At 44.2% G+C, this 72089-nt stretch overlaps 1 pseudogene; it reads right to left on the bottom strand.

Annotated features, from left to right (window-relative positions):
* Positions 1-36789: 36789 nt before the first annotated feature.
* Positions 36790-37231, bottom strand: LOC147727618 (calmodulin pseudogene; annotated as a pseudogene).
* Positions 37232-72089: the final 34858 nt, after the last annotated feature.

The following is a 72089-nucleotide window of genomic DNA, read 5'->3' as shown; positions in this document are numbered from 1 at the left end:
ACGGGATGGTACCACCCGAAGTCCTTACTTTTGAACGGGCGGTCCTGAGGAGCATACGGGATATACCCCCAACCAAAACTTTTCACAATCTGTCAACTGCAGAACGACAAGCATCTAACCAACTTGGTCAAGACTCGTCAATTGTCATAAAACAAGCAGACAAGGGGGGTGCCACGGTCATACAGGATTACGAGAACTATGATCGTGAGTGCAGGAGGCAACTGGCAAATACCAACCATTACAGACCTCTCTTGGAGGATCCAACCAAACGTCTAACGACTACCATCATGGGCCTGGTCATTGAGGGAGAGACGAATGAGTGGATTAGTAGGAAGGAAGCAGAATTCTTGGTCACACTAGATCCTGTAACCCCTTACTTCTATACCCTCCCGAAAATACACAAGGGCGTCTCCCCCGTTCCAGGGAGACCGATTGTCTCTGGAATTGGATCTTTACTAGAACCACTTTCGCAGTTTTGCGATGCTTTCTTTCAACCTTTCGTCAAGCAGATACCATCTTACCTGCAAGACACCAGGGATGTACTCCGTCTGATTGCAGACATAGACGGCAGAGAAGACACTGACCTGCTCCTTACCCTCGACGTGGAGGCATTATACACGAATATTCCGCAGCAAGCGACTCTGGAAGCGGTCGAATCATTGATGAGAGAAGATGAATGGCTGTCCCCAACACCGATAGCATTCATTATGGAACTTGCCCATATCGCCCTGACCGAGAACTTTTTTAGATACGAGTCCCAGTTATACCACCAAGTCCGGGGGACGTCTATGGGTTCTACCTTCGCGCCAAGCCTGGCGTGCATTTACATGGCTTCATTCGAAAAAAAGTACATCTACCCTCCGGAGCACAACCCCTACCGAGAAAATCTCACTCTTTGGCGTCGCTTTATTGACGACATCCTTATCTTCTGGAAAGGGGACCGCCAGAGTTGTGCAGCCTTTTGTGAATGGATCAACCTACAGGACCCCTTCCTGAAATTCACGGGAACCATCTCGGAGACATCAATACCGTTCCTTGATCTAACGATCAAACTAGAATCTGAAGCCATAACCACCTCGCTGTACAAGAAAAACACTGACAGAAACAGTCTTCTCCTCTACCAAAGCCACCACACCAAAGCTCTGAGAGACAATTTGCCCTTCGGGCAATTCCTGAGGATCAGGAGAAACTGTAGCTCTGTCGAGGACTTCAAACAAGAGGCCCAGAACCTACAGCATAAGCTCCAGGATAAAGGGTACCCTACCCGGCTGCTGAAGAAATCATTCAAAAGAGCATTGAACAACCATAGAGATGCTCTTTTAGAGGTACACCCCAAAGAACCAGATGACACCATCACCTGTGTTACCTCCTACACCAGACGTTCTTCCTTCATCAAGAAAGCTGTAATGACACACTGGGGGATTCTTAACTCCACAGGGATGACACTGGCACGACCTCGTTTTGCTTTCAAAAGGACAGCGAACCTCAAGGACACTTTGATCCACACTCGCCCAAAGAAATTACAAACCCGACCAGTCAGGACTCTTTGGGATCTGCCCCCTGTTACGGGACATTACAAATGTGGCTCCTGTGTGGTGTGCCCCCAAACTATTCAAGGCAAAACAATCACACTTCCAGGAGACTTCGTCTGGACTTTTAACAAACATACCAACTGCAACAGCTCGAGATGTATATATATATTGATGTGCCCCTGTGGACTGATGTATGTCGGGATGACGATGCGCCCGGTTAAACACCGTATAATGGAGCACAACAGTAACATTCGATGCTCCAAGACACACACCGGGCTCTACGAACACTGTAAAGAACACCAACATACCACCGATGATATACAGTGGACAGTTCTAGAGTGCCAACCAGGGATGAACCAACAATCCCTGTTCAGACTGGAGCAAAGATGGGTACATCGTCTACACACCGACGAACACGGCCTCAATGATGCGGTGCCTTGGACAATGCTCACCAGATAGCTGAGCGTTGGACCTTTTTGTCCTTTATATGCCAGGAATCACTGGAAGTCACAAAATAGAATGATCCTAATAACCAGTGGTACGTAGAATATATCGGTAACTGTGTTCATACAAGCACCCGAGCAGGATAAATACTGTGCTGTCGAATATCCACCACCCCCCTTAAAGATGGCGCTCATCGTGTCACCCTTCCAAGTCTTTCGAGTAAGGGCTTCCATTACTGATTCGAACATCCACCCCCTTCAAAGATGGCGCCCATCTTCACAACCTTTTAGGTCCTCCAGTAAGGGCTTCTTTAATGTTTACTAACCGGCACCCTCCCGCCTGGCCAACATTCATTGGCCACTTACTTTCCCTTCCCTCTACGTCTCCGAGCAAGGGAATCCTTGATGTCTACTTCCGGCATCCGAGTGCCTAGCAACGCGCCTCGGCCACTCCCACCCCACCCCATTGGCTACGCAAATCCGCCTTAAACAGAGCACCCGGTCGACTTCAGTGTTACCGGCTGACCTGCGGGATCACCCGCAGTGGGAGGGGTAGGTGACTAGACGCCCTTCGCTAGGATTCCTAAGGTAAGGCGCGAATACTCCGTTTGAAACTACCGCGTGCGTTCCACTCTGAGCGCTGCAAAGGGACCGAGCTCCAAGCGGCGGTTTGTCATTACTAGCTGCCCGCCTATCCCTAATCCGGCGGAAACGCTTCCTCCTTTCAGGTGATTTTCACCAAATCCTGGCCCCACCAGGTCAGCGCGAGGAAGCCTCCAGAGTCAGAAACACGGGTAAGAACGCTACCGTTTCCATCGGCACCAAAGTAAACCGGTCTCTTGTCTTACTATGGTTATTGTTAAGGGCTAATCACCGGCAAGACACCTACGCCACCTAGTGTCCTCCTTTGAATGTTTCAAAGTAATATTTTGATGTTGTTTTTTCTCCCCACGAATGCTGTCTCAACTACTATTTGTAACCACGCATGCAAATTGGCACAGTGATAGCCCCTGATAGTTCATGGGTTTTTATTGCATGAATACCTTTCAGCAAAACCGTTTGGCCATCACTAAACATGCGATCACCTAAGGCAGACCAGAGGCATGCCCACCCACTGTAAAAATGCAAACAGTCACGAAAAAACGCGAGTTTTTCCACGTTCTTCACAACAGCTTGTGGCCTCTCTCTGATATCATCTTTTCTCCCCTTTCTCCCATGCAGTTCTGGGAAGGGCTTTGAGCAAGGATTGCCATACGACACCTACCAGGTCGTATACTGGGCCCCCTGATCACTGGGGGTTCTTTGCAATTAGATGAGCACTTTTTGGTCCTGACGAATTGCCCCCCTGTGGCAAGAAACATGTTGACCATTCACTCACTTAGGGTCGAATGAGGCTGACTACCTTGAGCGTCTTGCCTCCATTCCCCTGATTAATTTTTTAATAAAGCAGTGAGCCATACCAATTAAAAAACTCAACTTTGGACTCTACTGACTTTTTTTATCTCACCCACGCTCACTCTTGCACTTATACACTTTACCCCCTCGCGTAAGGCCCCTTACATCCACACACCCTTTGGCTAAGGAATAGAAGATCCCCGCCAAAGAGCAGCAATTCTTGTTGCCCGACAGGCATTGCACTGCCAGTCTGTCGCAGGGGCAGGGTACCAATGATGACGCTGGACGATCACCGGGTGGGATTACAAATGTAGTCCAACCGGCGACCTGTGTGAGGTACCCCTATAAATTCCGAGAGAGGGTTCACAACACTCACTTATTTCACCTCTTTCTTTGACTTTGTTAGAGAGAAGCCAATAACAGTCTTCTAGTTGACTGGACCCGGGGAACTCTGTATTTCTTCTTTGTTGATAGTCTTTCCAGGACATATACATTGGACCCCTTTAAAAATTGTCCTAACCCCTTGTTCCCCCTTGTTGATACAAGTCCCTAAACCTTCCCTTTGCTTCATATTAGACACCCCTATGGTAGGCCCCAGGGCAGGGTACATTGTAAGTATAAGGTAGGACATGCTCTGATGTGTGTAGCATGTTCTAATAGTGAATTACAGCTATTTTAGATTTTCCCTATTGAAGGCTACCTGTTCTCATAGGCTAGAATGGGCAGTTAGATTATTACATTCTTATAATCCTAACTGACTCGGGGAACATGGTAGAAATTCGAATTTAGTATGTCTGAACTCAGAATAATGAAGTACATCTTTTAGTAAAGTTTATTTAAATATTCTGTGTTTGTAAATACCACTTTTAGAAAGCAGGTATTTGCTTGCCTAACCATTTGAGCCTGCCTCTGCTGGGTTGTGTATTCCTTGTCTGGGTTTGTGTGTGACAGGGCTGGGGAATTCCAGGAGACAGGCTTGGGCAACCCAGTGGTGAATAGAGAGATCTGCATCTAGATGGGAGGGAGAAATTTCACCTGGGACCTGAATAGGGCTGGGCCTTCCCTCTACAATGCTGGCTCCACCCCGTCTGGTTTGTCTGATGGCTCTGCCCTGCACTGTGAAAGGAGAGGAGGAATCATGTCAACAGAGTGCTCCAGAGCTGTGTCTTCCCTCCCCTGTGCTGGCTTCACCTCCTGTGGGGCGGCTGATGTCTCTGCCCTGCACAGTGAAAGGAAGAAGAGAGTCATGTCAACAAAGTGCTCAGGAACTGGTTTGAACTAAGCAGAGGTATAAATATAGGGACCTTGATCTCAAGAAATTAGATCACTTCTGGAACAAGAAACCTTTCTGCCAAGGAGAAGAACCAAGAAAGCTGCCGGAGTTTGGACTGCCCCTCTGCCATTGTGCTGTTTGCTGGGTTGGCCTGCAGTGGTCGCTTCATTGCCAAGGGAAAGGAGAAGGAACTTTGTAAGGACTTTCATCTATAGAATATTCTCGAAGGGCTTGAACTGTGCTTGCCTCCTGCTGAAGTCTCAGGGACAAAAGACTTCACCTCCAGCTCCCTCCTGAATTTCCTTGCTGGGAATTCTGACTCTAGTCACTTGCGTGCCGCCGAGAGCTGGAAGCACGATGCATCGAGAAGAAGCGTGTTGCTGCCGCAGCGGAAATCATCGCAACCCCGGAGAAGCGAGCCTTCGTCGCATCTCCCTGGAAGCATGTGTTCATCAAAGCTGCTGTCACATCACCGGAGAAGAGCGATGCCATCGTGAGAGACGCCATCGCATCACCGGAGAAGCATGCCGCAGGGCCTGTCGCGGCTCCGAAGTACAGAGTCGTCGCAAGGCTGCCAGGACGTCATTGCATCGTCATCACATCGCCACATCAAGGGCGCCATCTTCTTGCATCACCACTGGATCGTCGCAGCGTATCAAGGCGCCATCTTGCACACCGCAACGGGCCCGCAGGCCGAGAATCTATGCATCAAGTCCGCACCGGTAAGGCTCAGGACGAGTCCCCTACTCTGCGCAAGCATTGAGGAAGGATGCAACCATTCCCCCGGGTCACGAACCGACGCATCTCCCCTTTTGAGAGCCTTTTGTTCACGTTGCGTTACGCATCCAGGTACTTTGTTGAGAACTTTGTCGCATTTACCATCAACTTGAACTAATAGACTTTAATCATCTTTTAAGTAATCTTAAGTGTAGTATTGTTTAAATGACATTTTACAAAAAGTTTATGCTAGGCATATTTTAAATAGATTATTAGAATTGATGGATGAGGTGGATATTTTATCAAAGTATCAAGCAGGGTTTAGACCAAAAACAAGTACTATTGATCAAGTATTTAGGTTTCTGTGTATTTATTGGAAATATATTATTTTTAGGAAGGGCAGCCTATATATTGCTTTTATAGATGTAAGGGCTGCATTTGATCTGGTCCCCCTTTCCCATTTATGGGACACACTGAAGAAAATCGGGGTACCACCAGAATTACTTGCCCACAATTGGTCCTGACATTGTTCGTTTCTACATGCCACCGTCTCACTAGGAATGGCCCACTCTCATGCTATGTATACAGCGTTTCTTAGCAACCCCGACCACTGTGAGTCTTTCTACTCTTTCCAACATTCGCTTGCCACGCCCCCTAACTACCCTTCCTAGTTACATTTATACTGACTCATCCCCCCAGACGCAATCGATTGCTTCCACAAGGATGAACAACGTGATCCTTCCGTGTTTCTACCCTAATCAATAGGTGAGTCTGCTGTAACTTGACCAGCGCCCACTCCGCTATTCCCGTAATTGCTACAACTGACCTCCGCGGTTATTTTACTTTATTTTCAGCCGCGAGCTGATTTATACAGCACATTTTACCCGACCCGAAGCCCTCAGACTACGAGGACCCAGGATCCTATACCATATTAGGAGGTAACATCCTGGCACTAACACCTCGGTGTTATACACTTGGTTTAAAACTTAAGAGAGCACCCCTGACCCAATGCCCATTTTTTCTTAGAATACCGCTGTGTAGCCCTGAGCACGACCGCGAGGAGCGTCTGGTCCCTGTGCACGAACTCTGAAGAAACACCCTTTAGCAATCTTTGACAATTCCATGAGTCTAGTGAGCGGCACAGGTATGTTGTACCCCAGTGTGTTTCCAATTATGTTTCCAATTATGTTTAGAATGATGTTTTGACTGTGATAGTCACTGATGATATCTCATTTGCCATCGCAATCTAACCACACCGTTTTTATGGTTTTAAATATACTTTTACGCGGTCCTGACAACTACCTTGCACACCCTTTAGCCATGTTGGACACGTTAGTTGGGCCCGTTTAACGGCACAGTCATGCAATGATGTTTAAATTTAAAATCATGTTTAGGCTGGTGATATCTCAGTTGCCGTCGCTTCCAGCCACACCTTTTTTAATGTATTTGAGCAATATCAGGCTGTAATCCTCTGTCCAGTATGTGAGTTGTTAGAAAATGGCTCGGATTGTGTATTTTTCTCATACACACTACTGTACTTCTGGGATCTCTAGAAGACCCTTACCTGTATGATGTTTTTAATTACCCCTAGGAAGTCTGCCCACCCCATCCCTCCTGTCCTGAAGAAGACCCGTTTTGTAAGGGATACTCCCTCTACATGGAATAGGGTCGAAACGTAGACTATTTACCACCATGACACCAGCTTATACCACTAGCAAGATTGACACAGCTGTTATGGAAGCCTGGTTTATGAGAATCCTTTGACCCTTGTGGCTTGATCTCTGTGGCCCTGTGACGGGGAGCAACTTCAACAGTGCATATATGAATAATTCAAATCAGAATGTATTTGTCACTTAAATGAGGAATCTCTTTTCTCTATTTTTCATGAATCCCCTCACTGCACTACTCCTCTCCCTCCTTTTTGCGAATATGGGCACAACTGCCTTGAAAATATGTGAAAAACCTTTAATGTGACTCTATAACTAATAATAAGGTTTCAGTACGTTGTGGATAAAGCATTGTACTCTGGATTTGTTTCATTTTTCATTTTTTTACATTTAACTCCATTTTCTATAAATTTCTTCTCTCTGCCCCCCCAGTCTGGGACCCCTCTGTTTGTAATAACGGTCTACCCAGGTCCCAGTGGCTTCTATTGGGTTAACCCTGTTAAATATAACGTACTTCGAGCAGGCGGTTGTCTGCAAGGTTTTTCTTTTTTTTCCTTTCTATAAGTATTTTGACTTTGTCAGCTACCCCATAATGGTAGATTTGTCACATACACAGAGGACTACATACACCTACTACTACATGATCCTGCCAATACGCTCCTTTCGTCCAATACACCTGTTATTGATTTTACTTTAAATGACAAGATTGCCCAGTTAGAGCGTCTTGAGAAGAAACAATTTAGAACCAGGTTACATGGCCATTTTCTCTCACAGTGCCTACAGTCAAACATAATACCAGTAGGATTACAAATCAAAATAGAACCTGCAACCTTTGTGGACATTCCCAAGTTTAGAGAGGGCTTCAGCTTCGTCGTCAACAATTGCTCCCGGCACTGGATGGTGCTGGGGGTCGAGACGTCGGCGGAGCAAGTCCAAGCCGTAACAAAACAAATAGTGCATTTAAAGGCGGAGATTGGTGGGGACGCCACACTCATCAATTCCAAAGAGGCACTAACCAAACTAGTCGCTACACTATAAGACTTTGAGACTACTACCCAAAACAAGAAATTAGAGAAGCATGCTCGGGATATACGCTTCTACAACAAGAAAAAAACATACCCCTACCTACAGGAGGACTATTACTGTCAAGACCAACAAGGCCGGTTTACAAACCGCAGACGCGGAGGCCCTAGAGGGAGATGAGATTTCACCACCTTTTCTGACTCATCCTATAGCTCAGGGGAAGAATTTGACCAATCAGGCCCAAGCAAACCTTATGGATATCAAGACTCCTACTATCCATCACACCAACAACATCCTTTTTTATGCCAGGGTGTTTGGGGACCCCCACGCGGACGCGGCAACAACTGGAACAGAGGTGCCAACAGGGGCCAACAAGGCACAGGCACGGAATGGGAGAACGGAAGAGGAAGAGCCCTGAAGCAGGTCCATTTCCCGCCAGAGGAACATGGGAAAGATCAACCCGCCGCAAAATTACAGGTGGTAAAGCCTGTATCTACCCCTGTGATAAATATCTCATCCTATAATTTAAAGGAAGATGAAGTCAAAGTGCTGAGCAGAGGTCTATCATACGCACCAACAGCTCTACCCAACAAATTTACAACTCTAACCGAGCTCCACAAATTTTTCAGAAAAATCAGACTTCGTTATTTTTTCAAAAACAAACCATCCCAGATGCAACATTCTACCACTAGTTTGAGAGTACCCTCTACATTCGTCCATCCCACACACACGATGACTCAACGTATCTTGGCATACGAGAGCGTAGTACTACGCAATGTCAAAAAAATCCTGAATGAGAGAACATAAACCAAATTCAATATCAGCAAGACCGACAAAATGGCACTGTTGTCTCTGAAGGATAACAGAGACGTCATTGTTAAGCCAGCTGACAAGGGTGGGGCAATTGTTGTCCAGGATGTGACTTAATACAAAGAGGAAATCATGAAGCAACTAAATGATGGGGTAAGCTACAAGAAACTAACTGGAGATCCATCCATAGACCTTCGCAGCAGAGATACAACGAGTGAGCAAAGAAGGGCTGGAGCAAGGTTTTCTATCAGAACAGGAGTATCAATATCTTAATCAAAAAAACCCTCTCCTGCCAACAATCTACATGCTCCCAAAAGTCCATAAAGACATGCAAAATCCTCCGGGGCGCCCCATTGTCTCTGGATGCGGCTCTATACTGGAACCCTTGTGCCGTTACATCGATTTTTTCTTAAAACCTCTTGCCGAGCACACGGAAACCTACTTACGGGACACCACACATACCATCAATATCTTAGAGGGACGTCTCTTCAATTCCAATGAACAAGTTCCGGCAACCTGCGATATTGTGTCATTGTACACCAGTATCCCTCAAGAGGAAGCACTTGATGTTATTTCAATGGCTCTCGACCGGCGTGAGGCACCCACACGGGTCCCAAACTCATTCATAATTCTACTGCTCAAAATTGCCATGATGAGAAACTTTTTTGTTTTCCAGAACTGTTTTTACCTACAAACAAAGGGAGTTGCGATGGGGCGGCCTTCGCCCCATATCTAGCGATAATTTTCATGTCGACCTTTGAAAACACCTTTATCCTGAACGACTCCAACCCCATCAGATCTAACATAGGATTGTGGATGCGTTACAACGACGATATCATCCTGGTTTGGTCAGGACCAGAGTCGGACCTAATGGCATTTCACTCCTGGCTGAATATGAGATCTCATGACATCCAGTTCACAATTCAATGCGACAAGAAGAAGATAGACTTCCTGGATCTATCTATCATAGCTGAGGATGGGGTCCTGCATACCACCCGTTTCAGGAAACCAGCGGAGCGCAATTCGTTACTGCAGTATTCCAGCCACCATCCCAGGGGCCTCAGGGACAATCTGCGTTTCGGCCAATTTTTGAGGATTCGCCGCAATTGTACACTGAAGGATGACTACATGAACGAGTCAAAAAATCTAATGGACCGCTTGATTGGGCGCGGATACCCTAAGCGGTTAATTAAAAAAGCGAGAAAAAGAGCTAGGTTTAAACCACGAGAAACGTTGCTACAACCAAACGAACGCACCAGCAATGAGGAACAGTGCATAATTTGTGTAACTACTTTTACAACCAAGAGCAATGCAATCAAAAAAACTATCAATAAGCATTGGAGCTTGGTATCGGATGATCTAGGCAGTAACACCCCACCTATTCACTCATTTAAAAAGGTGAAAAACATCCGCGATCATGTATTTCGCTCTTTCCTGGAGACGTCCTCTACAGCCACCATAACCTCACTTTGGAACCTTCCATCGATCCTGGGCCACTACAAGTGTTGTAACTGCAAAGCCTGCCCACACACCATCCAAACCAAGGAATTTCACTTCAAACACCACCGGATTCTACTGAAATCACATACCAATTGCAATACCACGGACGTCATATATTGCATTGTCTGCCCTTGTGATTTAATCTATGTGGGCCAAACTCAACAGAGAGCAAAGATGCGCTTTCTACAGCACTCCAGCCGCATCAGATGCAAAGTAACCGGAGCACCTATGGTTGAATGGAACATGTGACACTTGGCCCTAGGGGTGGCAACATAGCCCCTGTCCTTAACATCAGGGAACTTAAATGGATAACTTTGTTTGACTCAGTCCAATGTGGCTTGAATGAATCTGACACCTGTTTTGCACAATTGGCTAACCTGTAGTTTTTACCCTTGTAGTCTCTAACTGTCCTTCTATACTTCTACTTATGGCACTTGTCCTACCTAACAATTACGGTTATGCATTGGTACATGCTCCTTTAACTACCCTGTGTGGCAGGTTTGCGCTGGTACATTTTCACCATCCGACTGTCCCTCTGTAATTTTCTCCTTGGAATTTGATACATAAAGTAAGTTCGATGCGTTGCACCTTAACTACCCTGTGTGGCAGGTTTGCGCCGACTGTCCTTCTTATCCTTGGCATTTTCCACAAAAGTACATACTTTGCGCCATAACTACCCTGTGTGGCAGGTTTGCGCCATAACATTTATACTAATTCAACAGTGAACCTACTGTTGACCTTTCCGACCTGAAGACCTCAGACTACGAGAACCCGGGATCCTAAACCATATTACGAGGTAACATCCTGGCACTAACACCTTGGTTTTATACACTTGGTTTAAAACTTAAGAGAGTCCTCCTGACCCACTGCCTATTTTTTCTTAGAATACCGCTCTGAAGCCCTGAGCATGACCGCGAGGAGCATCTGGTCCCCGTGCACGACCTCTGAGGTAACACCCTTTAGCGATCTTTGACAATTCTTTGAGTCTAGTGAGCGGCACAGGCATGTTGTACTCGTGTGTTTCCAATTATGTTTCCAATTATGTTTAGAATGATGTTTTGACTGTGATAGTCACTGCTGCTATCTCATTTGACGTCGCAATCTAGCCACACCGTTTTTATGATTTTAAATATACTTTTGCGCAGTCCTAACAACTACCGCTAGGAGTGTCCGTCCACCTTGCACACCCTTTAGCCATGTTGGACACGTTAGTTGGGCCCGTTTAAAGGCACAGTCATGCAATGATGTTTATATTCATAATCATGTTTAGACTGGTGATATCTCAGTTGCCGTCGCTTCCAGCCACACCTTTTTTAATGTCTTTGAGCAATATCACGCTGTAATCCTCTGTCCAGATGTGAGTTTTTAGAAAATGGCTCGGAGTGTGTATTTTTCTTATACACACTACTGTACTTCTGGTTTTGATCGCTTAAGAAAGAAAGAACATCCATGATCATAATACAACAGTCTTTTCACGATCTATCGCTTAAACTTGACAAAAGAAAAAAAGGCCCTGATGAGACTCCAGGAACTGGTTTCCTGGTTTCGAAACGCGTCGGCACATTGGGAGGCACACTTGGAGGAATAACTGGTTTATAATAGCTATCCATCAGTATTAGTTAGCTTAGACGTCATTAAATAGTTCTATTAATTTGACTGTATTCCTCCTGTCCTCCTTCTTTACATTCCTTTTCCCCTTTTTTTGATTCTCTTTCATTGATTGAAATCAAATATACATCAATTTATTATGTGTTTTGTTGTGATGATGTTGTTGATTTGATTTAGTTTTTGATATATTGTGACATGTTTGGTTTATAAGTTGTTATGTATAGTATTGTAAATATGTGTACAGTTTGTCCTGCTTTTGCTAATCATTGTACAAAAAATCTTTAAAATAAAAAAGAAAGTCAAAGTTATAAAATATAAATACCTGGTCAGAATTCAATAAAAAGTGTTCGTGACCTTTAATAATTGTGTTTGTGTCAAAAAGAGTGGTCTAGGCATATTGTGTATTTTGTAACACCTGATCAAAGCAAGCGTTGGGAGACCTGCGATAAACGAGTTTATCGCAGGTCTCCTTCTCCCAACGCCTGCCTTGATAATAGGGTGTTACCACCTCAAACCACATTCTACATGTGGTGGGACGTGGGAACGCCCACCCTGCATCCCATTAGCGTTATCTATCGCCCCCAGCGCGAGGGCGATAGATGAAGTCAAGAACACGTCTCTAAGTCCGGTTAGAGACGTATTGAGAATAGTGCGATAATAAAAAACATGTGTTAGCGAATTTAAAAAGTCGCTAACGCTTTTATCGCGGGCTTGATAATATGCCCCTGAGTTTTTACACGGCAGGCGGTGACCTGCCCGCGCTTTTAGAGGGTTAGAGATCCCTTCAGGTAGGTGCAGTCAGTGACTACACAAGTACTAAACAATCATTTAATAATACATAAGCAATCATGCTCTGCAACACAGGCACCCTTGCACTATGGTGCAAGGGTGCCCACGTTGGTGCCAGTGCTAAGGAAAATAAAGGTGGTGTGCTGTATTGTTGTAGGTACAGTGAATCCCTGTGTTTTGGAGATGTCAGAGTTCGGCGCTGCCGAATTCGGCACAGCACTATGCTCCGACATTTCCTCCTACACACGCCCCTCCCTACGTGTTGCACTTTTTTAAATTAGAATCTGTTGTTCTATTTGAGATGCAAATATTTTATGATGAAATCTGCAAATTATATAGCGGATGATGGATTATGAGGTGATTTTAGTACATCAATAATCATAGTAAGAATCTTCAAAAGCAGAATCGCATAGTTTCAGTGGCCCTTGGTAAGGGTTTTCAGTCTTACTGACCAAACTCATGAATCTTGCAGTAGTTGGTGAGCCAGTTCTCTTGGCCTAATTTTTTCTCACCTTAGAGGTAATTATTTTGAGACTGAAGATTCAGTGTACATAATTTGGTTTCATTGCTGTTTATGTACTCAGTTGTATCAGAGGCGTTACAGAGACGCCCTTTCTTATGCATATATTGGTCTTCTATAAAAGTGCACCCTCTTTACTTGCAAAAAGGAATTGCTGCTTTTGCTGGTTAGTATGAGCAGCAGATGGCCTGTGTGTCTTGACGTGCCAGCAGTCTCCCCTGTCTCGTTCACAATGTCATTCCCTTTCATACATCTGTGCTGAATATCTTTGGAAGAGTACACTTATTATGAACATTTGCTTTATTTGTGCCAAAAAGGACATCATTTAAGCTCTTCTTAACTCAATAACAGTTTGAAAGGCTAATTCTAGTCAATTATAATGTTTAATATACTAATGGATGTAATTTGATATTTCAGAGCATCCACATTTTAGAGAATATAATATACTGTCATGCTACAAACAGTTACTTCCCTGTTACCCTGCATTATCCAAGCTGCCACCTTTGTCATGCAGCTCAGAATACTATTTACCAAATGACTCTGCTGCCGGGACGTCATGAATACCCTCCCCTCTTTAGCAGTTTGAGGATGAGAGTGAGTGTCAATTGGCAGTTCTGATTGATCTGAACAAGTTACTGACCTTTGGTAATGCTCTTTTTGATGCATACTCTATCTAACCACAAATTACTTGTTTTCGAATACTTCTTAGATGCCAAACTGAATCCAGAAACCTCTTGCCAGCAGCTCTTCTATAGATTTCTAGGTGTGGATGTGAGGCTCTGCATTAGGTATGGGCGGAAAATCCGTTTCGCTCGCGGATTTTGCGGATTTTCGGGAAATTCGCAATCCGCGAGATTCGCGAATCTCCCGCAAAATCCGCAAATCCGCGAGCAGCGGATTTTGCTCGCACTGCTCGCACTGTTCGCGTGAGTTCGCGGCTTCCCAGTACTACTTCGCGCCCCGCGAATAAGTGCTAAATTGCAGAAATACGATCTTAGCAAAACTGAAACTACTTACCAGGTTCAAAAGTTCAGGCTCATCATTAGTAGCCATTTCCTGTAGTGCTTCCTGAGGGGCCCCTTCAGAGTTCAGTTGCCAGTTGCAACTATTATGTGACCCTGCTCTGAACCTCAGAATAGTTACACATATGCCACAAAGGTCCTGAATTACAGCTAAGGGAGACAAGCAGGAGCCAGGCTGGAAGTTAAAATCCATTAATCAGCCCCTAATTCATTATTGTCAGTTGGGGCAGGGCAGGTGTTGTAACTAATTTTGCAACAATGAAAGCACTTAGCAAGTGCAAAAGATCACTAATCAGGGCGCATTAAGGAAGCAGGTGCCAGCTAAAAAAATATTCTGTGACACATTAATCAGCCCCAAATTAATTCAGGTCACTTGAGGCAGGGAAGGTGTGCTTTGCTTTGCCGAAAATAATGTACACTGGACAACCAGAGGGTGTGGTGATGAAACAGAGGGTGGCATGGGTGGGCCAGAGGGTGGCATGAGTAGTCAGAGAGTGGCAGTGGTGACAGAGAGTGGCAGTGATGAAGAAGAGTGTCCCAAACAGGCTGGACACGTAGAAACAACAAGTTCGCAAAACTTGCGACCCGACAGGTAAGTTCGCAAATTGTAAAAACCCTCGCGAACTGGCAGAAACACGGGCGAACACAAAAAAAAAAAATCCGCAAATTCGCGGGAATTCGCGGATTTTGCGGATTGCGAGTTCGCAAATCCGCAAAATTCGCGAACGCGAGATTCGCAAAATTCGCCCATGCTTACTCTGCATGGCTCCATAGCACCCTGGAAGCGATAGAGCAGAGCTGCATATAAATGCCACCCCCTAGTGCTGACTTTGGTGTCTTGTCTTTTCACTTTAGGTACCCCCAGACAAGAAGCTTTACCATGGTTGGTATCATTGTGCTGTATACTAAATTGGGACCGTTTTTAAATTTTACAAAGAGGCCACTCTTTGTAACAGACTGGGGTGGCGGGAGGGAAGTGAGTAATTTGTGATTAGCTAGAGTTTCTAACAGAAGGAGCATTTCCAACGATAGATACCAAAGCAGTACCATCCTAGGTGGAGGCTCCGTGGAGTAGACTCATACCAAAAAATATTGAAGGACCAAGTGGATGAAATTTGCTGCCCTCTGGACCTGTCTGTCAAGGCAATAGTGCTTTGTTGATACTGATGCCCATGTCCCATCCTCGTAGATTTCAAGGACAGAAACAGTGGTAGCAGCCTTAGCTTGGGGTCCCATACCTTCCTGAGGCTGCTATTTTGCCAGTGCATAGTAGATATTAATGCAGTAAACTATCCACCACAACAGGGTCCTTTTTTTGCACATCCATCCATTTCTTGTTCCAGCAAACCCCACAAAACATTGATCATCCACAGGATGATACTCTGAACAATGTATAAAATTAAATCCCTGAGACCAGAACCGCAACTTTTCTGGATGAAAATGTGGTGCACAAAGTCTGCACTGAGAGTACCTGAAGTTCACTCAAGTGATGATGAACTGACATAATTGAAATGAATAAGATAGTTTTGGAGTAAAATAATTCAGCAAGTATCAATACATCGGCTCGAAGGGCAGACACTGGAGAAATGTCAAGTTAAAGTTAAGGTCCCACTGTGACATTATAAGTGATTTGGGAGAGGACGTGTGTCAAACCTTTAAGAGCTTTCATCACAATAGGTGATTTAAACAAGGAAGGTTGCTCCAGCAGAGGTAGATAGACTGAAAGGGCAGACAAATAAAATGTATAGTGTGCATTGCCATGCCTTGCTGTGCTAAGATACAGCAAAAAAAACATTCCAACAGACATGCAAGCCAGTGGTCTGTCTTTTGAATCCCACACAATATCACAAATTTACCCCAATACATGGAAGGGCACCTGGCAGCGAGAATGACACCCGCTACTTCTAGCGTACAATCAAACGCAGTCAATTGCCACTGCCCAATCTCCACACATGTAGTTGTAGACTGAACAGATTCAGGTGGGGATCTCTGCCCTTTTGCGGATACTGAAGATCCTTGCAAAGTTGTAGGCTGATTGGAGGAGAGATGCTCATCCCCAAAAGGTCCAGGTGTCAAACTCTCCTGTCTCAATCCAGAGCCATTAGGATGATTTGGATCTGGTTGTTCCTGAGTTTCTTCAGAGCTCAAGGCAGGAAGGCGTACAGTAGTCCCATGTTCCATTGCATCACAAATTAGTCTCCTAATGAGAGATCTTGGGGAAACTTGAATACAAAAAACTGTTGAAATTGTCACCGGTATTGAAAAGATCTAGCCAGGGTTTTCCCCACTGTGGGAAGATGCCCAGCAGCACCTCGATGATCTAAAGGACACTTGTGATCCTCCAGATGCTATTTACTCAGCTCGTCCACTCTGCCATTCAAAGACCCTGCCAAGTGGTTTAAAATCAAGGAAATGCTATGGTGTCCCAACTGGGAAAGATCCATTACTACACAGGCTTTACCATGCAATACAATTACCATGCATAACATCACCATGCGTATACCTACATATGTCTTTACCACGCATGCCGTTACCACACATTATAGGTATATGCATTTACCACGCATTTCTGGTATTTGCATTATTGGGTATGTATATAACTATATATATAGGTAAGTGCATGTAAGGTGTATGTATTAATATGCTGGTATGTATATATGTTACATTTATTTGTAGTTAAATAATTTTGTAAATTACTAAAACATGTATTTAAAAATATTAGGGACAGGTTGTAAGGGATATAGGACTACTGGGTGGGGAAGTGTATCCATACTCAGGTATTTATTTTATTACTTGAATATCAATGTTAAAACATGACAATAAAGCATATTTAATATTACATTTTTTCAATTTTTCAATTTCAAATCTTTATTTCGATCATAAAAGATCATAAAAGATATACACAAGATAAAATAATCATTAAAATGCATATAAAACCCAATAGAAACAGTGTACGAATATACTTAATACAGTGCAGTTCTAAAAAATGAGTTGGCCCAAATACAAGGGAATTAGAAGAGGGGTTCACTATGTTGTGGTGTCCTTAATTATTCGAGCACGTGCCCGCCACAATGCAGTCAGAAATTTTGCCATAGCAAACACTGTTGGCGGAGATAGATCCGACTTTAGTACTCTATAGGCCGGAGCATATGTTCTGAAGCCCAAGTTTTTTAAATGAGCGACCAGCCAATGTCTCCTAATTCTAGTATAGGCTCCACAGAACAAGACCACATGCAAGTCATTCTCCGATTTGTAAGCCCATGCCGGGCACGCCCCTGTCTCCGATCCACCTACCCAAGCCTTTGTAAAGGACCTTAGGGGGAGAGACCCATACCTCCATTGCAGGAAGATCTTCCTTGTAAACACCGGTGTCATGCCATCCAAAACACATTCATGGCTGTACGAGTCTTTGATTTTAATGAAGAGATCTGTTAAGGACCCCTCCCGAGTGGTATCCAATGTTTTTTGAAGCATGTGGTTGTAGAGCAAGGTAGACAATGCTTTTCTGGACATCCTTGTGCATGCACTTTCCGGATCCGACCATAAGTCAGGCACTCCAAGAGTCACACACATTCTCCTAATGTACTTTAGCCAAGGAATTTTGGTGGCATTGGGTAACATGAGAAATTCCTGCTGCTCCGCTCTGTAGTTGGCAAGATCCTGGCTGCTCCAAAGGCGACCCCAGTAGATCAGAGGTTTGAGGCCCAGTTCTTCCGTAATAGGTCTCAAAGCCAAGTCCAGTCTCAATGGGAGAAGTGGAGTACTAGGGGGGAGGGCAACCAACTGTCTGATAAATTTATTTTCTATGGTTTGAATGGTGTGTGTCGAGGTGTGGCCCCACAGCTCACCTCCATAGATGATTCCCCCCCGAGCCTGGGCTTTATAAATCTGAATGGCAGGTGCCAGTGGGCGAAGTGGGGATTTCCTAGCGATTCTCGTAATACCTCCCGCCCTCTGCGATAGTTTCATACTAGCTTTTGTTATGTGGGCCGACCATGTTAAATTCTGGTTTAGGGTTATCCCAAGATATTCTATTTGATGTACCCTTTCCAGACATGCTGTGCCCAGGCGGGGATTTGGGCGATTATTGGCCTTTGGGTTAAGAATCATGAATTTGGTCTTTGCAGGGTTGATTTCAAGGCCCCTTTGGTTGCAAAAACCTAAAAATCCATCCAGCACCCTCTGTAGCCCCATAGGTGATTTGGACAGCAGCAGGGTGTCATCCGCAAACATGATTGCGGGCACCCTGCTGCCGTTCAATTTTGGTGCATCGATGTTACTAATCCTCCTCAGGTATTCTATCACCCCGTTCACGAAGAGGCAAAACAGGGTCGGGGCTAGCACACAACCCTGCCTCACCCCTCTGCGAACGGGGAACCTGTCAGTCAGATTGCCACCTTTCCCGCACCTAACTCGTGCGTAATTATCTTTGTGGAGTCTGATTAGGATTCCAAGGATATCTCCAGGGATGCCCAGCTCAGCCATTACTTCCCACAATTTTGCCCTTGGAACCAGATCGAATGCGGCACGTAGGTCCACAAAGTGCCGCCCTCGATCAATGCTGTCTTCCAGTAGATGATGTTTAGTCGAAATAGTTGATCGACTGTGGAGACTCCTCTTCTAAATCCTGCTTGGAGTGGACTGAGGATGTCTGTCTCATCCAACCAGGTCTGTAGTCTAGTGAGTATAAGCCTACCAAATAACTTCTGCGATACATCAATGAGGCTTATTGGGCGATAGTTGGCTGGAAGCAAGGGAGATCCCTTTTTAAATATCGGGACCACCTCCGCCCCCAGCCAAGTGTCAGGTAGTTCCATCCCCTCAAGGACTGCATTGAATATCAGCAGAAGGTAGGGGGCCCCGATACCTGGTTCCTGTTTAAATAAATCTACCGGCACCCCATCTAGCCCCGGTGCCTTACCAGAGGATAACCCTGCAATCGCCGCCCTTACCTCTTTTTCAGTGAAGGGCTCCGGGGCCTGATCACTTTGCGGGATTTGGGGTGGGGATTCCAAGGATTCAGCCTCCGGGGCGTATAAGGACTGGTAGTGGTTTTGCCACACACTCGGGGCAATGTTTGGTTCGATTGCTGATGGGAGGTTTTCAGAACCGTGGTTAACCACACGCCAAACTTTACGAGAGTCCCTGGTTGCTAGTGACTCAGAGAGCTTCTCCCAGTGTTGGTGATCCCATTCCACCTTGGCATTTGCCACGAGTGACTTATACGCCCGCCTTCTGGCACGAATCTCGTCCCGCGATCCTCCCTCTTTAATTGTAAGCACAAGGTCACGTTTGGAGTTTCGGCATGTAATGTTAAACCAGGTGTCTTTGTGTGTTCCCCTGGTCCTGGAGGGTCCGCTACTGAACAGATCCGCCTCTAGGGTTTTGATTAAATGTTCGTGTATAGTCCGGAGGTGCTCTCTATTTTCCTGAGTACTCGGTGGCGCCCGCGAGGCAAATGCCTCTTCTAGAATCGGTGTGATCCTATCATAGAGGATCGCTATCTTATCATCCCTGGTGTATAGCTTCTCCCATCTTATTCTCTTTCTATTATCTTCTAGGAGATGTCCTGCCCTGGCCCTTTGGTCGTGCTGTACCCTGTCCTTAATGCGAGGGATGACATATTCCAGTTCCAGGGCGTTATGGTCGCTGTCTTCTCTGGGTATAACTCTAAAGTCTATGACCCGTTTCCAAGCAGATAGCTGTACAAGGAGATAGTCTAATCTTGATTCTCTCCCTGTTTTATTATATGTGCATTTACTCGGGATGTCAGATTTGACGCGACCATTACAACCCTGAGGCCATGGGTGAGGGTAAGTGTATTTATCTGCACGGCTAATGGTGTCCATGCTCTCGGTGGGGGGGCCCCTGAGGGAGGAACCTGCCAACTTGAATCCTCCTCTAGGGAGGGTCCATCAAGTAGGCCCGGTAATGGCTCGAAATGAGAATTAAAATCCCCCCCCACTACATAGGGCGTGCCCCCAGAAATGCCCTCCAGGAAAGACGATAGCTCCTCTATGGTTTTGGAGACACTAGATATAGGGAGTGGTCTGGAATAAACATTTATTATAAGTAGTTTGAGCGATCTGGGCCATTCCAAAAGGACGGCCAGTATGTCTTCTGAGTCCACATCCTGGCGTGTGGCTATACAGCCCAGATGGGATGCCACCCAGATTGCAAATCCGCCCGATGGATGACCCCTCCCTCCCCATTTTGCCGGTATCGCAAATATCTCGAAGCCCCGAAAAGTGTGCTCCTCCCTTGCCGAGGTCTCTTGAAGCAGGCATACACTTTTGGAATCAATTAGGGCGGCCCACGATTGGGAGTCTATTTTATTAGTCAGACCGGCTACATTCCATGACAGCAGCTTTAGAGTGTGATACTCTCTTATTTGGGTGGCATGCTGGTTGCTCTCCAGTGTACCTGGGTTTATCCTTAAGTTATTATGATATTTTGGAGATACCCCCCATGTGGGCCCTTGTCCCCTATGGTCATCAAGTGGTTCGAGTGCCATTTCTACTCTATGTTGGGGATCTCTTAGCTTTGTGCGGGCGGCATGCACTTCCCCTTGGTTGGTGTTACATAATATGGCAGGCCGCTTGTCCCCGCCGCCCTCTGTGGTATTTGGTGTAGCTTGCCCATAGAAATGTGCCCTGCCTTTGGACTCAAACTGTCAGTCCACCATTTCAAGGCAATCATACCGATTGAAAGTTAGGAGATAAGGGGGCTGGTAATATCTAGGGGGCCAGGGTGCTCCTCGCTCTCGTCCGCCCCTTCCCAACCCTCTCCTGGTGATAGTTTCCCAGCCCTCAGCCTCGTCATGTATCATACCATGCCCCGATGCCATTCGCCTGTGATGGTATGGGTCCCTCCTCCCTCCTTGATTGTACTCCCAATTCCCCAATGAATCCTGGGGGCATCCCCATCTCTGTTCATTAGCTAAATGGGTGTTTGATGGATAAAAGAATGAGAGAGGGAGCGACTGGATATTATTCCCCTCATCGTCCGGAAAGCAACCACAAATATAGGAGACTGTTCCTGGTTCTTTGAAACTGACCAGTATGTAGTCGCCGCTGATTGTTTTGGGCCTCTTCCCCACCCAGGAGACTCTTCTCACCATACGAATATCGCTAGTCATGCCTCTAGGAAGCCACCTGAATGTAGATAGCCAGTTTATGACCTTGTTTTGTAGCGAGGACCCTGTTTCAATGGCTGCTGGTTTTAGTTCTGGTACCCCAGCTAGAATTACAGTGCATGTAGCTACCTCTGGTGGAAGATTCACTGTTACAGTTTTTTGTGTCTTCTGTAATGTGATATTTGGGTGTTGGGAATTAATTTGTGAGAGGTTAGGAAGTGGGGTGGCTATTGACTGTGACTGTGAGTGTACTGCATCGGTGGATGTTGCTAATGGCCGTGGGCATGGGGAGGATTACTTGTTTTTAGACTAGTCGCCTGCTGGGTGGTGGATTTTTGCTTGGGATTTGGATTCAGGTGTTTAGAGGTTTCTGTCCCCTTTTTCTTGGTCAGGTTCTGAGGCTCCGAACCCTTCTTCGTCTTTAAATCTACGCTTACTGTGGAGCCATTCTTCTCGGCTTTCCAACTATCCACAAACTGAGTAGTGGATTTCTCAAGGTTGGTCAGCCTTGCTTCTATCCTGATCAGGCGCGCTTCTATGGGGCTAAGCAGGGACCTGAACAGGTTACCTATATCTGCGAGTGTGATATCCTCTCCAACTGCCTCCAAGGTGTCATCCGTTGTGAGAGGTGGAGGTTCAGTGGAAGCGTTAACAGATGGATGAGGTTCTGTTCTGTCTAATATGGAGGTCTCCACTCTAGTGTTATCGAGGCTGCCCTTATCTTGTGTGGTGCCTAGTCTCTGTGTTTTGGCCTTCCTTTCTTTGTTACATGGTCCCTCATCTTCCTTTTTCGTATAGCCCCTTCCCTTGCTCCCCTAACTCTACTTGGTGAATCTGCTGTGTCGAGGGTATGCAATGCCACCGGGGCTTCCTCTCTGGGTAAGTTTAGGGGTTGTGGGGGGTCTTCCTCCGTGGTTGAGTTTGAGGGTTGTGCTGTTTGGGTCAGTGGGAGGTTCAGTAGGCTCATGTCTTCCAGGTCACTTAGGGTTTTCTCAGATAGGTCCAAGTTGGCGGGTGGCTGGTCACCCCCACACACCCCGGCCAGTGATCCATTTGCATCCAACCTTCCCTCGGGGGTCTTAGCTATCGCTAATATGCCCATGGATGATCTCCTGACCACTCAATTTCCTGGGAGATGCGTCTTTCTAGGACTGTAATGTCATCAATCAAGAGAGATCCAGCCTTAAGAAAATAATTGTCAATTTTACCTTGGGCAGATCCAGCCGCGACGGGTCCAACCGCAGCCAAAGTTGTTTTGCTCCTGGTCTCCATATTGCTCATTATGGAGCGACTATTGTACAACTTGGGTAAATCCTGGTGCCAGTACGTGGGCAAAGAGAATTGGCTTAAAAGAGGGAGGGCCCGGTCCGGTCTCTGCCGTCCTCGAACGGCCTCAAACAGCCCGCTCTTTGCCCGGTCTTCGCCCGCGCTTTGCCCCGCGCGCATCCCACGGGCGTGGGAATTAGTGGGTAAGATGTAGGAGCTGGGGGTGGGGGAGAGACACCAGGTGCGCTGGATGGTGCTGCGCAAAGCACCCTCGGTCTCGCAGTCCCTGCCCCGGCAGCTACGTCGAAATCTGCCTCAGGGACCTCGGGAATCAGGCTCCAGGTAAAGCAGGTCTTCGGAAGCTATCAGCAAGTGTCCAGGCACGGGTAGGAAATCAGCAGCAATTATCCCCAGTTCACTGCTTACAAATATTTATAAGGGCTGTAACATAAACCTTAAGGGGCTGATGCAAGGGAAATAGGGGTATCGGATGGGGAAGTTGTAGGAATGTGCAGGTTTATGTGATGATGCTGGTTAGACTTCTCCATGCAACACTTTCATAGACCCCAAAGATGGTCCTTGTATTCACTGAGTCCTGGTAGTGTGGCAAAGAGCAGGCAGCCTTTACTAGAGGAACTTATGATAAGCAGTACCAACATGAATGACAGAAATCTGGGACAATTTAATAAAGTAAAGTGTATTTTTATTTTAATTTATACACCAAAACAAACATGACCAGATACATATAATCAGAGTTATAGATTTTAGAAGAAAACACTAATCACAGCAATTCAATACTGCAGAACCTTTGCATTGCGGCCAATGGGAAAAAGTGGTAGTGACAATTGGTCACTTGCAAGTCGAGTTGAATGGAACCCTAGGACCAGGCCCAAGTCACAACAGTTCGTTTAATTTTCCCTGGCCTGTGGAACCTGGTACAGAGACTTCCTGGATGGTCCTGGTGCTGAACAGGAGCAGCAGGAGAGCTGTTTTTTACTGCTTACACAGTGTTGCGGGGAACATGATTTAAAAACACAACAACGGGGTGGCGGCTAAAATCGGTCAAATGACCGTTGGAGTTCCTTCTAGGTGCAACATTTAGTGCAGGGGTCGGTTGCCGGCCTATTTATTTATTTATGGAGTTTTATATAGTTCTGGCTAGAACTGGAGGTATCAGAGCACTTTACATGAGGAAGAAACTTTGTTTCAGAACATGGTTATAAAGTTACATCAGTTACTGGCGTGTAGTTACCGGGATTACATGAGTGCAAAAGCATAGCATAAAGATGTGGTAAAAAATAGGCAAAGGGAGAGAAGATTAGGGGAGAGAGGGAAAGAATAGGGGAGGTAGACGGAGAATAATGGAGGGAAGAGGGGGGAGGGTGTAGGAGGCACAATGGGGAGACGAGGAAAAACAGTGTCCAATGACCGGCTGGGTAGGTGACGGCCGAGGGGTGAATCAGAGCCAAACTCCTCTATAGCTACATGGGACGGCTCCACAGGTCATCGGCCAAAGGTTTCTCAGGCACCGCAGTACAAACAGAAAGGTTCCAGTTTCTGCCTAGGTGGGCAAAAGTTTAATTGAGCGCGCCGGTCACAGTGTACGATGCTGTGCTCGTGGAGGTAATGGGATCAAAAACCAGGCCTCCGCTCTGTGATACTCCCTTGTCGCTTTGTACTCTCTCAAAGGGGTCTCTGAGACTCCAGGGTATACATGCTGTATCATGTTGGCCATTATTAGAAAATTGGTGTGTCAGATGTCCTCAGTGGTGGCCAACTGGAATCAGGCATTGGGTACAGCTCAGTACCCTCCTCGCTACTGTCCTTCACACTGTTCCTCTGCGGTCCCAGAGGCCTCCTGCTTGTGGCTTCCCTCTTATCAGGAGCATCCTGGACCTCTGCTACTGAGGTTTGCCCTCTTTGGTGCTGCAGGTGCCATTTTAGGGCCAGGCTTGCCGCAGGATTCCAAATACACCCCATGCCTGATGGTGCCTTCTTGCCTATGTCTCACTGGCCTTGGGGAGTGCCGGTAGGTGCACTCCAGCTGAAGAATGAAATAAAAGAGCAATAACTAAAATAAAATGACATGGTGGACCAGTGAATCTCCACTCAAGGCCACACTAGCGTTGCTGTTGCGGTGGCAGGACGAGAAGTACGAACAGGGCAGAAAGTACGCTCATCCCGGGGAAGAGCCGCTTCTGATCCAGCTCCCGTTCATCTGGAGGTGGGGGGAAGCAGCTCGCTGGTCTTGGCGTGTGTGATCCCGGTAGCAGAGCAATCTGCATAAGTCTGAGTTTGTTTGATGTCGGATTAATAGATGAAATTACAGAGGATGACACTCACAATTGGCAGACCAGCCGTTTAGAAAATGCCCGGTGTATTCGTTTCTTCGAAGCAGGGTAGACAATTAGTATTGCACTATTCAGCTCCCATGTAGTCTACCATTTTAAAAGAGGTGTGCCACTGATAGTTTTTGTAGATTTGCCCTAAGCTTAAATATTTTTATTTATTTTGAAGAATTTCTATTTGTTCTGTTTAGAAGAAGACAATGGTGATTGTAGAAAAAAACTGTGGCCTAGCGATCAACAAGCTGTGGCAGCTTTTAACTTTTGAGAACGGTACTTCAACGTTCAGTGGTCCCGGGGACCATGGTAGCTGGCTTTAACTGTTTTGAAGACAGGACTACAATTGCCAGAATGCACTAGACCATATGGATTTGGACGATCCCTCAGAGGGCCTGATATCTAGTAATTCTTTGGATCTGGAGGATTGTTTTACCTGCAGTTTGCAGGGGACTAGTGCCTCTAGTCCAGGGAAGTCTAAGGGTGTTTCAAGCTCTCAGAGTGGTCCCTCTGTTTGGGGGGAACCAAGAGTTAGCCTAGGACAAGTCTCAATCAGGCAGTTCCAGGAGTATTACCACAGGTGCAGAGTATCCATTTTTTTGGTTTGTGCAAGTCCTGTTGTCACATACATGGGTCTCCTTGTTGTCCTCTTTGATGTAGGTTGATTCAAAACTGAGGTTCTAGTGACCCTTAAATCCTATACTTAGGGATGTTAGGGGTTTGGGTGCAAATAGCCAATGGGTTGCTTGCCTCAGCAGCTAATCCACTCCTGAGCTGACCACATCCGGGGGTGTAGGTCACATTTTCTACCCAGAACCCACTGTTTCTATCACTTTTAAAAATGGCAGACATCTTCCTTAACTTTACAGACCTTCCAGCTCATCCTAGAGGTGTGGCTAGCCTTTTGGGGTTCTACACCTCCGGCATACCTCATTTACTGCCTGCCGGAGTGCAAATGTGCCTGGGGCAGGGGCAGGGGAGGGCTGTTTTCTCCTTTGGGGGTCAGCCCTGAGGCGTATCAGAGGTGGTGTTGCCTGTGAAGCTCATCGCTTTCATGTACCACTTCACTAGCCTTCTTAAGAGGGAAGAGGTGGGACTTCCTTCTTGCCAGAGTTACAAAGAAAGGGGGCAACCCAATAACCCAGGTACCTGGGCTGAACAATATTTGACAAAACAACTGGTCCCCAAGGGGGAAGTATAATGCTGGACTTTCACGGAAATAGTGAAATAGTAAAGAATTGAACAGTTCCGCCTTTGATTTTGCAATAAGTGCATTTATTTATTAACATTTTTTGCTAGAAATGGCCTAGCGATTTTGTTAATCATTCCTTCATTTTCTGAATTTTTCAAAGATTATTTTCAATAATCAGAAAAAGGTGGTTTTATAATTTGTCGGCGCAGTGAAGGTGAGAAAAGTGGCTAAGTGCAGCGCTTGTGTTATATTCAGAATATATATACGTGACTGATTGTGGCAATACATTGTTACAGATGACACTCTTAAGCGAGTGTTACGTAACACAATCACATTTTAAAATCTGTCCACATAGAGATTTGTCAATGTTTCAACCACTTGATTTAATAATTTTAAATGGGTTCATCATCAGAACAGAGAAGTAAAATGAGACACCAGCTGGAAAAGGGGGCCAAGTAACCAGTAAGTGTCACTGTATCAATTGTGAACAGGAACCAATTGTCGTCTACGCTGTATAGAATAAGGCCAAAAGAATTGAAGCAGTGTATACAGCAAGTGTTGCCAGCACAAACCGCGTATGTTACTCTCACGGTCAAGAGCCTGATCCACCTCTAGTAAGAAGCGTTTGCTCTCCTAACATCCTGTATGCTAGGAGCCTGCTATTTATAGACGCGGCCCCATCCTGAAGCTTATTCGCTTGGGATTATTCCTAAAGACGACAGGTGCATTAACAGCAACCGGCTGCGGAGGAATTCTCAATATAGCACCTACCATGCCCATTAAAAGGCAGGCGACACTTGCTGTATACACTTTTTCAATTCTTTCGGCCTGATTCAATAAAGCTTAGATGACAATTGGTTCTTGTTCACCATTGATACACTGACACTTACAGCTCACTTGGCCACCTTTCTCAACTAGTGTCTCCTTTTACTTCTCTAACCTAAAGATGACCTGGTTTTAAATCATTATATTGAGGGGTCGAAACGTCGATAAAACTCTATGTGGACTGATTTAAAAATGTTATTGTGTCATGCAACCCTCCTTTCAAGAGTGCCACCTGTAACAATGTATTGCCACAATCAGTCACATGTATATATTTTGTAAATATCACAAGTGCACCACTTAGCCACTCTATTTACCTTCACTTCGCCAACAAATTATGGGAGCATCTTTTTCTGTTTATTGAAAATAATTTTTGAAAAATTCAGTAAATGAAAAAAGGATTGAAAAAAATATGAACAGTAGGTCATCTCTGGCCAAATATGGGAATAAATGAATGCACTTATGGCAAAATCAAAGCAGAAATTTTAATTCTTTACTATATCACTATTTCCTTTGAAGTCCAGGGTTATACTTCCTTCTTGTCCAGGCCTTTGTTCCTGACTCCTGGGAGTGATCAAACTGCCTGGCAGGAGGTCAAAATCCTGTCTTGGCGTCAGTAAGCGTGGGCTGCCAGCCAGAACACAGAAAAGTTGGTGGTATCAGGTGGGCAATATCTACGGTAGCCACCTGGGTGCATGCCACATCGCCCTTGACATAAGATTCATGTCAAGGGTGGGAAGGCACTTTCCTTAATACTAAACATGACATATTTAGGTGGTACCAAAATGGGGCTGATAACCTCGGGTTTGTCAGTGTGTAAGCCCATATTATCCTATGGACAATCTATTATTTTAATGCTAAATGCCATTTTAGGGACATATAGGCTTGCACTTACATGCTCAAACTTTTAATATAAAAATATAATGCCCACTACTTTATTAGGAGACTCACCCATACCCTAAGCACTACTGGTACCATATACTCGGACGTATAAAGAGGTAAAGTCCTTGTCAAGAGCACTGGCACTAGGACCTGGGCATAAGGGTCCAGTGCACTTTCAGAGTCATTACCATCTGCACTGGAGCAGTGGTTGGGTCGGGTGACTATACATAAAGGGCACTTTCCTACAGAAGTGTACTAATACCCAGGTATTACATTTACACCTTGAGTTTTAATGTGTTAAAATATAAAATAGCGACAATTTAATTATAATATTACTTAAGCAAACTATGTACGGTCTGCAACACAACCTTTTAGGGACGGGCTGAAAGTGATATAGGGGTATTGGGTGGCAAAGTGCATTATTACTCAGTTTTTTTTGATACAGGAGTATTAAAGCTGATAATTAAAAAAAAAATTATATTTAATCATGTTATTACTTAAGAAAATATTTATATGGCCTGAAACCCAAACCTTAACAGAGGGGATGTGAGGGATATAGGGGTATTGGGTGGTCGAGTGTATTAATACTTAAGTATTCATTTTAATGCCCGAGTATTCATGTTTAAACATTAAACAATAGCATATGTAATTATAATGTTATTTTGTAAAAATATTTATAATGCCTGAAACAATAACTTTTAGGAATGGGAAGAAAGTGATAAATGGGTATTGGGGGTGGAGGCATATTAATACTCAGGTATTAGTTTTAATATCTGGGTATTGATGTTTATGCATCAAAGCCTAGGAAATTAAATTATAGAATTACTTACTAACAATATTTTAAAAACGAAAACACATACATTAGGGACAGGATATAAGGGGTATAGGGAAATTGGGGGAGGAAGTGTATTACTGTGCAGGGGTTTATTTTAATTCCTGATTATTCATATTTAAAAAATATTATGCTACTTATTTCCTATCATACTATATTATAGTATGGGTAGAATACATTGTAAAATTTAAAATATGTTTTACAAATGTTAAAACATTTGTAATAATTTTATTGTGTAAGATAAATGACACAATATATGATGTTACAACGCATGCAACTACAAAGCATACTTTTACAACACAGTTTTTACATCAAAACTACCATTGCATCGCATGATTTTACAACCATTACAACACTTTTTTTAAAACTACCATTACAGCGCATTCCATTACAGTGCATACCATTACAACGCATAATACTTTTAGGGCAACAGTAGGGTAAGTGTTGGATAGTGTAGGGGTAAAAATTGCTAAGAGATGGACAATGTAGTGGTAAAAATGACTATTCCCACTCCAGTGAGTACAACAGTAGGGAAAGTGTTGAATAGTGTTGTGGTAAAAATTACTATTCCCATGTAGCCCAAAACCCATACCCACCCTAATATTAAATAAATCTCCATTACTTACCTTATAATGCATTGTAATGGCATGCGTTGTAGTGGTATGCGTTGTAATGGCATGTGTTGTAGTGACGTGATGTAATGGCATGCGATGTAAAGGCAGTTACATTGTAGCAGTTGCGTTGTAAAGGTAGGTCGTTGTAATGACTGCGTTGTAATGGATATTTCCCAAATGACATCACCAGATTTATATTTAAAATATGTATGATAGTAATTATTCAAAATCTGAAAATGTTTTAATAAATTGTAAAATACATACCTTATTTTACAAAATCATAAAATATTATATAGGTGTAGCATAACTTTTTTAAACCTATTTGAAATAAAATCAGCATTTAAATTTGTTTGTGTCGTGGTATTTTACAATTTAGTGACTGTGAAGACAAAGACTACATCTTTCATGGAGAAACTCTGGAATTGTGCATGGATTACTTCTGGCTGTTTTTTTAAATTTTATTTTGGACTTTGGATGCTATTTTGCAATGTTTTTAGCACCCGCTTTTATCCTGGATTTTCTTTTTGGGATTTCTTTTATTTTCACATTTTGTGGATTGCCAATAAATGGAACATAGCAGATGGGTGTTTGGAACAAAACGGGTGTTGGCCTTTTCCTTGGATTGTTGTTTCACTCTTTGAATTATTGGATTCTACAAGATTCTCGTTAACAGGTGGTATAAAATATCACTGAGCAGAAGAAAGAAAACAACTACAGTAGGAACACAAATTACTGTTTTACTGTTTTACTGTTTTAAAAAATGCCAATTGAATTTGGAAATGTTGATAAAACAGGCGTGTTTTCTACAGGTTGTTAGTATGTGTTGGGAATGTAAGATGTACGCAAAACTGTCTAGGTTGTCTGAAGCTCCCATCAATGGAAATTGAAGGATTTTTGCCAATTGTTTCTCCGACGTTTCTTTGCTTTTTTTGGATACGCAAGGGTTCAGACTACTTTTCATTGAATGTGCTATTCTCATTTCCTAGAAACTTTGTTCTATCTTATGAATGTTCGGGAAATTATAACGTTTAGGGTGAGATTTTCCAACAGATTTCTTAAATGAATTGTGATATCACTCTTTACCATTGTTTGGTTTTGCACCTCCCTCTTAAGAGGTCGAGTAACAGTTCCACCAGCTCAATGGGAAACATTGGCTTCTTCCTGTGACCCAACCTGCTTAGATGGCCAATGAAGTGATTTAGGAATGGAGCCAATTTTTCCTAGTTTTGTGTAAAATATTCGGATTCTGTAATTGGTGTGTAATTGGTGTTTAGTACTTATCCATACAACCACAATGCGCAAAACACAAAGCTGTTAATTTTTTCAATTCATACTGTAGCTTACTACTTGACATGCAGTCCTCAACTAAGGATGTTTTTAGAATTATTCGCCAATATGTCTGGGAAAAGTGAAAAAAAATACTTGAATATTGGTGTCCGTGTAAATTTATTTTACTAATATCATTAATCATTTGTAATTCAAAATCAATTATAATTTTCCTAGGACTTTTGTTCACTGTTATGGTTTTTATTACTGATACAAATTCAGTGGACGCTGAGGACTGCTTTTCAGGGGGTACGCTGTATAATGGGACAGTTGTATTGTTTTTGTTAGCATAAATAGTGTAAATGTGGGTAAATGGGCGGGGTATTGATTTTAAAGTCCCATCCATCATCAAAAGTTCATTATTTTCAAGTGTTACTAAGTTATGGGTTGTGCTAATGATTAGCATTAATTTGAGAGGAATTTTATTGCCATACAAGAGGAAAGTTTCATTAGTAAAACAATCTGTTAGTTTTGGGGGATGTTAACGTCAGAGTATGATAGATGTGTTACTCTTTGCGGATTACTCACCTGTGACCTCTGACCTCCTGGTCAGAGACCTGCTCTCTCTTTCAGCAGCTCTGCTGTTGTGCCGCTGTCGCTGTCCTGTGCACCTAGGTGTTCGAGGTCCTCATCCGAGCAGGCTCCTGGCTGCGCCTCATCCCTGTTGGTCCAGTGGGTGAGCCTTGCTCTTCTGCTGGTCCGCTGTTGTCTGTCTTGTGTCTGTGCCCGTTTTCTGTCTTTTGTCTTTTACCTGTAATTTTGTGCCTCTGTTTATTTTGCCTGGTGATTGTGCCTTTGTCTGTGTCCTCTGTGCCCATTTTCGCCATCCTCTTACTCGCCGCTGCTGCCCCCTCGGCCCCTTCCTGCTGGTTCCCGCTCCCGCCTTCCAGCTGCGCTTCCCTCCCCTTCCCTATTTATTGGCACCAGCAGTGCTGCCATGCCGCTGGCCGCTTTCAAGTGCATCTGCACCTGTCCGTGACCCGACCGCTGCCAGGGACCTTGGTTCTCTGACCACCCACTGCTATGACAACTGCTCCCCTCCTCCCACTCAACCCCAGAAGGAACAACAACTGCCAGCTGTCTATGCCAGCCACCACCCACAGTCAGTTCTCCTGATGACAAACCTTCACTACCCTCTTCACCACCACGGCTGACATACCCATGCCATATTCCAGCAGCCCGAAGCCCTGAGATGCATCCCCATCAATGTGCGCTCCCTGCACAAACACGCAGTAGAGATCTGGGACCTCCTCAACACCCTCTTGCCAGACGTCACCTTCTTCATAGAAACATGGACCAACCCCACCTCTACCTCCGACCACACCACTGTCATCTCCGACGGATACAAGATTCAGAGGAAGGACTACCCCAACCACCCAGGGGGAGAACTTGCCATTGCACACAAGACCTCTCCCCACTCACCACCTCCATCACGAGTGTCTCCCCATCCTCGACTAAACAGCTCCATCTCCAGATCCAGACCAGCCCCAGACCAACCCTATGAGACACCCTCAACTACAGACCTCCCAGACCTCAAACCATGTTCACCACTACCATCCATCGCCGACCTCATCGCGCCCCCGGCCATCACCTCAATGGACTACATACTCATCAGAGACCTGACATTCCACGTCAACAACCTCAGCGACTCCGACTCCACCACCCTCCTGGACAACTTTTCCGACCTCAGACTGAAATAACTCATCACCACCCCTACCCACAACGCAGGACACACCCTCGACCCCATCTTCGCATGAGGTAACAACATCCACGTCAGCCACACCAGCAATCAATCTGGACGGATCACTACTATGTTCCCTTCCATGTCAAAAAACCCAACACACCCAAACCGGCACCCTGCCCACCATGAAGGAACTGGAGAAGACCCTCAAGGAGCAGCTCAATTGTGAATCCCCCCCACCACAACCTTCACCAACTCCGCAGCTAAAGAACTTCACAGATGGATCAACAACTGCGCAGACGAGCTTGCCCCCCTCCGCAACCCTGACAGACAGCAAACCAGGAAGGCCTCCTGGTTCCCCTCTGACCTCTAAGAAGCCAGACGCACTTGCAGACATCTTGAGTAGAATGGGAGAAACAGCAAAACTTCGGAAGACCACTCCACTTAAAATTAAGCCATGGCAGAAGACCACCTACTTATCAGATCCAAAAAGAGGACTTTTATCCATAACAAAATCCACACCAACACCAGAAACTCTTAGGAAATCTTCAACATCCTCCAGGAATTCACTAAGCTGCCCAGTGAAGCAACGGACGTCCACCCTCCCAGAGGATCTGCAACAGACTCGGCTCTTACTTCCACCTGAAAATAAGATCCCTCTACGACAACTTCAACAAACAGACACAGGACACCAACTCCACTCCGCTCCCCAGCAATGAAAGTCAGCCTACTATCTGCCCCTGGACCCCAGTCACCACCGAAGACAATACATCGACCATGAAAGGCATTTGTTCAAGAGCCCCCATGGACCCCTGCCCTCCACACATCTTCCACGGAGCTGCCGCCACCATATCACCAGAGCTACGATGCATCATCAACGCCTCCCTCGAAGCTGGTAAATTATCCGAATACTAGAAAAATTCAGAAGTCAAGCCCCTCCTCAAGAAGCCCTCAACAGATCCAACGGACCTAAAAAAATACTGACCCATCTCTCTCCTACCCTTCGTGGCCCAAGTCACAGAAAAGATCGTCAACTTCCAACTAAAGAACTTCATAGAAGAGAAATCCACCCTCACCTCTCCCAATCCAGGTTCTGTAGCAACCACAGCACTAGGACTGCCCTACACTCCACCATAGACAACATCTGCACACTGCTCGACCAAGGACACACCGTAGCCCTGAACCTGCTTGACCTCTCAGCAGCCTTCGACATGGTCTCCCACCACACTCTCACTGCCAGACTCCACAACGCCAGAATACACGAGGCTGCCCTTGACTGGCTCTGCTCCTTTCTCACTGGTAGAATCCAAAGAATCAGATGTACTCCCTTTCTCTCTGAACCCACAGAGATCACCAGCAGAGTACCCCAAGGATCATCGCTCAGCCCCACGCTTTTCAACATCTACATGGCCCCCCTTGCTGCCACCATCAGACAGCATGGACTCAGCATGGAATCCTACACCGACAACACACAGCTCTTCCTCTCCCTCACCAAGGGCCACCTCACATCCAGACTCATCTACAATGAAGGAATGAAGGACATCACAACCTGGATGAGCAGCAGCTTCCTGAAATTCAACACGGAGAAGAAATAAGTCCTCATCCTCTGACCCTTCCCATCTGCATTGGACAACACCTGGTGACCCACCGCCCTTGGCAGCCCTTCCCACCCACGGACCACATCCAGAACCTTGGCATCATACTCAACTCCTCCCTCTCCAAGAACTAACAGATGAACGCCATTGCCTCCACCTTAAACACCCTATGCATCCTTCGCAAAACCTTCAAATGGATCCCCCCAAATCAAGAAAGGCTGTCATCTATGCCCTCATAACAAGCATGTTAGAATACGGAAACACCCTCCACGCTGGGACCAACAAATCCCTGCTCCGCAAGCTCCAAACTATACAGAACACTTCAGCCAGACTCGTCCTCGGCCTCCCGTGACACAAACACATCACCCCACACCTGCGAGACCACCACTGGCTCTTTGTCAAGAAGAGAGTAACTTTCAAGATACTCACCCACACAAACAAATGCCTCCACAACATCAGACCCCAATATCTCAATGAAAGAATCACCTTCCACGTTTCCAAAAGAAACCTCCGATCCGCCGACCTCACCCTTGCTGAAACCCACGCATCTACAGAGCCAAAACAGGTGGAAGAGCCTTCTCCTACGTCGCAGCAAAGACCTGGTATGAGCTCCCGATCAACATCAGACACGCACTCACTCTGCACATCTTCAAGAACACCCTCAAGACTTGACTCTTCGACTGACCAGAGCTGCTCCCGACCCCACCCCCAGCACCTTGAGACCCTCACGGGTGAGTAGCGCACTTCACAATTCCCTGATTGATTGATTAATTGATTTTTAACTCTCAACAATTCTCCTCAAATTGGTTATTGTGAGCATACTATTTGCTACGAGCATGGGGATGTTTTGGGCTACCTCCCTCAAAATCGAGCCACAGGGTTTATTGGAGATAGATATTAGCATTTTCAACTGTTGGATGTTCTCCCTGACTTCGATTTCCATTGCTGAGGCAGAGTGGCTATGTTCTGTGTTCCTTTCAACAGTTTCACCCAGAGTAACGGATCTGCCTTTGCAATAGGATGAAAAATACTGCATACACCACCATTGATTCCTGGGCTCAGTTAACCTCTCCTCACCATAAAGATAGCTACCATGTTTTAGCAGTCTATTTCCTCCCTGGAATTTAACAGTTAGGGCCATATGTATCGTTCTATCGTTTTGCGAATTCCAAATAGCGAATTTTAAGGAATCGCTATTTGGAAATCGCAAAACGGTATGTATGTAAATAATCGCTATTTTTTAGCGGTTTCCAATAATTCCTTATTTGCGAATTCGCAAGTTGCGAATTCGCAAATAAGGAATACATCCTATTCATTTCTAAGGGCCTCTTGGCCCATAGAAATGAAAGGCAAAATTGCGATTAGCAATTTGCTAATCGCAAATTTTGCGAATTTTCCAGGGTGCAGGGGTGTCTCAATAACACCCTGCTGCACCCCTGAAAATGACACGTGTGCGCATATGGCGCACATACATGCCCTTTTGTTTTAAAAAAAAAAAAAATTTGAAAAGAATTCGCAATTTACCACCAACTACAAGTTGGTGGTAATTTGCGACATCTTATTCCAAAATCGCAATTTTTAAATATTTCATACATATCATTTAGGAAATCGCATTTTGCGATTTCCTAAATGCTTGTGCAATGTTAAGGAATCGCAAATGTTGCGATTCCTTAACATTTGCGATGCGATAATTTCATACATCGCATTTCACGTTTTTCTTGTTGCAAACGCTGCGAATTTCCGATTCGCAGCGTTTGCGACAAGAAAAACGCTTCATACATATGGCCCTAAGTCTGGTTTCTGTTTTCCATGGCTCAGTGGACTGAAGAGATACAAAAAAGGAACATTTTGTGAATGCTATGGCCTAATAGTGTACTTTCTTTTTTTGTGAACAACCTGTTTGCTAAGGTAAAAATATTTCATTGATTATTCGAGACTGTGTGGTGAAGGAGAACATATTATTACTATTCCTGTTGAAAATGAGAAAGGTTTAAGTCCTTTTGCTTGTAGCCTGCAGGATGAAAGTTGTTAGCTTTGATTATTCATAGCTTTTATCAGAAATTTTACCTGGTGTGTTATTTTTCTGTTCCAGTGTGGTCATACAAGGCCTGTAGAACATTGGTTTTGTTTCCCTTTGTGGGTGAATACTTGTTTCTTGGTTTTCTATATTAATGAAGAAGGGAAAGCAGGTGAAAGAACTGTATACAAATATGAATATATTGTTTTATGGGAATAAAAATGTACAACTTGGAAATGATTTGAATTAAACTGTGCCCTAAGCAAAGAAGTGGCTAAACCAAGTTAAAAAAGCATAGCATATTAGAATTTGAGTTTCATGTCCAGACAGCAGTGCAAAATAAGAATAGATTAGAAAATTGCTCTAGTGGCTACATGATGTACCTGATATTTGCAGTAGTGCAACTTTCATTCCATATCGTTGACTGTCCATAGTCCATGTGGAGCTAAGCTCTACAATTCAACAATGCACATACTTCTCAAGGAAATCCAACATCGGGTGTAACAGATGGTAGCTTATATAAAACTATAGAAACGACTTAGCTGGTTTGAGAAGTCAAATCTTGTTTCAGATGTGCAGAATGGCTTTGGTGAAATCCAGGAAAGCAACATGAAATAATAGTTACTTTATCACCTCTTAAGTTCCATTTTGTGGATGGAATAAAAAAGAAATTAATTCTAACTAGACATGCATTTTCTTGACAGTAGGGGATCCTTTTACAGATAAGTTGCAAACAAATGCAAATAAACAATTTTGCACAAGAAAATTATTACATTGTGTACATCTTCACTTGGCTGTCATAATTTATACAAACTCTTCATAACTCACTTGACCATCACCATTAATATCTGCTTCCCTAATCATTGAATCAACTTCTTCAACGGTTAACTTCTCCCCAAGGTTGGTCATCACATGATGAAACTCTGCAGCACTAATGTAGCTAGTTCCATCCTTGTTGAATACACGGAATGTTTTATTATTCACTCTTCACTGTCTGCATCCTTCATTTTCCTGCCCATCATTGTAAGAATCTCTGGAAAGTCAATTGTTCCATTGCCATCAGCATCTACTTCATTGATCATATCCTGAAGTTCTGCTTGAGTGAGATTTTGTCCAAGTGACCGTATTACCGTCCCCAACTCGTTATCGTATCATTGCTATCTTTATTGAACTGAGAAAACGCTTGTTTGAACTCAGCAATCTGTTCCTCTGTCAGTTAATCAACCATTTTGAAGGATGCAAGTTTGTGTCAATCCGCAGGCTATCTGTCACAATGTATTTTCAGATTTTGAGGTCTGTGGAAAAGTAAACAAGGTAAGTTGTTGGAGGAATTAAGATACTATTGCTGCCTAGCAGTCACTGCCCAGCACCTTCACTGAGATAAGTACCGAGCAGAGTTAGAAAAGTAATTTTGCCACCAGTCACTGTCCAGCACCTTCTTTAAGGTAAGTTTCTGGCGGAGTAAGATTAGTCATTTTGCCCTCCAGTCACAGTCCAGCTCCTTCCCTGAGGAGGGAACCCAGCAGAGTTAGAATAGGAATTTTGCCCCTTAGCCGCTGTTCAGCACCTTCCTTGCAGTAAGTACCCAGTGGAGTTAGAAAAGGAATTTTGACCTCCAGTCGCTCTCCACCACATTGCCTGAGGTAAGTTCCCAGGCAGAGTTAGAATATTAATTTTGTGCCCCTGCCACTGTCCGGCAATGTTCCTCATTTGAATATAGATTTTGTTTTAATTAGAAGTTTATTCAAATTACTTTTATTCTGAAAAAGCTTTGTATGTTGACAACCTCTAACTTGGTTGGGGACAAGAGAATGAAATGAAAGAAGGACATGTGGGTATATGGCAAAAATGTTAAACTGTTTCCTAAACTGTTTGCTCTATGTTTAGATATATTTTTAATATTAATTTATTTTTAGAAAATGTGTATAAAAAATTACAGTGCTGCCTTGTTATCTGTTGTGTTGTGTTGTTTTCTAATGTTTTAATGATTTGTGCAGTGTTGCATTTTGTAGGTATGGGGTGTGTGGTACTTTTGTATTGAAAGTATTTTCATTTGTGCACTACTTTATTGCGTGAGTTTTAGGGATGTTGAGTGGCCTGGTACTATATTGTTAGGAGTTGCACCCCCAAAATTGTATTTGACTTGTAGTTGATAAATTAGATTAACTACCATTTGTTTTTACTTTTGGGGGTATTTAAATAAAGTTTTCCATATATAAAAAAATTGAGTGGTAGTGATATGTGTGGCAATGGTATGCATGGTAATGGCACTATGTTCGTAGTAGTGACATGCATGGTAAAGACTTGCGTAGTAGTGGTAGATTTGTGGTAAAGACTGTGTTTGTGAGGCATGCATGGTAATGGCATGCTTTGTTCTGTCATACAACCATCCAAAACACTTTCAGAGATGCAGAGTCTCCTGACACAAAATTCAGGACTCCACCCCACTCGGCTTGTTTCAGTTCCACATGGTGGTGGTTCATTCTGTAAGGACCTGTACCAGCCCCCCTGAATGAACAGCAGGAAGGCCTTCAGAGCCAGACGAATGCCATGCAACTCCAGAAGACTGATATGGAGCCTGCCTTCCTCCACCTTCCCCAGATGACTTCTTCAGCAAGCTGGATCGCAACTGTCAACACTATCAGTCCTGGGTGGGGAAGTGAGAGGGACCTGCAGCAGCATCAAGTGCTTTCTAGCAGCTACCACTTCAGATCTCCATCTGTCCTCTCTGAGACGTGGATGGCATTGGGCAGATTGACTTGGTGCTGAGACTACGGAAACTTTAAATTCCATTGCAAAGCCTGTATATGGCAGCTGGCGTGGTCGACGGGAAGGATGCAGGAGGCTAAGATAAAATAACACTCAAACCTGTTCTCATCATGATCCAAGATTGAACTGGAAGCATTAGGATCATCTTTGACTCACTTTACCTGAGGGAAGTCCCTGAACTCCAATATCTCAAGGATTTCTCCAATGAATGGAAACCTCTGCAAAGGAGTCAAAGGGTATTTCAGCTCATACAATATCAAGAGTGTTCACTCTGGTCTGGAGTTGATCCACAACTGACACTAGTAAGGCTGCCTTCAACAGGCAGTCATTAAAATACCTTTAATAATACACTGTGTAGGCATGAATAAACACACTTGGAGAACTTTCGTATGCTGAGAGCTTGTGCAGAATTCAATGTGATTCACTCCTGCGAAACTCTGAGGTATGGGGTCGCCTATGCAAGCCTAGGAGACCTTCTATAGTTATAAAATAACCTACTAGCAAGGGGGGTGAAATAAAGGTATATATTTAACCTGTTTTCATTTAGCATTATAACATGCTTCCTCCATTTGTATTTTATAGAATAGTAACTATGCTGACAATCTTATTTCTTATCATATGTCTGCTTGTATCAGCTAAGATGCTGCACCTGAGATCACGGCGCTGAAATAAGTATTTTAAACTTGCTCGTGTCTCCCTTATTCCCTGTTCTGGACTGGTATGAGAGTATAACAAAAGAGTGCTCATGTTTCCCACCTTACCTGAGGTATCCTAAGTCGCATGTTCTGGGTTGTCTAATCATTGGTGACTTTGCTGTAGGACGAAGAGCTAATGTGACACTGGTGCTAGTCTGGTAGGGGATTTTGGGTACTAAGGTGAGTTTTGGCACACCCTAATTCACTGAGGTCCTGAGTCTCTGTGTACAGTTCTGTGACTGAGCAGAATCCCTGCAACAGTTGAAGGACCCTCACTTTTCAGAAAAAGGAAATATCAAGAGTTGAATCTCTCTCCTATGTCCAAGTTAAGATCTTTCTTGATAGCACCCTAAGAAAGTAACAACCATACCTCCTGCAATAAAATGGACAGCTTCTCACCTGAAATGTGTTCTTCTGTGGGAGGAATAGTGGGTGGGGTGGAATGAAAAGGTAGGCATAGGCTATTTTAATGATATGTAAGATAAATACGTTGGACGAGGAATCCTGCCCCACACCCATTTGGTGTGCATTACTGAGGAAAATCTAAATGGATTTTTGGGTGTTGTAGCAGGGGAAGAGGAGATGGAGGACTAATGCCCTACCAGAACCCACGTCCACGGTCCTGAAAGGACTGGGGTGCCTGGTCTTTCGGTTGGAAAGGCTGTCTCTGTCTGTACAACATCCCTTTTGAGTAGCTTCTAAACTTTCTGAATTGATAGTAAAACTGTTTTCTAATGGCCAACAGCCCCAAACAGTGCACCATAGCTATGTTTTCCTTAAAGTGCTCCTTTCTGTCTTTTTACCAAATAGGTGGGAAACATCAAAAGGCATTATCATGAGTGAAGCCTGTACATCCCCAGAGAATCTTGCAGAATGCATCCATGCATGCGGATAAAGTACAACCCTAGTGATGACTGCCCTCCTCAGGAAAATGTCAAACCCTGTCCAAAGTGCGAATAGGTCTGGCACTTGCATGACATGTAGAGAAAAAGCAGAAATGGTCTGTGGTCATGTAATGAAATGATGGCCAAAACACAACATCATCTGGTGCCAGTAATCAACAAGGATTGCACTTTGGTGGGTGCATGCACAAGAACATGTGCCCATTTGGCCCCCCAAATGTAAGTCCGGAGAGTGCTCACAGGGTTGCAGACATGCATAGGGATGAAAACACCATCATGGGGTCATAACTTGGTATTTAAGCCACACCAACCCACTTGAACCTAGCTTGTTATCTTAGAAAAAAGGACCGTGCCTGCCAAGCTTTCAGTATTTACTGAAGCCATGAGTTTCCACTTTCTCAGCAGCATTTACAGATTTTATTTTCAGGGACTTGCAAGACAAAGAAAACAGAAAGGGTATGAAAAGTCATACATGAACTGCATATAAGGTAAGTCGCCCAACTTAATTACTCATTGTGGGTGGACCGGAGATGTTTGCAGGCAAGGGGATCTGAGTCTGCGGGAAAATAGAACACATTGAAAATGAATTATATTTTTTACTTGATGTGACAACTATTTAAAGCATCCAAAGTAATAATGTGAATAATTACTTAGCAAACATTATTCCGAAAGACATGGTTTACAACTGTTTTCAAGAACGCAACTACAAATGATTTAGGTGTGCAGAATGCTTTGTGAAATTACATCTTAAAGGTCATAAATGCTTTTGGAGCATTTGAAGTTTCTGATTACGTTTGGTAAGAAAAATTCACATGGAAAGGAAGCCTTTATTTACATTGCCAAGAAGTGAGCACAGGTAATTAAAGCTGGTTAGTGAATCAGTAACATGTAGAGTTTTGACAAGGCTTGTTTTGATAACTTTAATTTCCTTTACAACATAGGAATTGGAACAAGCATTTCCCAGTTAAATAGGGGAGTTAAAGATAATAGGATAAAAAGCAGTTCATCATCATAAAAACGTCTATGGAATACTTAATTAAGCAGACAAACACATGTGATATAAACATCCTATGCAGCAATCTTCCTGGATGCTCATGCAAGCTCTTGTGCTATGTAGCTGAGCAGCACAAGAGAATTAAATACAATGGAGACCAGCAGGTCTTCTGAAGTAATCCTAATAACTGGGAAACAACACTTACAACGCAACTTTTACAACGCACTACCTTTACAACGAAACTTTTACAATGCAACATCCAATACAACGCATGCCATTACAACACAACCATTACAAAGCATGTCACTACAACGCATACCACTACTACGCATGTCATTACAACGCAGTCATTACAACGCATACCATTACAACGCATACCTACACTATCCAACACTTACCCTACTGTTGCACCCCCTGGAGTTAGAATAGTAATTTTTACCCCTACACTATCCAATACTTACCATACATGCAATGTAATGGTATGCGTTGTAATGGTATGCGTTGTAAATGTAGTATGCGTTGTAGTGGAATGCGTTGTAAAGGAAGTGTCAAAGAATTTGTTGTAATGGCATGCGTTGTAATGGAATGCGTTGTAATGGATGTTGCGGGGTAAGAAATGCGTTGTAAAGTTATGCGTTGTAAAAGTATGCGTTGTAACGACATACATCCATCTCTCTTGTACTCATCCATTCCCTATTCCCCTTGCCCAGCAACTGTCAGATACTGTGGGACTATCCCAGGCTGCAGAAGGGAGTTGGGGCAAAGTGTCTTGGCCACTCTGAGTCATCCCCACAGGGCTTACTAAGTACCAGGTTAGTGCCTTGGGTTTGACATCAATCTGTAATATCCAGACCTGCACAGTGTAATGTTCTCTGGCAGGGTAGCGGTTCAGTCTACCCATGCTCAGAGATTACGTGTTAGCGCTGGCACATCATGCTGCACGTTTGTATAAAATAAAGAGGCGTTGCCGGGCGTCGGGACCACGCAACGGAACAGAAGCATTTGAGTCACGCCTTAATTGCGGCTGCTGCAGCGTGCTAATTGCCCAGCGCAGCTGCCTCTTTACACCGGCGATGAGGCAGTGCTGAGCCCACGCCGTTTTAATACTCAGCTGGTTTCTGTGAGTGGCCTGTGTCCAGTGATAAGGCCCTGCAGTCACACACTGAGCCATCCGGCTGCCTATCCTCGAGGCTCTGCTGCCACATGAAGAGCCAACCAAGCAGTGCAAGCCTTCTGCCACTAATGGAGGCCCAGCAAACACAGTGAGTACCTACCCTTGGGCAAGTGATCCACCCTCAGCCTCTCTGCTTGCATCCACACACATGGTTGGTCCCCAATTCCCCCTGGAGGAAATTGGTGAAGACGGCAGGCTAAGTGAGGGAAACAACCGTTACAATGCAACTATTACAACGCACACCGTTACAACGCACACCATTACAACGCAGGATCCTTTACAACGCATGCCTTTACAACACATGACATTACATATCAGATGCTATTACAACGCATGCCATTACAGCGTAAGTATAGGTAAGTATTTCATTTTATTTAACCTTTTTTTTATTAATTTTTTTAAAAAATAAATAAAATAGATAAATTAAAGTTATTTTATATATATAGTTTGGGTTATTGGGTACAGGGGTATTTTTAGGGTTCAGGGTTGGGTTTGGATTTTGGGGTACAGGGGTATTTTTAGGGTTCAGGGTTGGGTTTGGATTTTGGGGTACAGGGGTATTTTTAGGGTTCAATGTTGGGTTTGGGTTTTGGGGTACAGGGGTATTTTTAGGGTTCAGGGTTGGGTTTGGGTTTTGGGGTACAGGGGTATTTTTAGGGTTCAGGGTTGGGTTTGGGTTTTGGGGTACAGGGGTATTTTTAGGGTTCAGGGTTGGGTTTGGGTTTTGGGGTACAGGGGTATTTTTAGGGTTCAGGGTTGGGTTTGGGTTTTGGGGTACTGGGGTATTTTTAGGGTTCAGGGTTGGGTTTAGATTTTGGGGTACAGGGGTATTTTTAGTGTTCAGGGTTGGGCTTGGGTTTTGGGGTACAGGGGTATTTTCAGGGTTCAGGGCTGGGTTTGGGATTAGGGGTATAGGAGTATTTTTAGGGTTCAGGGCTGGGTTTGGGTTTTGAAGTACAGAGGTATTTTTAGGGTTAAGGACTGGGTTTGGGCTTTGGGGTACAGGGGTATTTTTAGGGTTCATGGTAACTGGGGTATTTTTAGGGTTTAGTATTTAAATAAATAATTTTAAATAATTTAAAAAATTAATTTTAATAATGTTAATATTTATTTATAATAGTTCTTTATTAATAATAGTTCTTTAAAAAATAAACTATTTTTTTAAAATATATATATATATGTACAAATTAATTATTAAAAAATAAATAAATGTATTAAATTAATTAAATTTTAATAAATTACATGTTTTAATAAAATAATATACTTACCTATACTTACGTAGTAATGGCATGCGTTGTAATAGCATCTGCTATGTAATGTCATGCGTTGTAAAGGCATTTGTTGTAAATGTATCTGCGTTGTAAAAATTGCGTTGTAACGGTGTGCGTTGTAAAAGTTTGCGATGTAACGTCATACATCCGCTAAGTGAGCATGACAAACGGCGACAAGGCCCAGCTGCACCACAGCTGATCTTGGCCAGGCGGCTGCGACCCCATAACAGTAGGACAGCACGTGCCGCGAGGTGTGCCACTTCTGCATCAGGATGGCATTGATTCCGGCCATCAAGCCCTTCATCTTGGACAGTGCCCCCTCCTTCCTTGCTTCTCGATGGAGAGACTGGACTTAACGTCTTCAGATCTGATTTGAAGGGGCAGGTATAGCTTGCGATAGGCGCAGGGCACTACCCCTCTAGGGTTTAAGGACATACACCACACCCACAAAACGCTAGAAGAGGCTACACCCAAAATGTACGTGATGCTACTCATCGCTCTTAATGCGCACTTTGATCCAATGGCGAACAGAGTCTATGAAAGATACATTTTTTGCCAGGCCAAACAGGAAGCGGAAGAGTCGTTGGACACATTTTATGGGCATTTTAAGGAACTTGCCAGCATGTGCGGCTTCCAGGATGAACAAGAGGATATCAGGGCCCATGTGGCAGAGAAGGTGAATGTGGTGAAAGCCAAGTCACACCAAAGCCCGGGTAAGCATCCGCAAGACAGGAAGAAAGAATGTGCCTACTGTGGAGACACGCCCCACCGCATGCAAGACTGCCCAGCGAGAGGAAAGCAGAGCACGGCCTGAGGGTGGATGAACCACTTTACAGCAGTATGCAGGTCGTCAAAGCCCCGGAAAGAAACGGCACAGACCGTAGCTGAAACGCAGACATCAAAGATATGGACGACGACACGGGAGAATACTCCCTCCATTATGTGTTCACAGTGGATCACCCACCATGGAAAAGACGGCGCCTTCCAAAGTGTAGACTCAAGATTCACCACCAAGATGTACAGGCCACCATAGATACAGGGGCCTCGATCGAACTGATGGCTGGCAACGTATACAACCAATTGAGTCCATGCCCACCCTAGCGCGAAGCAAAGATTTGAGTATTTGCCTACGGACAGAAGACACCCATCCCACTACTGGGATGTTTCAAAACAAGACTTAGGCATCAGGACCTCAAGATCTCCACCACAGTGTACGTGACCAGAGAAAGAAGCGAAATGCTGGTGAGTGGCCAGACAGCAGAAGAGCTGAAGCTGATCTTGTTTGCTCTTGCGGTCCAAGAAGAGGAACTAGAGGCCATCATGGAGGAATTTGACAATGTCTTCAAGGGCATTAGATGCATGAAAGGGAAAGAGGTCTCTCTACACATTGACCCATCAGTACAACTGGTAGCACTGAGGCATAGGCGCATAGCATTCCATCTACGACAAAAGGTCGAAGAAGAGCTGGAAGCATTGGAGAGGCAAGGGATAATAGAGAAGATCAGTGGGTGTACGCCATGGGTGTCCCCGATTGTGGTGGCGAGAAAACCAAAACAGCCAGAACAGGTCCGCATCTTTGTCGACATGCGCCTCTCAAACGCAGCGGTAAAAAGGGAACGCCACTTGACCCCTACCATTGATGACATTCTGGGGGAACTGAACGGCGCAGAGTGGTTCTTGAAGATGGACCTACCTTCAGGATATCACGAATTGCCCCTACATCCGGACTCTTGATACATTACAACATTCTCTACCCACGTCGGCCTTAGGCAATACAGGCGTCTCAACTTTGGGCTCTCAAGTGCCGCTGAGGTGTTTCAGAACACCATCAGAGAAGTCCTCAGCAGACTCCCCGGAGTTTTGAATGTGAGTGACGACCTATTGGTATACGCCTCATCAGTGGAAGACCACCACTGAAGACTTTGCAGTGTTCTACAACAAATCAAAGATTCCGGGCTCACCCTGCACAAAGAAAAGTGCCAGTTTTTGAAGATCAAGATCTGTTTCTTTGGCTACACGTTCTCGGACAAAGGATTAACCCTAAACCCTGACAAGGTGCGAGACATTCAGGAAGCCCCTGCACCCTCCAACATCTTGGAAGTACAGGGTTTCCTAGGGATGGTACACTTCTGTGGGCATTTCATCCTGGATGTACCCAACATCAGAAAACCCTTCCGGGAGCTGATGAAGTCCACCACCACATGGCAGTGGGGCCCGAACAATAACAAGCCTTTAAACACACTAAAGCAGCCCTTTCGGCTGACACCACGCTGTTGTACTTTGACCCGGCCCGGCCCACCCCACCGATGTCGCAGTTGATGCCAGTCCCTATGGGCTAGGGGTAGTGCTCACGCAGCTACATCACAATGATGAATGGGCTCCGATTGCCTACGCGAGCCACTATCTAAAGGACACGGAATAGCTCTACTCCCAGATAGAGAGCGAGGCAATCGCCATCCATGGGCCTGTCGGTATTTCCACGTCTACGTCTATGAACACCCATTTACAGTCTCCACTGACCACAAGTCCCTCATACCCTTATTTCAAGGATCTGCATTAAAGCACCCCCAAGGATAGAGAAATGGATCCTTCAACTGCAGGGGTATGACTGCTGGGTAGAATACAAACCAGGCTCATCCAACCCGGCCAACTACCTCTCGAGACATCCGAGGGCTGCAACCAAAGCAAAGGAAGAGGATGCAGAGGACACTGAGGAATATGTCTGTTTCATAGCGGAAAGGTCCCGACCACTTTCGATAAGCCTTGAAGCTATAGTGGAAGGCACCCAGAATGACCAGTGACTGCAACTAGCCATCACTGCAGGCGAACGACCATGATGACCCGACAAACTCCCCAAGCGAAGGCCATACTCAAGTCTATCATGCGGATCAAGGACGTACTCTCTGTCAACAGCAGTGAGTGTCTCCTTAGAGGTCCATGACTGGTGATACCGTCAAGCCTTGCTCAACAAGCGGTGGACCTCGCACACCAAGGGCACCAGGGCGTGGTGAAGACAAAAGGTCGGCTAAGAGCAAAGGTGTGGTTCCCGGGGGTGGACACAATGGTCGAGCAGACAGTTATAACATGCAGATGGTGCCAGGTGTCAGGCCAACCGGATCGTCTTCACCCCGTCATCACTGAAGACAACCCCTGACGAATGTGAAAGTGCGTCAGTATAGACTATGGGCATCTTCCGGATGGGTGCTATGCCCTCGTAGTCATCGATGACTACACAAAATACCCCTAGATAGATATGGTTGGAGGTCAAACAGCCACGAAAATAATCACCAAAGTAGAGAAGATCATTGCAACTCATGGGATGTTAGAGATGGTAAAGACGGATAATGGCCCGCCCTTTCAGGGACACGAGTTTGCTGGCTATTTCAATTCTTGGGGCATCCAACATCAGACAGTGACACTGCCCTGGCCCCAAGCAAACGGGGAAGTGGAGAGATACATGCACACTCTCAACAAAGTCATTTGCATTGAGCATGCTGAAGAAGCACCCCTGGAGAGAGCCATCTATAGTTTCTTGAGGGAATACAGATTGACGCCTCATCTCACGACAAAAAGGGCACCAAGACCAGCAAGCATGGGTCGAGTGGTGCGAGACACTATTCCCCATCACCCAAACTGGACCCCATCCCAGATTGACACTACAAGGGTCCTAGCAAAAAGGACCAGTACCAATGACCAGGCCAGTGTCAACCGAAGAACGAGAGCCTCAACCATCCAAGAAAGGGACGTGGTCTATGTTAAGGACAGGTACCCAGGGAGCAAATTCTGTCCCCCATTTCAGCAGTGCCCGTCGGCAGTGATTTGCCGAACAGGCACGATGGTAACAGCCCGGAGAGGAACAGGAGAACTCACATGGAATGTATCATTTTTCAAAAAGGTCCATGCAGGAACTCCCAACCTTCCAATGCTAGGTAGCATGGAGGCTGGTCCAAGTCATCAGACTGTGGCTGAGGAGGTAGACGATGGCAAAGGAACTATACCCATGGATGAGTCAGACAGGTCTGACTGAGGACCACCATCACCGCTCGAAACTCTGGACAGAGGACTGTTCAGCTCACCAGGGAGATCCCCGGAGGGCAGGGTCTCGCAGGAAGTGGCCCCGTCCCTGTCATCATCATGGGGAGAGCATTCCAGATATGGCCTGAGGAGCAATCAGGCTCCCTCCTCCCGTCTGGCGGACTTCATGGTGTGAAGAATCAAAGACTCGCAGCGGACTGTGACCTGCAACTGGGCAGGAGCTGAGAGCAGACAGACCACCTGGAACTGGTAAAAGATCAACATGTTGATGTTTGTTTATGTTTGATAAAGGTTGGAAGGAATGTAATGTTCTTCAGCGGGGTAGCGGTTCAGTCTACCCATGCCCAGAGATTACGTGTTAGCGCTGGTGCATGTCGCCGCGCGTATGTATAAAATTAAGAGGCGTGGCCCGGCTTCAACAGTCGGGACCATGGGATAGAACAGAAGCATTTGAGTTGCGTCTTAATTGCGGCCGCCGCAGCGTGCTAATTGCCCTGCGCAGCGGCCCCTTTACACACTGATGTGATAACAACTGTGACGAATGGCTGCCTCCTGGCAGTTATGAATTGTCTGGGCCACAGAGGTGCCAAGGTCTTCCAGGACTGTCATCAATACTGTGATCTGTAAAATGCTAAGTACTGTCACATTTTTTTTCAAAATATTTTTGGGAAGCAGTCTCCTTGTCTACATCCTTGAGGAGCGTCAGCCACAGCAAACAGACCTTGATAAATATGATCATTGTCTGAGTCCTCAAACAGAAGGATCTAGAAACCTTTATCTTTTTGCCCACATTTTTTAAGAATTGAGGCACAAGCTGCACCATTTCACCACTTCGTTTTCCGAATTCCCTCAGAGATAGGTATGAGCAACCTCCAGAATGAATGCCGGATTCGTTCTGTGCATTAATTTAGTACCATTTGGGACTTGGGTCAAATCAGGGAGTATCTTATTTTACTGCTGACACTTATGATGCTGCAGCTCTATAAGACTGATGTACAAAGATCCTCGCTGACAGAGAGCAGGTGGATTACTTTAGCACCTTGAAAATAACCGTTTTCTTGCGCACTGTGGGGCCATGTGCATTAAACGTTTGCACATATGGAATAGGAATTGTAAAATATTTGTCCACCCAGAAAAGAGCATGAACACCCTACTAAATCTTTAGTTAACAGAAATCAAATATTTGTAATGCATTTGTCTGCAGAAAATCACTAAACAATAGCAACGAAACAGCACATTTATGCAAAATTAGGGGCATATGTACAAGGAAGTGTGAGGCCCTCATGGCTTAACGCCTCACTCCGCTACTTCAGAAACGCAAGGCTGCACCAAAAGTGTGCTGCTTAATTGATCACACAAGGAAGTCACAAAATGTAATTTTTTTTAAAAGATTATTTATATACAGGAAGGAGGATCTTCCTGTACATAAACAATCAATGGCTTTTAGCTTTTTCCATGTGTGTTGCATAAGGCAGCAGATGGAAAAAGAAAAAAACGTGGAGAAATAAAGCATTTCTTTTCGTTTTGGCAACTCAAGACCAAGTTTATCCTGGTCTTAATTTTGGCACTGCCTCTTAGTTACACTGCCCTTGTAAATAGGTGGCAGCGTCAGAATCAATGGGTGTTGCGGTGGAAGGCCCACCGCAACACCCACTGCCCACCTCTTTCGCGCTAAGCATAGCGTGAAAGGGGGCCTTCTTTACAATGCAGCGTTAAGCCACGTTAAGTGGCTTAACACTTCCTTGTAAATAAGGCAAAGCCCCTATCGGCACAGAAACGTCATAAAAAGTGACGTTCCCTTGGCGATAGGGGCTCGTACATATGCCCCTTAGTTTATTCGGATAGTTCCTCATGATTAGCCGACATCTGCAAATGTCTACATAAGAAAACTTAATCAGTGCGTTGAGATTAATTAATTTGAATGTATGGTCAGAACTATAGAAAAGGGATTTAGTAAGGGGAGCAGAGCGCAGTTGTGTTAGGCATATCCAGATCAAGTTTAAATAAAATATCAGAATAATAAGAAAATAGTCTATTGATTTCAGACTGAAACTGAACTGAATGATTAATAACGTGTATATTGTGCAGCGATTGTTTTATTATTACTTTTATCTCAATTTATTTTATTTAGAAACCATTTTACAACAAACAATTACAATACAAATACAAATGTGATGAGTGGTTAACACTGATCCAAAGTGATCATTTATGCAGCCAAGTAACCAGTTGTGTGATAAACACTGGGAAAAACGGACACAGACCATAGTACTTATTTCGATCTAGTGAGACATAGAGGTCTAAATATGCATGAACTGTGTTATGCAGCAAGTTATGGGGCAGTCGCTGAAGGCTTGCTAGTTGCAGATGATATTTCAGTCCTTTTTTTGAACTCCTGGATGGAGGGTGATGCATGGACGTCTGGTGTTCGCGAATTCCTGCTGAAAGGGCATTCTAGGTACAGTTACCATCTGGCTGGTTTTATACTGGTATTTAATGTCCCTGCTGTACAAAAATGAAAAAAATCACACAAAGCAGCATTTTTCCATTTCTGAGTACATACTTTAAACAGTAAGAGCCTTATTATGAATGCACCATGTTGCACCCTATTTACAAAGTAACACATCTAGGCAGATGCCATCAAATCAAATCAGTTATCTTTATTTAGATATAACACATATATCTTTAAAAGAAGGTTACAAAATTCACATTGTGTATCAATAAATAAGATTAAAAAATCTTGAAGAATAAAAACATGGTCAGTTGACAGTCATTATAAAAATGGAAATTGTCTTCTCTTAAGCCTCTTTAAATAAAATAGAGTAGCTTGAAGCATGATGTATAGGGAAAAAAGTTGTCTCTTCCTCCCTTTTATATTATACTCGGCATCAATGGTATCCTACTTTTAGGAAGCAGCCGACATTCCTGAGGTTACTGGTCGTTTTATTTTAACCTCCCTAAGAGTTGGAAAGTGGGAGGGGCACTTTAGCAGGGCCTCTTTTGATTGAAATTACGGTATGCTTGCAGAATGAAGTTTATGAGTCTTATGTTTAGGGATGTGTTTTCCGGATTTAAAGCTACCATGATAGCTTGCCTGCAAGTCCTGGCACCCAGCCTATTCCATTCTGGTTTTAGTCTCCGCCTGCGTTCTGAATTAAAAGCTGGGCAGAGGCAGATCACATGCGACATGGTTTCAGCTGTTTTGCCACACCCTCTACAAGTTAAATCTTCAGCGGTGCGTCGCCAGGAGGGTAAATCTTTCAGGAATCGCCAGTCGCCCATTCTAATGGCGATAAGGCTGCGCTTTAGATGGAGTGAATATGTACAGGCCAGATAGGAGGCGGGGGCTAGCCGTCTATAAGAGTTTACAAGAGCCCAGGCGTGACTGCGTTTCAAAAAGAGTGCTTTATCGATGATACTTGATCTCATTCTCACACCCTTTTTGATCCCTATTTTGAATGCTGTCTGACTAGGATTCAGGGCCCACAAATCACTTGCTGACATTTGCTGAATGGCGTCTTTAAAGAGACGGCCGTATGTTCCACCTGGATTTTTCTGGGTTATTTCTTCCCAGACTAGGGATTCTAATGTATTGGGGTCCGCTTGTCTTAGTTTGTGACAGAGATTAAGATATGCCCCGATGTTGGAGGCATCGTAGTTTATCAGTCCCATCTCCAGTCTTATCTGTGCAGCAGATGCGGATTTTGGCAGCTGGAGACCTTTTTATAAATTTTGGTTGTGTGCTGGTTCAAGGCTGTATTCATTTTCCCCCCAAATAACTCTATGCCATACGATAGAGTAGGGCCAATTTTTGCTCTCATCACCTCCAAAAGAGGCGATAGGGTTGGGCCTGAGAGATTTTTTGCAAGCTTGCCTAGTGATACCGCAAGGGTTATTGCTTTGACTGCGATCTCGTTACGCTGCTTTCTAAAATTGTATTTAGAATCCAGGTGGACGCCTAGATATTTATATGACTGGCCTGTTACGAGGCTTATGTTGTTGAATGACCAACCACCACCTGTGTGTCGTTTCTTACCAAAAGGAACGACTTGCGTTTTTTTTAAGTTGACCTCTAATTGATTAATAGCCGTATAGTCATGCAGTTTATCAAGGAGCCTTTGTAGGCCAACCCTGGTGAGGCTAAAAAGGACAAGGTCATCGGCGTACAAAAGGTTGCTTAGACCCAAGCCACCGACTTTTGGAGAATGGCTGTTGGTATCGTCCAGGGTCGCCGACAGATCTGCTATAAACAGGTTAAAGAGAAGGGGGGCCAACACACATCCCTGCTTCACGCCCCTAGTTGTCATTATTTTCCGCGAGAGATGTGTGCCGGACCCGAGCTTCACTCGAACCCATGTACGCGAGTGGAGTTCGATAATTGCCTGTAATAGATTCTCTGGAATCCCCCACTTTCTTAATTTTACCCATAGAGCCTCCCTAGGGACTCTATCAAATGCTGCTTTGAAGTCGACGAAGCAACAAAACACTAACCTAGATGTGTTTAGTGCCTTGTCGACTATAGTTGAAATTGCTAGCAAATTAGTGCTGGTCCCTGAGTTTGCAACAAACCCTGTTTGATTAATTGGCAACAGTTTATAGTCCTTTGCCCATAACCTTAGATCCTCCAGTAGGAGGCCTGCATAATGCTTGGCTTCAATATCCAGGAGGGCAATGAGTCCACTCTGTAATTGCTCGGTTGGGCACGTGATCCTGATTTGTAAATTGGGTGGATTATGGCGCCCCGCCATGAGTCCGGAATTGTTGCTGTTCTCAGAGCATAATTGAAGAGATTAGTTAGTGTTCTGGACCAGAAGACAATGTCAGATTTAAACAGGCTCTGTGGCAGGCCGTTTGGGCCAGGAGCCCCATCAGATCTTGCTTTTGTCATTGCTGTGGCTACTCTTTCTTGTGTCACTTCAAGGTCCATGTTGGCGGGGTGTAAACAGTCGGCGGGTAGACTCTGTATGGTGGCAGGCCCATGGTTAATCTCATTTAAAGAGCTGCTTCCTTTGGAATCTGGGTATTCTGGACACTTGAAGTGGTCAGATAGGCATCTTACCCAGTCTGATTCCTGGATGTTTGCAGATCCAAAGCTCGATGTGCTAGGATTAGTGTGGTTAATAAGAGCCCAAAATTTTCTAGAGTTTTTTTGCTTACTCTCCCACACCAGTTTGCACCAAAATTGGTTTTCGTGAGACCATTTATCTTTTTTGATCGCCAGCTTGAAGGATCTTTGAGTAGTTTGATAGTGAATTGTACGTTCACTGTTCCCCGGAGATTTAGCCAGTGCCCGCAGGGCTGCGTTTCTTGCTTTCTTAAGTGACTTGGTATGCTGTGAGATTGTAAATGGACGTGTCTGAATTACCCTTTCGGCCTGATACTTTGCTGGAAAAAGGTGAGTCAGGTGGGAACAGAGCATTGTCCAGGTTAAAGTCGGGATTGCCTCTTGCTCGGTTCCTATTCTTATGATGTCCACACTTGCTTGGAGGATATTCGGGCTAATTTCTTCAGTCCACTTAAGGCGCTTTAGGTTTTCGGTATGTATTCCCCGGCATGCTGATGGTGCAGTTTTGTGTTTCACAGGGTTTATATTAAAGGAAATAACCTGAGGCCTGTGGTCGCTTTCGGTTCTTGGATAAATTTGGAAGTTGGTTAAACAGTGAAGCAGGGCAGCATTGCAGATGGTATAATCCAAGTAGGATTGCTTGGTGCCGTTTGTCCAGGACCAGTTTGGCGGGGTGTCACCTACTGTTCTGCCGTTGATGACAAGGTAACCTGCACTGTAAAATTTCATCACACAAAGCTCGCCCAGTCCACTTTGAGTTTGAATGGGTGGTTTGGTTTGATTTATAGCCTCGGTGATTGGAAGTAGGAAGGGCCCATCAATGTCTGCTACGTTCCCTTGAAATAAGTAGGTATTAAAATCCCCCGTAACAATACAGTCTGAGTTCCAGTGTTCCGCGGCTATATCGTTCATGATTTCCGTTAAACGTGTCAGATGCTCTTTTTTTGTACGAGTGCTGGGGTTGATGTATACGTTTAAAAGGAGCAGTGGACGATGTTTCCGCCAAGCATTGATTTTAACCCCAAGTAGCCAATCTTCGTCAAGGGGCAGTCGTGAGATTGGACCTTTTAAGGTGTTTGAAATATATATTGACAGGCCACCTTTGGGGTGACCAAAGCGGCTGTCCCTAAGTGCTGGATTCCTTAACTCAATGTACCCGATGACTGGGCACCCTTGTGTGGCCCAAGTTTCCTGCAGGGCTATTACTGAATGTTCACACAGGAAAGAAAAGGTATCAGGATCCTTAATTTTTTGCTGGAGCCGCTTATATTCCAGGAACATAATGAGATGGTAGAGTCCGCTTGTGTATTTAATGCTGCTTCTGGGGGAGGTGGCGTTGTCAAGCGTATGAGGCCAAGGGCCACTGCCTCTGGTTCGGGTGGTCATTCTGAGCTTTTGGTTGATAGAATGGCTGGAAGCCAATCCCATCCTTGGCTGGTGTCGATGTTAGTGACCACTGTGGGAAGGATATTCTGATCTTCTTCTGGCCCCGACGCGTTTTTTAAGATTGAATATATTTTCTGGTGGTCTTTCAGTCTTATAATTCCAGTTTTTTGTGGTGGTGTTGGCTGGTTTAGTAGGGCGGTGGGGTAGCCTGGGGTATGATATGGGTACGCTCGGATGCCCCATTCCCTTAGTGTGGCTTTGTGGTCCAAGAACATGCCTGCCCATGTAGCCGATTTAAATGTCACTAGCGTTACCTCCGACGGTTGGGTTCCTCTTGGTGGAAGAAATTCAATAGATTCAATGTCATCTGATACTAGACCAGGGAATCCGGGGATACCATTTGCCAGTTTTATAATGTTTGATCTGTTAAGAATGTCTTGGCGGCCCTTTGATTTGTATTCGGGTGCCAGTAAAATGTGGGAATATGACGAGTCATATGAGGGCTCAGTGTGTTTTTGACTTGTAGCCAACTTATTGGGTTTAATAGTAGACGGACCTTCATCCAATTCTTGCTCCTGTTGCGTTGAAAGATGGCGGGCCTTCCAAATGGGCCGACGCTTTATGGGCGAAGCTGTTTTCTAGGCAGATGCGTCACTTTGTAAACCCATGCACCACATTATACATGCACCATGTACAGCGCATGCAGGGTGGGGATTACCCTGCAAAAAGCCTCGTAGAAGTGGCACATTGAAACCTATCAGTGAAAGGAATGGCTGTTGAAAAGAAAAAATGAAGAGTGAGTGCAAGGATGGATTGTTGAAAGGATGATTGGATGGATAGAAAAAGAAAGGATTAGTTGGTGCAAGGATGGAAGAAAGGATTACTAGAGAGATGGATAAGTGGATGGAACGGTGGAGAGAAGAGTGAAAGAAGTTGAAAGCAACTGAGTATGCTCCCCTAGATACCAGCAGCCATGGTTCTATATGGTTCTATATGCCACTTGTGCAAACAGGAAGTGATTAATGCCTGATCTCCCTCATACATCCATTTTAATGGTAGCATGTGTTGAATAGGGTGACCAGACGTCCCGGTTTTCCTCAGACAGTCCCGACACTTTTCTCTAAGTGAATGAAATGTCCCAGTTTTCGAACAGTGTCCAGGCTAAACATAGAAATGTCCCGGTTTTTTATTATTTTCTGGTTGAGCATGCATGCACATGCTCTCTTTGCACTGCCTAAGGCTTGTGACGTCACTTAGGTGAGCTCTGTAGCAGGAAGAGCAATCCTTTGAAGAGAGACTTTTTCTCTCGGGATTTCCCTTCTCTTTGTACCTGCTGCGAGTGACTCTCAAAACGAAGGGAAAACAAGGCAAATATTGAGCACCACTGGTTCCCCAGAATTCGAAAATATTGTTACGATTGAGCATTTTAGTTTTGCTTGAGGCTACATTGAAAATGTTCAGGCACAGTTCAAAAATAAGTTAATATCTCAAGTCCATAGTAAAGCCGACCCGGACGGACCCCTCTGAGTTTCATGTTCATCTACTTTCACATTGCTCTGCTCTTCGTATGTTTACAAACACTGATGTAATTAAGTCCTGTGTGATACTGTACACAGAAGGGGAATATACAATCACATTGACTGATACCAGGCACAAGGCCGTTGGGCAACTTCGCTTCGACTCGTGATTTGACAAATTGGGTTTTGGGCGAATACAGAGTCTAATTAGTGGGCTTTCAAAGGACGATAGCTGGCTTCTCTACCAATTGGCTGAAGGTCAAAATACTGGGTTTCTATTGTATAAAACACTCGACCCAAACTATTATAAGCGAGTAAAATTCAATGTAATTAGGGATGTTACTAACATCTGGCGTGAAATACGAAAAATGTATGAAATACCGGACTTTAATCCATATGTTATGGTGTGGGGCAATCCTATGTTCCCTAGTATATTTCACGACCGTGTCGGGCACGAATGACTTGGAATGGCTCGGTCATAGTTGGGCCAACTATATGACGGGCAGGAATTTAGATCTTTTACCTCGTTGAAAGAAGAATTTGGTTTGTCGCATACTCCTTTTTTTAAGTACTTACAGGTGAGGGACTACTTTATTCGCGGAGGGGGTTATCAGAGTTGAATAGTCCATCTGAGATTTTGTCTATTTTTTTCAATGCTACCGGGCAGGGGATTATAGGCAAAACCTACCAAAAGCTTATAGGTGTTGTAAGCGATGATGGTCTACAAATTGCTGCCAAAAGTTAGTTGGATTTTTAATTGTAACATAACTGTAGAAGAGATACATGAATCCTTAGAAACTATTGATGCAGCCGCAACTTCAGTAAATCTGAAGTTACAGCAATATAGAAAAATATTCCTGATTTATTACACTCAAGAGCGAATTTCAAAATGGGGTAACAATGTCATCACTGATAAATCACTCTGCCGGAAATGTCAAGAATATGCTGCAGATCTTAATCATATGTTGCTTGCATGTCCAAAGTTGAAGGAATACTTGTGAAGCATAGCTCTTGTTCTGGAAACCTGGTCCGGATACGATAACCCCTATTTTATTTCTGGGAAAGAGTTGATACTGGGAATATTTTCTGAATTGGGTCGTCTTACGAAACCTTTTGTTTCTATTGTCTCTGCCTGTGCACGACTCTGTGTTGCCCGCTCTTGGATCCAAAGTACGAGTCCAAGTATTAATGAATTTTGGACACTGTTAAGGGAAATTTATGAAATGGAGATGGCATTAGTTAAAGCTGAACGACATCGGTACCGGCAAAGATTCAATAGGATATGGTCCTGTCTCTAATGGGTTTAGCGATTTATTGTATTGTTTCTCTTGGGTTTTTCTTTTATAATATGATGGTCTTTTTTCTTTTCTTCCATGTCTTTGTATGTGCCCTACCTATGCTTATGTTAACGAGTATCAAAGTGATATATTTTTTGAGTTTTTTTGTAAAGTATCTATGTTTGTGGCTTAAAAAAAAATAATTAAAAAAAATAATAAAAGCAAGGGTTTCTCAGTGAGGAAAATATGATGGGTGGAATGCTTGAATTATACCATATTTTATGTTTTTGAAAAATGACATCAAACATCTTAAAGGAAACCATTGGTCAGCATCAAGTGCCTTTGTTAACTATGTAGTCTCAGCGAAATTGCTTAGTTACTATTGGGATACCAAATAACACTTACTTGAAATTAGACAGTTTCCCTTAAGTGTGTAATAAGATATTAATTAAAGAAAAATGGGAAGAAATGGACCACAAGTGCTCACATTAAGCCAGCTCAACAAACATTGGGCAAATTTGCACCGATTACTGTGGAATTTCTCTCTGGTGATGCTCAAATTTTCTCCAGTCTTGAATTGGCATTTTCTCCAAACAACTGGTGGGAAATATCCTCTCTGGTTAGTTGGTAAAAATACACATTTTGGGACTTTGGATGCAGATGTTACTGAAAAAGTGTCTGGTACTGGCGCAAACTAGCCCACAATGAGGGAAAATTAACCAGAATCTGTGCAGTTTGATCTGACTTCATTTGAGTAGATAATAAAGGAAATGGCAATACAGGTTTGAGATATTAAGAGGAAAAGCAAACTCATATTGCCCCAGTGAGAAGCCTTGCAGGATGATAACTCTGGTGTTCATTGATATTTCACACGTATTCACTCCCAGGTCCTTCCTAAATGCCCCAAACACCACCAATATCAGAAACTGTTGTATTCCTTACTTACTCAATATAAACATTATTGCACATATGTGCTGCAGTACTGTTTGTGTTTGACCTTCTCTACCCAAAGATCAGAATATCCTATTGCAACCCCCCCCCCCTCCCCTTATATCTAATTTTAAGGGTTTCCAAGATGTGCTTATACTAATGGCCAGGTACCTTTGCTGATTAAACAAACCTTGCAGATTCACATTGACAACATAAATATACATACCGACCCATCTCCCTGATCTCGCATACCACATCTTTCCCCTTGTGAATCTCAGAGATTTCCTGACAACTCATTGCATTAGGACAAGGTAAAGCACTTGTATAACAACCAGTTGTTATGGTTTCTTTATCATGAGAAGTATGAACGACTGAGACAGGCCCTCATTGATCTAAAACAGCACCTTGAATGTTATCTGTAGATCACTGCAGTGGTAGCATCCACCCACTGAGCTACCTTACCGGCTTCAGTTAGGCTTTTTAGGTGCTGGGTGGTCGGTGAACGCCTCCAGCGAGGAGGAGGGAGGGTGGTTTGTTACTCGGACTCCTTCAAAGTGTGAATCTTCAGATCTCACAGTTCCAGCTAAAAGGGGTTTAGCAACAAGAACAGAGGAGGCTTAAAACCCTGATGGGTTTGCCTGTGGGTTTACACCTTCTGTTGTCGCTCTGGTACTAATTAGCTTATCCACTCATTGGTATGCTGTTCTGCACCTCTGTCATGTAAGTTAGGGTCTTTCATGGGACAACTTGGTGCATTCTGGGTGTTGTAGTCTTGGTTTGCTTCAATTGAAATACTCAGATAAGCAAACCTGATAGCAATGAATTATCTGAAAAACCCAGAACTGGAAACAATTGACAAGGAGGGCCCGATTCACAGAATGAACTTAAGACTCAATCCTAAACTTACTACTATTTTGGTATTCACAGAATGCACTTACTACTTTTGGCATTCACAGAATGAACGTACTCATTTCGGTATTCACAGAAGTTAGTAGTCCTAACTTTAGGACTCCTAAATGCCTTCTGTGAATACCGAAAGTCTTAAAATTAGGATTTTTCTCAGTTTAGTAGTAGTAAAGTTAGGACTCCTAACTTTAGGACTCCTAAATACCTTCTGTGAATACCGAAAGTCTTAAAATTAGGATTTTTCTCAATTTAGTAGTAGTAAAGTTAGGACTCCTAACTTTAGGACTCCTATATGCCTTCTGTGAATACCGAAAGTCTTAAAATTAGGATTTTTCTCATTTTAGGAGTATCTATCTATCTATCTATCTATCTATCTATCTATCTATCTATCTATCTATCTATCTATCTATCTATCTATCTATCTATCTATCTATCTATCTATCTATCTATCTATCTATCTATCTATCTATCTATCTATCTATCTATCTATCTATCTATCTATCTATCTATCTGCCTATCTATCTATCTATCTATCTATCTATCTATCTATCTATCTATCTATCTATCTATCTATCTATCTATCTATCTGCCTATCTATCTATCTATCTATCTATCTATCTATCTATCTATCTATCTATCTATCTATCTATCTATCTATCTATCTATCTATCTATCTATCTATCTATCTTTCTATCTATCTATCCACACACACACATATATATACATATACTAGTTGTCATGTTGTGAAAGTACATAAATGTATACAATGCATGTGTTCATTTCTGGATCACAAATAGGCAAGTACTTGTTTGTATGTAAATACCGACATGTGATGGTTTTCAACAATACACAAATTCACATTTAAAAATGTATGCAAATTAGTAAAAACTCTTGGGATGCTTATGCAGAATTGAGTGATCAGGATGCATTTTTCAAAATTCGGCGAGCTTGCTACTGTTCCCCTGTGTGCCACTCCTGTGAAGGGATGCTTTCCCTGACTATGGAACCCCATCCAGCTCACTGGAGACACTGGATTAAGTATTCTTCACAGAGTTGGTCCAGTCGGTAACAATTAGCATAGCCTCTCTGGTGGGACTGTGTAGTACAGGAAGGTAAGGGCGCAGGATATTGCATGCTGTGGAAGAATAACACTCTAGACATTGTAATGACATCAATGAGTTTACTGAAGGTCAGAAATTGTTTGTGTTGGTCTGCTAAAGGGAATGCAGTGGTGTAATAATGTGAGAGCTAGAGAGGATGGCCGCAGACTGTAGCTTCACAGATTTGGCTCACTTAAATCAATAACTCCCCATTCAGTATGAAAGCAGAAAAGAAACCTGTGGTGCAGTCTTATTGGGAGCAGCTGAAAATGTACATGTTCTGGCCATTGGCATCTGGGAGCTGCCAGCCGTTTGCCAATGGAAATTCTTTTTTTTCGGTCATGGTTTTTTGAAAAATGGTATTGTTTAGGAAGCGGCCAGGTAGATGTATAGTAATATAGATAGCGGTGAATGATGCACTATGCAAATGCAATTCTAAAATGTATCAATGTGTTCTCTGTGCCATTGTGTGACATGTCTGGTTATATGTCCCTGTGCCATCCTGTGGACTTTTGGAGCTCTGGGCAGGACATATTTTGGGGCCTCCTGTTCAGGAAATCCTTCCATCCAACTTCAGCTATTTTAAGCCTTCATGACGCCAAACAATATTGAATTACGTTAAGCTTTTTTAAAATTTGGTTACTCAAAACACCCAAAAGCTAAAATAGCATGGTGTTCCTCAGCCTAAAAGAAAGATTCAACGTGCCCTTTCCGTCTTTAATGCTTCATCTTGTTCTGTGGAGGGAGCAGTCAATGTAGTCCTTTTTCTTTGTCTATGACAGCTGTCAAATAGTCCTACTTTTATGTCAATGGTTACTGCAAACCATAGTCCTACTTCTATGTTTATGACCTCTCCCCATCTGTAAAAATGTTAAGGGACTGCCTTGATGACCAGTACCAAAGCCTACAACCAGGGGGTAATATAAAATTGTCTTTACACAATCAATGAAGAGATGGGTAAATATTCTATTTTGTACAGTGGATGATTCAGTGCAGCTTTTTGAGGATGCTGGTAGTGCTGCCTGATCAACTCATTGCCACATATGACTAAATTGCTATAAAAAACAAATAATGTTTAAATGTAGCACATGGTGGAAAGCCTGGGTCTGGGGGCATACTGGACTAATGCATCCTCTGCAGGGGCCTGTGTCTGCAGATCTGCTCATCTTTTTTGAGGTCAATAAAATGAGTACCATTGAGTTGGGTAACTGTAAACATCTGTTATTCAATGCCAAAATTCCCCCTTTGCTGGTGAACCTTTGCTTTACAAATACATGTTATGTTATACTTGTGATCCAGACGAGAGAAGAGGGAAACATATTTTGTATTTAGCTACTGTGGGTCATGTGTCCATGAAAATCTGTTGTTTCATTCTCAACTTATGAAGATCACACTTCTGCTTGAACAGTACACGCTCCTCGTTCAGATGGGTATCAGGCAACCATGGCAATACCTTTCCCTTTCACTTAATAATAGACAATGAGTCATACACCATTGCATTATGGAAAGTAACTTTTTTTTTTTTTGAACAAGCTTTATTCGAGATAATTTCTCATAAAAGCACAGCATAAAATCAGACATAACAGATAAAAACAGATCACTTAACATATACATATTCATGTAAAACAGTTTGTGCAAGCTCATACAATACCGACATATAAAAGTACACATATTTAACAAGTTACATTGGGATTTATAAAACGAATATAAACCAGATTAACTAAGCCCACCCATCGACCGCCGCCTAATTGCCCAAGCCCACCCCAGATATTTGGCTACCCCGAGAACTATCGACTCCTGGGTAGATGTACATAGAATTCTCAATGCCACTGCACTATGTCGTGTCCCAAGATTTTTACATACAGGGGTGAGCCATACCCTCCTAGGTGACGAATAGGCTTTGCAGACAAATAAAAAATGGCCTAAGCTTTCAACAGCTGCTTCACACACTGGACATGACGTATTGGTCGACCTCTGCCATCCCGCAGTTAGTTTTTTTAGCAGGAGGGATCCAGATCTTAACTGGAAGAATAACTTCCTGTCCAGTGGGACTGTGATGTTGTCCCAATAATTTTCTAAGATAGGGTAGATTTTGACTTCCAAGAAGCGACCTGCCATGGAATCAGACCTAGTGCCTCTCAGAAGGTTGTTATCCACCCAATCCCAATATTGGGACTTGAGGGCTTCCTTACTTGGGAAGACTTCCCCCTGCGGGTTGGTCCAAAGATTAGAAAGCCCCAGGTTGATTAACATAGCCCTTAGATTTTTTAGCCACTTTATCTTGTGAAAATTATCTTCCTTGATTATTTCCAGGAAACCATCAGCATAATGCCTAATCTCAGGGGTTGTCCAAAGACGTCTCCAATAGAGAACAGGGCGCAGTCGCGCTCTATCACTAATTGACCGTCTACCCAACTCCAGGAACAATCGTATTAGGGGGTACTCTGTGGGAGGCCTGTGATCCCTCTAAGGAACCTGTTTTCAGATATCTGTAAGGTCGAGAGGTTGTCCCAGGCCCATAACTCTGCACCATATAAGGTCGCACCTTGGACCTTTGCATCGTATACTATAAGGACAGGTTTAATCGGTTTAGTCTTGGATTTTCTGTGTTCCCCCCGCAATGCACCTGATAATTGTTGGTGTTTTAGGGCCATTTTTTCCAGGTGATGGGACCAACCCGAGCCCTCTGCTATTTGGACCCCTAAGTACGTAAACTCCTTAACAACCTCTAGCTTAGTGTTATTCAGGGTTACCTTGGGATGAATTTTACGGCGTTGGGAAAAGACCATTAATTTTGTCTTACCCACATTTACTTCTAAGCTGTGCTCTTTGCAAAAAACATCAAATATGTTTAATGCACGTTGTAACCCTGCAGGAGTCTTTGACATGATTAGGGTGTCGTCAGCGAACATCAGGATCGGGACCCTGGCACCCGCTAACGATGGTGCATCTATACTCACGTCTAACATTCGCTCGACAATCCCATTGATGAATAATGAGAAGAGTAAGGGTGCCATGGCGCAGCCTTGGCGGACCCCCCTTTCCACCGGGAAGTCCGATGTTGACTCACCATTCCCACCCCACTGAACTCTTGCAAAATTGCATTCATGCAGTCGCATGATTAGGGTGAGCAATTCAACCGGAATGCCTAGCTTTTGCAGGACCAGCCATAACTTAAACCTGGGGACCAAATCAAAAAACCTGGGGCCCGCAGGTCGACATATGCGACATACAGGCAGCCCCTGCCAAGCAAAACCGTCCTCCACCGCAGTATAGTAAAACGGAAGACCTGGTCAATTGTGCTGGTTGCCCGGCTGAATCCTGCCTGATAGGGGGAAAGAGCGTTGTTAGCATCCACCCAATCCATAAGCTGGTTTGTAACCATTTTCCCCATTACTTTTTGTATGGTTGCTATCAGACTTATGGGCCTGTAGTTGGCGGGGAGAGAACGATCTCCTTTTTTGTAAATGGGTATGATGATTGCTCCTTGCCATAGCTCGGGTACCACCTGCTCCTTGCCATAGCTCGGGTACCACCCCCCCCTTGGCTAGAGCATTTCCCAGCAGAAAGATATACCTCGCCCATCACTTCATGTCGTGCTTGAAGACATCCGAGGGTATCCCGTCTAGCCCCGGTGCCCTCCCGCATTGTACAGTGCTAATTGCATTCTCTACTTCTTTGAGGGAGAACAAATTGTCAATAGCAAAGACTGGCAGTATGACCTCCCCCATCCCAGGATACTTTACTTCAGCGTATTGTGGTCTGAAGTACTCAACCCAGGCTTCTTCGGCTACATTGTTATCAGGCCTTGCGGGGGTACCTCCTCTGCCCCACTTAATAATTTTCCAGAAAAGCCTAGAATCCTTACTACTAGAAGCCTCCTTTAACTCTGCCCAGTGGTCTTCATCCCATTTCCTCTTTGCCTGGGAGATGGCTATTTTGTACAATTTCGTAGCCGCTCTGATTGCAGCACTGTCCCTTTCTCTAATGGATTGGCCCAATTTCAATCGGGCAGATCTGCACTGGCAATTAAACCACCTAGCAACTTCCGGTTTTTTTTTCCCTTTATTGTTTTTTGGCTGTATGAAACATGGTTTAAGGAGGGAAAATAGCTTTTCATGGATGTCTGTAATATCCCTAGACCCGGGGGTTATAGATTCTGCCGCTTCCATAGTGGAAATTGCCTTATCCACCTCAAGATTAATGTAGGTCATTGCTTCATCATTTGCCAATACCCTTGGCCATTTTAGCCTTCGTGCGTCATTAGCCATTACTGGGATCTGGTCATTTCTTAAATGCATATTTCGGGATCCAACATTCCACCACCTATGGGCCACACAAAGGGGGTTGTGGTCACTTTCTATTCTGGGCTTAATGACCATATCAATAACTCCCTGCCACAGCTGGAGACTACATATTACATAATCTATTCTACTCCTGCTATGGCCATTATCAAAAGTACAACTGCCCTCCTTGTCCCCTGGTGTTCTCCCATTCAGGGCTCTTAGGCCATACTCCATACAGATGGCATTTAATAACAGAATATCCTTCGTCCACCGCTTGACAGGATTTAAGCATAAAGATGGTACTCCCCAAAGAGTGTCCTCATCCTTCCCTAAGGGATCGTTTGTACTGTCACACTTCTGCTTGAACAGTACACGCTCCTCGTTCAGATGGGTAGCAGGCAACCATGGCAATAGCTTTCCCTTTCAATTAAAAATAGACAATGAGTCATACACCATTTCATTATGGAAAGTAACTGATTTTAATTAGGTATATAAAACTGGAAACTGAATTTCCTAAGCATACACTGTAACATAATGTTTCTTTAAATCAGTGTGAAATGATGGACTTTCTTCAGTTATCAGATTAAATGTTTCCTCTTTGCCTTGCATGCCCTAAAAAAATTAAAAACATAAAACAACCATCAGGCAGCCATTTTTACTCTACGGTGCAGGCACATTTCACTCATATTTTTAAAATATATGTTAAAGGGCCGTCTGGCTGACACTATTAAAGTATTATATTTATCACACAATTGCAATAATGTAGCGTGCTCTATGTGGTGCCCACCCACCTCCAACTGTGTAATGGGAGATTGATGGGAACACCAGTGGCTGACGAGTGTTTGCAGTGACGCCATCAGGCAGACTTAATATAGTTATAAATAATCTTTGAAGTTGGAAACAAAAGGAATTCCACTGTCACAGCGAATAATATAATCAGTGTGCTGGCTTGATGCTCTGCAATTTTGTGTAATTGTTGCACTCATTTATATTAGCATATATTATGGTTGTCACCCATTGCTTACAAAGGAGACTGCAAGGTGCAGAGTAAAGTGCACATCCAAGTTTTTCACAGCAGCAGCAAAATGAAGTTTATTGTAGGTCAGCTCATATAAAGGTTGTCCACCATACATAAACCTTCCTCTGCGATCAACATTCTGCTCTGAGTGTGCCATCAAGTTGTGAACTGGTTTGCGATGTCTATCTGGGGCTGTATTATAGAAGTGAGCCCGGGGTGCAAAGGGCGTTTACACCCACTTTGCGTGCCCTGGGGCACTTTGGTATCACAGAAGGGGCCACAGATGCACATAAAGCGCAATCGTTATCTTCAGGGGGCATTCCCTCATTTACATGGAGGTGTGCCATATGTAAATGAGGGGATCTTTTTGCCTCAGGGCCCATGCTCTATTGCAGACACCTGCACAGAGGCAAAGAAGCTCTCAAGAGGCGCATTGACAGTGTGTCCCCTAAAAGGTGGTGCACTGTCAGTACTGCCACTGATGGCAGCCCTCTGGAGGGGGAAAAGGGGTACCCATGGACCCCCAGAGACATCCCCTTGCAGGTGGGGTCAATCACTGACTGCACCCGCCTACAAGGGAATTTTTAATCCCCTTCAAAAGTGCAGGTGGGTTGCAACCCGTACTGTGAAAACAAGGAGCAGCTTTAAAGCAGCTGCTCTGTTTCTCACATGAATGCGCTACCCCCAGGGCAGTGTGAGTTTGCGGCTGCCCTGGGGTCTGCGGTGCATTTTGCTGGTTAGTGCTGGACGCACCTTTTGAAAAGTGCGACCAGCGCTAACCAGCAGAATTCGGTCCATACATAATACGGCCCCAGGTGTAAATTTTTTGCTGAAACTAAGAAATTATTATGTAGGAAAGGGTTATTTGGGTTTTAACCAATGGCTGAGTGAGGTGAAGGCATGGTTTAGTTCTAGATCCTTGAATAAAGTGGGGACTGAAGACAGGGCCGGAGTGAGAACCAAAACAGTCCCTGGCAAAGTGCTCGGCTATGCTGCAAAAATGGCCCTGTACCAAAAACGGCACCCAGGGCCCCCAAACCGGCCCCCCACCCATGCGGGGCACCGGTGGATTGCCCGGTGCCCGCTACGGCCAGTCCAGCCCTGACTGAAGACCGTTATATTTTAGCATTTAGCAACATTCTATTCTTCAAAATTACTTGTACCATTAGAATGAATGACAGTAGATATCTCTGCTAAAAGTGCAAGATTTCCAGTTCTCTGCAAGTTCATTTGTGAAAAAACATTACAATATTTATTAGTCACTCTTTCAGTTTGTGCTTGTTTTCAGTTCTTGCATCGACCGTAAAATTAGTTTTATTTGTCTCTGACCTTTTCTCTGGCTTCTCCTTGTTTTGGAATTCACACTACAACCTTTTAAGTCTTTCAGCACTTTCCCAGCTGCTACATTTCCCTTGCACCCTTTAAAGTAACACCTGCTTTAGGCCGTGTTAGAAATGTTTTCAATTAAATCTTCAAATATTGTTTCTGTCCACTGACCCTGTTTCTTTGCCAACATAAAAGGAAAAACATGTTGCTCCTGGTCGAAGGGGTACCATTAAATTAGTGTCACAAGTTCATTGTTTCAGCTCCATTCTTTAAAACATTTATATAGACTCTTGGGGTGGTGGCAATGTACATATGTGGGTCTGTGTATGTTAGTATTCACTGCACCATAATTTTCATACAATTAAGGCTTCTTAAGATAACTCATTTCCACATGTTTTTATTTAGTCATGTTGGTGATTTGCATATGAATTACAACTGTAGTGTACTGGTTCCAGAAGGTAAAATTATAATGCTTACCAGATGATCAGAAAAAATGAGTCACGATGAGGCTGCAGTCTGCGAGGGCGATGCAAAGCACCTGAGGAATTTCTCAGTCCATCAGCGTGGTAATGAGCAGCTGGCATCTGGCCAGCGCTCACATGAGAGAAATATATATTTAACTATGCTTCTGTATAAAATCTAAGGGTGGTGTAGCTATCATTAGTGCAATAAGTACAGCAACGACAGAGCCCAGTGCACCCTATGTATAGTTGTGTTTTACTAATCTAAAAAGGAAAATATGATTTTTATTGCATTAAGTCTCTTAATGCCACTCCTGCACTATGGGCTGTACTAGAGCAAACTCATGGCGGGTGAATGCAGACAGCAGTGGCGGCTGCTATACAGTAGCACAGGTGAGGGTGTGAGATAGAAAAATAAACAAAAAAGTTACCTTTCTTGCTTCCGGACCGCTGCCTCCCGCTGTCCTTTTCTGTTCCTGCTTGATGCAGAAAGAACACCCAGGCTCCCCTAAGCCTAATGCAGCTTTGTGATTGGTCTGAGCGCTGTGGTTCGGTGCTTATACAGGCAGTGGTAGCCTTTGCATGTTCCTCACCAGGCCAAACCGTCATGCGCACTTAAGTGTCCACCACGCTTCCCCTTGCTCACTGTGAGAACAGCCAAGCCCCGCCCCGTAAACTTGCCTGACAATGGGAATATAAAATGATAATAACAAGTTATTATCTTTTTATTTTTCCTTTGTCCACTGCTCAAAATGCAGTGGGGCAGCACTCCTCTGCCTTAGCGTCGGAGCTGCCGCTGGCAGACTGGTTTGTTTGTAGGTCTACAGTTAGCTTAAAAGAAGTGCAGAAAGGGCTTTAGCCACATCCCATTAGCCATTTTTTGTGTGTTTTTGAAGGTTTACCATTGCTCATATGACTTGTCCATCAAAACCATGGCAATTTGGGTATAGTTGCATAGTCCAATTTGTTTTTTTTCATTGAGTTCGTAATGGGTTGACAGGTAGTCCTTTAGTTCGACTGCAGATGTGAGATGATGTGGCTTACAGTGTATGTAGTTTGATCTACTAACTATGCTGACATAATAACATTTTAACTGCTGATTTATAGCTTTTTTGATTAGGAATATGTGCTATTGGGATGCCAAACGATGTCATAGACACAGTACTACTCAGTATGTTTCCTAGCACATTTATTTGTTTTAGTTTCCTATAATGATAACGCTGTTGTATGTACATATTTTTTTGTTTAATGCAAACTTCCTCTCAAGACTCCTTTTCATAATAAACGTCTTTGAGGGTACAGGTTAACTCTGATAAAGCTGTGTGTATACCAGAGTGGTGCAACTCCTAGCTTCCATTTGGCTGTAGCTCAAGATGCGGTCTCTTCATCCGAATTCCTTTCTAGAACAGCTAGGGTCAACACACACATGGGTGCCCAACTTTTAACAAGCACTTCCAAAAATGCATGACCTATTGGCTGTGCCAAAACTGGTTTCACTGGTGATGTTAATAATATTAGTGTGTCTGGAGTAGCATTCCTTCCAACTAGATGGATATACTGAGCTTGCCAATATTAACAAGGGGCATTAAAATATTCAGATATCTAGAGTGAGAGTATCTTGGTGAAATGGGTAGTGTAGGTGCAGCATAAGGGCTGTAACCGAAAGTTGAAACAGCAAGCGTGGCACTTTGGTGGGGATGTCACAACCCAGTACATTTTGCCTGAGGAAGGAATACCACCTGGCTGTTTTTTTACAGGCCTGGTCTTTATTTTTAAGAGCAGGCCGAAACAAAAGTGGCAACTCTCCCCGTGGGTGGGGGGATTTTCCCTAAAGTTCTGACCATTTCTCCTCCCATAAAGTCAAATGACAGTGTTCAGCTGTTTGTGAGACTCAGTGTGTTTCTTGGAGTGAAGAGTGTGACTCTTGGCTCATATTTGATCCTGTCCTGGGTAAGGCATTGTGTTGTGCATACTAAAGAAGCTTTGCGTGGGACATGGTGGCAGTTAGTTGGACCCTCTGTCACCATTCACAAATTTGTGACTTAGTTTCCAGTGTCCTCTTGGTATGTTTTATGTGGACAGATGGTTGTTAAGGGGGTGTACTGGTATGGCATGGTAGGGTATGCTATGCTATTGTATGATATTGTATGATATGTATGGTATAGCATGGTATAGGTATGGTATAGTATGTATGGTATGGTATGGTGTAGTAGGTATTGTATGGTACGGGATGGTATAGTATAGTTATGGTATAGTAGGTATTGTATGGTACAGGATGGTATGGTGTGGTGTAGTAGGTATGGTATGGTATGGTATGGTATGGTATGGTATGGTATGGTATGGTATGGTATGGTATGGCAGTGGAGGCTGGTGACATTTCAAAATAGCTGGGCGAAAAAGCTGGGGGTGAATTTCACGTAGCGAGTGAGTAAGACCAACAGAAGGGTGTTCAGCCCATGCATAACTCACCCAATCATCTCCCCACTAATTCATCTATGTTTCCATCATCCACTGCCTTCTTCTGTTCATGCATTCATCCATCCATCCATCTTTCTAGAAACTCTCCCATTCACTCATCCACCCCAATCCATACAGGTATCCATTCACTAGAAAATCATCCATTCATTTCTCCATCATATGGAGCATTCATCCATTCTTTCATTTATACATCCACTCATCCTTCTGGACACACTCTCCTGTAACTCCTTCGCCCACCCATCCATCTATGTATCCATTCACCACTGGTGAATCACCAGAGCATCCAGCCATCCCGAGGTGATCTCTCATCCATCCATGTATCTGTCCATCCATCCATTCATCTTTCCACGCACCAATCCAGGTTGCCTCAATTTATCTACACACGCTCTCCCATTAAACGATCTACTTAGCCTACTATATCAAAATGATAGAGGCTTTAAATTGTCTTGCCATAAATAAATTTTGTTATTTTTAATGAGGTCACAAAAGGTTTGAAGAGCTCCGATTGAAAACAACTCTCTTACACGAGGTGCAGGTAGATAGTGTGATCCTTCATCATTGGTTCACAAATTCCCCTGCATGCACATTATTTTTTTTTTTTTTAATTTTTGAAAACCTTTATTTGAGAAAATGGATGCATACAAATACGGGCCTACAACCCGGGGGCCGGCCACGGAGCAAAACTGGAAAGCACCATCATCAATTAAAGGCACAGAGCGGTTAGACGATATTATCAAGCGCAGCAAGTAAATATTATCGGCCAACTAGAACCACTAGACCCAGGATTAGAGGAGGTTAATTTTATATATTTAAAGAATAAAGGATCGGACGTATAGATAGCAACCTGGAGTACTGGCGGGAATTAGTCACACTGTGTCGTTGCAGTACAACAAAAAAGCAATAATCAGACAGGTCCATAGAATGCAAAACATAGGTCCGCTTATAATTCCACAATGGCAGTGTCCACACCCAACCACATGTACCCAGAGACTAACTGAACAGCAATTCCGCAGTAATAAAAACCATCAGGGAAACAGATAGGCTGCAATCACTATACATCCCAACCCCAGAAATAAGAAAACGAGAAAACCAAAGAAGAAAAGAAGTAGGGGGACTCCACGTTATTGTACCCGCCCCTCAAGTATATTGGCGAGCAATAATACAAATAGCGAACGTGCTTGGGGGCGGAGCAATAAATCAGGGGGAAACAGTGCCATGAGTATCATGTGCCGTAAAATACCTATTCTTCCTCTCACAGTAACTTACCCCTAGGGGTTACAAACAGTCGTGGAGACCCAAGGAAAGGATACAAAAGAGCCATAGAAACAAAGAACTACCTAATAGACCCTACTTCACCCATCCCACCCTGCACCCCTGCAGAAGGCTACGGCCTACCCCCCCCCCCCCCCCAGCAGCGTGCCTGTCGCCCTGATAATGAACCCGAAATATAGAAAAAGAGAATATAAGGAAACGGAAAGGGAAAGAGAGAAAGAAAGGGCCTGGGGAGAGGAACCACCGGCATATGGTACGGCCCCCGCCCCCCGCCCGCTTACGCCATGAGTGATGCCCAAAACGAAGCCAGCAAATATTCAGCCACACGCCAATACAAAGGAGTCAACAAAGTATTACAATGTAAGGCAGTCCATAACTCCAAATACCAATCAGTAGTTCTCCGAAAAGAACCGGGTTCATCCTAGTCCCTTCTTGGCCATCGTCGCTATGTACGTAGATCCAGTGGGCATAGGACATATCGATGAAGAGAGGCCATGGAAAAGTTGTTGGAGTATAAACGGAAGCAGCCAAGAGGATCCCCTCTCACATGGGCAATGCAGATACTGTTCACAGCAGCCGTGTATACCAATGTCTGTGAACTCCAGCGGTTCCAACCGTTCATGAGTAGGACCATCGCCACCCCAGCCAGGAAGCGGGGAACAATCAACGGCAGCACCGGACCCATCCGCATCCTCAAAAGCTGGCCCGGGAGGAATGGCGGCCATTACTTCCCTCTGCACGCAGGAATCCTGGATCAAGGTCGACCTCCAGGACCTCAAAGCTTGCAGGACGTCGCTCACCGTGGGTTCGAGCTCCCAAGTACAAGCCCAGGAGGAATGCAAGGGCAAGAAATCGGCATCCCGGGACCCTGCACAAAACATGGCAGCAGCCGCCATTTTGCGATAGTTACGCCTAAGCATGGGCGGAAAATCCGTTTCGCTCGCGGATTTTGCGGATTTTTGGGAAATTCGCAATCCGCGAGATTTGCGAATTTCCCGCAAAATCCGCAAATCCGCACGCAGCGGATTTTTTTTGCGGCGCGCGGCGTTGGTGATACAATTTTTGCGGCGCGCGGCGTTTATCATCGTTTGCCGGGTTGTTTTTCTCGATAGTTTGCCAGTGCTGCGCCATTTTGGATCTTGCTGTGTGATCCCGCGGGAATTGGCGAGCGCGCAACGTCATCGCGGATTGCCAGCGAGAGTTTGTCAACGCGAGTACGGCGAGATC

The sequence above is a fragment of the Lissotriton vulgaris genome, chromosome 3_1 (genome assembly GCF_964263255.1).
Source record: "Lissotriton vulgaris chromosome 3_1, aLisVul1.2, whole genome shotgun sequence".
In the NCBI taxonomy this organism is placed as follows: domain Eukaryota; kingdom Metazoa; phylum Chordata; class Amphibia; order Caudata; family Salamandridae; genus Lissotriton; species Lissotriton vulgaris.
The sequence above is the reverse complement of the archived record's forward strand: the minus strand, read 5'-3'. Positions and strand labels throughout refer to the sequence as shown.